At 41.1% G+C, this 72089-nt stretch overlaps 2 protein-coding genes and 1 long non-coding RNA gene across 3 annotated transcripts; 2 read left to right on the plus strand and 1 right to left on the minus strand.

The window, feature by feature from the left end:
• The first annotated feature begins 5643 nt into the window (after positions 1 to 5643).
• Positions 5644 to 15647, plus strand: LOC105464302 (TATA-box binding protein associated factor 9b). The gene is made up of 8 exons (XM_011712075.2): positions 5644 to 5664; positions 6920 to 7045; positions 7674 to 7755; positions 8504 to 8640; positions 8719 to 8853; positions 9609 to 9684; positions 11974 to 12084; positions 13646 to 15647. The coding sequence occupies exons 2-8, from the start codon at positions 6995 to 6997 to the stop codon at positions 13807 to 13809; spliced, it is 756 nt and encodes a 251-aa protein (XP_011710377.1). The 5' UTR covers positions 5644 to 5664; positions 6920 to 6994; the 3' UTR covers positions 13810 to 15647.
• A 3720-nt stretch (positions 15648 to 19367) lies between these two features.
• Positions 19368 to 42155, minus strand: LOC105464297 (phosphoglycerate kinase 1). The gene is made up of 11 exons (XM_011712042.3): positions 41959 to 42155; positions 36368 to 36418; positions 31979 to 32134; positions 31718 to 31862; positions 28142 to 28245; positions 27388 to 27507; positions 22680 to 22794; positions 22255 to 22434; positions 20569 to 20746; positions 20194 to 20292; positions 19368 to 19828 (listed from the first exon to the last, which is right to left on the minus strand). The coding sequence occupies exons 1-11, from the start codon at positions 42021 to 42023 to the stop codon at positions 19788 to 19790; spliced, it is 1254 nt and encodes a 417-aa protein (XP_011710344.2). The 5' UTR covers positions 42024 to 42155; the 3' UTR covers positions 19368 to 19787.
• A 32-nt stretch (positions 42156 to 42187) lies between these two features.
• Positions 42188 to 54131, plus strand: LOC139360829 (uncharacterized). The gene is made up of 2 exons (XR_011618342.1): positions 42188 to 42505; positions 53702 to 54131. It is a non-coding gene; the product is annotated as an uncharacterized lncRNA (long non-coding RNA).
• The last annotated feature ends 17958 nt before the right edge of the window (positions 54132 to 72089 follow it).

Raw genomic sequence — 72089 nt, forward strand, 5'->3', positions numbered from 1 at the left:
AGAAACTCCAAAAGCCATCAATCTTGGCAAAGATTTCTTGAGTAATACCCCACAAGCACAAGCAACCAAAGCAAAAATAGACAAATGAGATCACATCAAGTTAAAAAGCTCCTGTACAGCAAATGATGCAACAAAGTGAAGAGACTACCCACAGAATAGGAGAAAATATTTGCAAACTACCCATCTGACAAGGGATTAATAACCAGACAATATAAGAAGGTCAAACAACTCTATAGGAAAATAATCTAATAATCTGATTTTTAAAAATAGGCAAAATAGTTGAATAGACATTCTCAAAAGAAGACACAAAAAATAGAAAACGTACATGAAGAGGTGTTTGACATCATTAACCATCAGAGAAATACAAATCGAAACTACAATGAGATATTATCTCATTCCAGTTAAAATGGTTTTTATACAAAAGACAGGCAGTAACAAATGCTGACGAGGGTGTGAAAAAAAGAGAGTCCCCTACACTGTTGGTGGGATTGTAAATTATTAATACTCAACCACTATAAAGAAGAGTTTGGAGGTTCCTCAAAAAAACAAAAATATAACTACCATGTAATCCAGCAATCCAACTGCTGGGTATACCCAAAAGAAAGAAAATCCATATATCAAAGAGATGTCTGCACTCCCATGTTTATTGCAGCACTCTTCACAATAGCCATCATTTGGAAGCAATCTAAGTGTCCATCAACAGCTGAATGGATAAAGAAAATGTGGTACCGAAACAAGGATGCCCTCTCTCACCACTCCTATTCAACATAGTATTGGATTCCTGGCCAGAGCGATCAGGCAAAAGAAACAAAGGGCATCCAAATAGGAAGAGAGGACGTCAAACTGTCCCTGTTTGCAGATGACATGATTCTGTGTCTAGAAAATCCATAGTCTCAGGCCAAAAGCTCCGTTAGCTGATAAACAACTTCAGCAAAGTTTCAGGATACAAAAATCAATGGACAAAAATCACTAGCATTTCTATACACCAACAACAGTGAAGCCAAGAGCCAAATTAGGATTACAATGCCATTCACAATTGCCACAAAAAGAATAAAATACCTAGGAATATAGTTAACCAGTGAGGTGAAAGATCTCTACAATCAGAACTCCAAAACACTGCTCAAAGAAATCTGAGATGATACAAACAAATGGAAAAACATTCTATGTTCATGGAATGGATAGGAAGAATCAATATTGTTTAAATGGCCATATTGCCCAAAGTAATTTACAGATTCAATGCTATTCCTATCAAACCACCAATGACATTCTTCACAGAACTAGAAAAAAATTTACTTTTTTTTTTTTTTTTTTGAGACAGAGTCTTGCTCTGTCATCCAGTCTAGAGTACGATGGCATGATCTCAGCTCACTGCAACCTCCACCTCCCGGGTTTAAGCGATTCTCCTGCCTCAGTCTCCCAAGTAGCTGGGATTACAGGTGCCCACCACTGCACCCAGCTAATTTTTGTATTTTTAGTAGAGACTAAAAATCTCTACTAAAAGGGGGTTTCGCCATGTTGGCCAGACTGGTTTTGAACTCCTGACCTCAGGTGATCCGCCCACCCCGGCCTCCCAAAGTGCTGGGATTACAGGCATAAGCCACCACGCCTGGCCAAAAAAACTATTTTAAAATTCATCTGGGGAAAAAAAAAAAAAAAGCCCTAAAAGCCCAGGCAATCCTAAGCAAAGAGAACAAAGCTGGAGGCATCATGTTACCTGACTTCAAACTATACTACAGGACTACAGTAATCAAAATAGCACGGTGCTGATACAAAAACAGACACATAGACCAATGGAACAAAATAGGGAACCCAGAAATAAGCTCATACACCTACAACCATCTGATCTTCAACACAGCTGACAAAAACAAAAACAAGCAGTGGGGAAAGCACTCCCTATTCAATAAATGGTGCTGGGATATCTGGCTAGCCATAGACAAAAGATTGAAACTGGACCCCTTTCTTATACCATATACAAAAATCAATGCAAGATGGATTAAAGACTTAAATGTAAAACTCAAAACTATAAAAATCCTGGAAGACAACCCAGGCAATGCCATTCTGGACATAGGAATGAGCAAAGATTCATAATAAAGATGCCAAAAGCAATTGCAACAAAAGCAAAAATTGACAGATGGGATCTAATTAAACTTGAGAGCTTCTGCACTGCAAAAGAAACGATCAACAGAGTAAACAGACAACCTACAGAATGGGAGAAAGTATTTGCAAACTATGCATCTGACAAAGGTCTAGTATCCAGCATCTCTAAGCAACTTAAACAAATGCACAAGAAAAAACAACCCCATCAATAGGTGGGCAAAGGATATAAACTGATACTTTTCTTTTTTTTTTTTTTTTTCAGAGACAGAGTCTCGCTCTGTCGCCCAGGCTAGAGTGCAGTGGCCAGATCTCAGCTCACTGTAAGCTCCGCCTCCCGGGTTCACGCCATTCTCCTGCCTCAGCCTCCCGAGCAGCTGGGACTACAGGCGCCCGCCACCTCGCCCGGCTAGTTTTTTGTATTTTTTTTTAGTAGAGACGGGGTTTCACCAGGTTAGCCAGGATGGTCTCGATCTCCTGACCTCGTGATCCGCCCGTCTCGACCTCCCAAAGTGCTGGGATTACAGGCTTGAGCCACCGCCCCCGGCCTTAAACTGATACTTTTCAAAAGAAGACATACATGTGGCCAACATGTATATGAGAAAAGCTCAATATCACTGATCATTAGAGAAATGCAAATCAAAGCCACAATGACATACCATTTCACACCAGTCAGAATGGCTGTTATTAAAAAGTCAGGCCAGGCACAGTAGCTTATTTCTGTAATCCTAGCACTTTGGGAGGCTGAAGTGGGCAGATCGCTTGAGTCCAGGAGTTAGAGACAAGCCTGGGTAACATGGCAGAACCCCACCTCTACAAAAAGTACCAAAATTACCTGGACATGGTGGCACACACCTATAGTCCCATCTACTAAGGAGGCTGAGGTGGGAGGATCGCTTGAGCCCAGGAGGTCAAAGCTGCAATGAGCTGTGAGCGTGCCTCTGTAGTCCATCCAGGGTGACAGAGTGAGACCCAGGCTCAAATAAAAAGAAGTCAAAAAATAACAGGTGTTGGCAAGGTTGCAGAGAAAAGGGAATGCTTATACACAGTTGGAGGTAGTGTAAATTAGTTCAGCCATTCTGGAAAGCAGTGTGGCAATTCCTCAAAGAGCTAAAAAGAGAACTACCATTGTACCCAACAATCCCATAACAGGGTATATACCCAAAGGAATATAAATCATCTACCATAAAGACAAATACAAGCCAGGTGCAGTGGATACCTGTAATCCTAGCACTTTGGGAGGCCGAGGCAGGTGGATCACTTGAGGTCAGAAGTTCGAGACCAGCCTGGCCAACATGATGAAACCCTGTCTCTGCTAAAAAAAAAAATACATAAATTAGCTGGAAATCACTTGAACCTGGGAGGCAGAGGTTACAATGAACCGAGATCACATCAGTACACTCTAGCCTGGGCAACAGAGCAGGACTTCATCTAAATATATACACACACACACACACACACACACACATATATATATATATATGCATGTGAATATTCATTGTGGCATTATGCACAATAGTAAAGACATGGAATCAACCTAAATGCCCATCAGTGACAGATTGGAAAAATAAAATGTGGTACATATACACCATGGAATACTATGCAGCCATAAAAATGAACAAGATTAGGTCTTCTGGGAACATGGATGGAGCTGAAGGCCATTATCCTTGGCAAACTAACGCAGGAACGGAAAACCAAATACCACATGTTCTCACTCATAAGTGGGAGGTAAATGATGAGAACTCATGGACACAAAGAGGGGAACAACAGACACTGGGGCCTACCTAAGATTGAAGGGTAAGAGGAGGAACAGGATTAGGAAAAATAACTATTTGGTACTAGGGTGACAAAATAATCTGTATGACAAACCCCTGTGACACAAGTTTACCTATATAACAAACCTGCACATATACCCCTGAACATAAAATAAAAAAATTTTTTAATGTGGCACTTATACGCAATGGAGTACTATTCAGCCATAAAAAAGAATGAGATCCTGTTATTTGCAACCACAAGGATGGAACCAAAAGTCATTATGGTAAGTGAAATAAGCCAAGGACAGAAATACAAACATCACATGTTTTCACTTATTTGTGGGATCCAAAACTCAAAACAATTGAACTCATGGACACACAGAGTAGAAAGATGGTTACCACAGGCTGGAAAGGATAGTGGGATAGCAGGTATGTTTATGTGTACAACAAAATAGAAACAATGAATAAAACCTGGCATTTGCTAGCACAACAGGGTGACTATAGTCAATAATAACTTAATTGTAAATTTTAAAATAACAAAGAGTGCAATTGGATTGCTTATAACACAAACAATAAATGCTTGAAGAGACGGATACCCTATTTTCCATGATGTGATTATTTCACATTGCATGCAAGCATCAAAACATTTCATGTACCCCATAAATACATATACTTACTATATACACAGAAAAATTAAAAATATATATAGATAGCTGTTTGTCTTATTGTATTTACATTCCTTTTAAAAGTCTTATATTTCTGTATATAAAGAATACACAATACAGAGTACAAAATTTAAATGTGCAAGAGTTAGATTGCGCAGAGGACAGAAATATAATGAAAAATATTGTTAGATTTTCTCACACATATTATTTAACTTATCCTACTATTAATTACTACTAATGGCCTTAGTGTTTTGTTTAAATAGCACTTATGTAACAGAAAATAATACATAAAAACATAATTTCAAGTGAACACTTATTGTTAAGTAATGATACATATGCACAATTATTTATAATATGTTATGGGTTTTCTTCATCTACAACATCTAGGTCCTGGGTTGGCTCTCTGCAAGTTGGTCACCCTAAGACTGTAGTACCATTCTAGTGGGAGGAAAAATATACAAACAAGATACTATTTGTAAATTGCACAGAATAGAAACTGATAAACACTGGTGCCTTCTGTGAAAGTGACATCAGTGGCCGGAACAGGTGAGAGAGGCTTTCTTTTACTAGGGTATTTTAAAGTAGTCTTAAATGTTGTACCCTGCAAATATACCACGTATTTTTATTTTATTTTATTTCTTTTTTTGAGACGGAGTCTCTCTGTCGCCCAGGCTGGAGTGCAGTGGCACCATCTCGGCTCACTGCAACCTCCACCTCCTGGGTTCCAGCTATTCTCCTGCCTCAGCCTCCTGAGTAGCTGAGACTATAGGCTTGTGCCGCCACGCCCGGCTAAATGTTGTATTTTTAGCACAGACAGGATTTCACCACGTTGGCCAGGCCGATCTTAAACTCCTGACGTTAAGTGATCCGCCCGCCTCGGCCTCCCAAAGCGCTGGCATTACAGGCGTGAGCCACCGTGCCTGGCCTCCACCTATTTTTAAATGTACCTTGCAAATATTCAAAAGCAAGCGACTGTTGTTAGTTCTGCAGAGGGGTTGGCCACAGTAAGAGTGGGGAAGGGCACTAGCTCAGCGTGGGGGCACGTGCTCTCACTCGAAACAATGTATTGAGAACACTTGGTTCTTGGGGGTTCCTGCCCAAACTTCAAGATGGCGGCCAGGTGGACGGCTGATTCTGATGAGTCTGATGAGGTGAGCTGCTCCGCAAAACTGAAGGGCCCACTAAGACTGGGAAATTAGTATGTACTTGTGTATGTGTTTGTGAGGAGAGCCGCTGGAGGGTTTTAAGGAAAACAGTGATTGGATTTATGACCGAAAGGTCCGTCTAGCTGTGTAAGGAATGTCGGGGGACACTATTTGGGGAGCGTGTATCTGTAATCTTGGTGAGTAAGGATGTTGGCTTGGACTCGTTAGCATAGTAGCACTGGATGGAGATGTGGAGACATGGATAGAACTTTGGGAGGTCACCTGGACAACACTTGTTGCTAGATTGAATGTGGATTGTGAGGGAAAGCACCAACATGGCTGCCTGCTCCGTTTCTGGCCTGGGTGAGTTCCTGTTCCCGAGATGGAGAATCCTAGGGCGTTGGTTTATGTGTAGGTTAAGAGTAAGTTATCTGCGACATTTTAAGCCAGAGATAGTTAACTGATGCACTTTTTTTAAAAGTCACTGGGACTAGATGGTCGGTTCTCACGAGAGTCCTTCGGGCAGTTCTGTGGGGAGGGGCTGGGAAGGGTGTAACTGGGAGGCAAGGAAGGGTCCTGTGTTGGCCTCAGCGGGGAGACAGTAAGCTGCTCGGGGCCAAGAGTGGCTAGAGGGTCTCTAACGGGCAGAGTGAAGGCTTTAGTTTTTCATCAGTGTGAAATGGGCAGCCACGGTAGGGCTTTGAGTGTGACAAGGGCTAACGAAAATCCTGTGTGGACAGCAAGCTATTGGGTAGGATTGCCAGATTTAGCTAATAAAAATCCGGGACACCCGGTTAAATATGAACATCAGAACAATTATTTCGTAGCATAAGTATGGCCTGTGCAAATCTGGGATATACTTATACTAAAAATGTATTCGTTGGTGATGTGACATTCAAATGTAACGAGTCCAACTGTGTTGGACCAAGCAGCCCTAACATTGACTGGGTCTGGAATTTCGGGAAGCCGAAAGGGGCCAAGGTGGTAGCCATGGAGGTGTGAGGAGGGACCCCCGCAAAGGTGAGGTTGGCCCATTTGGTGCCCTTTGCCGGAGAACAACTCTGGGGAGTCGAGCTTCTCGGCTCCTCTACTTCTTTTAGCCCCCAGCAGGCTCCACGGGGAAGGATTACCTGCTTCTTCCAATCCTGAGCTCCGGCGCCCGAGCGCGTCTCTTCCCCTGGCCAGCGTCTTGCTGAAACTCCCGCCCCCCGCGGCTGGCACGTAACCCCGCCTTCCGCTTCCCTCCTCCCTCTCCCCGCAGGGGTGGAGCCTGAGCGAGGAGCCCGCGAGCTCCTCTCTCTCTCCTCTGTCCTCCGATGACGAGTGGCTGGATAATATGGAGTCGGGCAAGATGGCGCCTCCCAAGAACGCTCCGAGAGATGCCTTGGTAAGTGGGAAGGATGAGCGGCGGAGCGCGAAGCCAGGTGCAGCCAGGGACCTGCGAGGCAGGGCCACGCTGAGGGCCTGAGGGAGGGCTCGCACGCTCGTTTCAGTCTGGTCAGGGTCGTCAGGAGGAGAGGGTGATGGGGATGCCCCCGGGCCCCTATCTCGCCGCTCGGGCCAAGCTCTGCCAGAGGGTCGTGGTCCAGCGGAGCTTGCGGAACGGCTGCCCAGCTTTGTGTCCAGGGCTTCGGGCCCCTGCCGCCCCCTCGTCTCTACCTATCTGCCAGCCCTGACTCTGCGTCCAGGGTTCTGATGCTAGCTTATCCCGCCGCCACAGCCAAAAATGACAACCAGCTGGACCTATCCCTACCTCTGCTGGGGAAGCCAACTTGTCTTCTCTTTGCCCCCCACCCCGCCCCCAACCCCACCAAAAAATAAAAATAAAAGTTTTCTGCAAAAGCATACTATGCGATTTGGTGTGATCACTGACTCACTTGGAAGGACAAGGGTGAGTAGGACTTTGGAGCCCAAAGAAGGGGAACCTTGTATCATAAATATAAATACTACCCTTCTGTCCAGCCTTGATTTCCAGTACCAAATTCTGCATCTGGCGTTTTTATTTGAATCCACAGGTGATGGCACAGATCCTGAAGGATATGGGAATCACAGAGTATGAACCAAGGGTTATAAATCAAATGTTGGAATTTGCTTTCCGTAAGTTAATGAAACACCAAAAACTTGCCTAACTTGTGAACTAGAAAAGATATTTTTATTGTAAGAACATTTTCTTTTCTTTTCTTTTTTGAGACAGGGACTCACTGTTGCCCAGGCTGGAGGGCAGTGGCGGGATCTCGGCTCACTGCAGCCTCCGCCTCCTGGGTTCAAGCGATTCTCATGCCTCAACCTCCTGAGCTGGGACTACAGGCACTTGCCACCATGCCCGGCTAAGTTTTGTATTTTCAGTAGAAAGGGAGTTTCGCCATATTGCCCAGGCAGGCCTCGAACTACTGACTCAAGTGATCCGCCCATCTCGGCCTCCCAAAGTGCTGGGATTACAGGCGTAAGCCACCGCGCCCAGCCTTGTAAGAACATTTTCAACCAAATTATGTTAACAGTATTGTAGAATTCAGCCTAAAGAACTAAAAAGGAGTTCATGCTAGGGGACAGTAGTATTCATACTGTGATATCTGTTTAAAACTGATCATATAGACAGGACAATTACCTATTAAAATCAGCATTTAGGGTGGACACAGTAGCTTACACCTGTAATCTCAGCACTTCAGGAGGCTGAGGCGGGAGGCCAGGAGTTTGAGTTATGCCTGGGCAACATAGTGAGACCCTGTCTCTACAAAAAACCACAAAATTTATAAACTGTCTACAAATTAGTGGAAACTTTTTTTAAGTAGCCATAAATATTAAGCTGTCTTCATATGTTTAAGAAAAGATTGTTTTTTTCTTAAAGGTTATGTGACTACAATTCTGGATGATGCAAAAATTTATTCGAGCCATGCTAAGAAACCTAACGTTGATGCAGATGATGTGAGACTGGCAATCCAGTGTCGTGCTGACCAATCTTTTACCTCTCCTCCCCCAAGAGATGTGAGCAAACTTGGATTTGAAGTTATTTTTACTTACAATTTTTTAAACTGTAGTTCTAATAAGGATTTTTTTTTTAAGTTTTTACTGGATATCGCAAGGCAGAAAAATCAAACCCCTTTGCCACTGATTAAGCCATATGCAGGACCTAGACTGCCACCTGATAGATACTGCTTAACAGCTCCAAACTATAGGCTGAAGTCCTTAATTAAAAAGGTAAGAAATTTTAGTCAACTTTTCTTTTTTTAAAAGGTGGAATATGATAGGGGGCTTTGTGCAATTTCCTGTAGCTAGTATAGTAGATTAAAGGTTAAGATAACTTACTAGAATTTTTTTAATTTTAAAAATTTTTTGAGCTAGATGGACCTTTAGTGCTCATCTAATTCAACAGTCATTCTTCACATCAGGAAGCGGGGCCTGAACTCATTTGTGAAGTTGGTAGCCAAGCTAGGACTGATTCCAAACCTCATAACTCCCAATCTTTCCACTATATCTTAGTTTTTTAGTGAGGCCTAATAACAGAGGGAATGATACCATCAGGAATTGGGCCAGCTTTCTGAAATATGACCTAAAGCTCTCCCACCACTGAAAAAGTTCTCCCTATAATAGGCTGCCTTTTTTTTCTGAAGTTCCACTATAAGAGTTTTATTCTTTTTTGGGTTAAGAAATTGACTAGTTAAGATTACAAATCACAAAGTAGTTAGCTGTTATCCCCATTCAAATAAGACTCTATCTTAAACTTTAATACTGCATAAGATTATATATGTATTCATATCTATTTTTATATAAAGACATGTATATATGTTTATGCAAACCCCAGATTAAATGTTGGATTTAGAACACTGAGAGAACAAAAACAGGACTTTCTTGCCATGGATTATCCATGATCATTTACATCAGCAATCCTAATTTCATTCCTGGTAAAGTTAGGTGTCACATCTTAACATTAATTTGCTTTTTAAATCCCCTAGGGACCTAACCAAGGGAGACTAGTTCCACGATTAAGTGTTGGTGCTGTTAGTAGCAAACCTACTACTCCTACTATAGGTAAGTGAGAGGAGACAATGGCATTTCTGGCTGGTAAAGCAGTGCCTCAGCACTTGGTTTTGAACTATAATGCAAGTCAAAAAGTGAATCAGAAATTCTTGTGTATGTGTTACTATTAATAATTTTACTCATCCTCTAATAAAACTATAAACATACATGTTACTGGCTTTCAAAATGAGAAAGCCACAAGGAACGTCTGATCTCAAATGAGTATAAAATTGGACATTGCCTCCACTGTTGGTGGTATAAACTCTGATACCAAAAACAGGAGTTTACTCTTAGCTGTGTACTCTGTGCCTTCTATAAGGTGCCACACACACTTATGGCAGTAGACTGCTTATTAGAAATTTAAATTTCCAAATAAGAGAATACAGTAGAAGATTAAGATGTACAAAAATCTTAAGGATCTCAAAGAAAAAAACTGTTTTTAATACTAACCACCACGCCAGGCCTAAAGATGCAAGTTTTAAACTTTAAAAAAAATTAAAATGAGTTGGCCAGGTGCGGTGGCTCATGCCTGTAAACCCAGCACTTTGGGAGGCCGAGGCGGGTCTATCACTTGAGGTCAGGAGTTCAAGACCAGCCTGGCCAACATGGTGAAACCCCGTCTCTACTAAAAATACAAAAAATTAGCCGGGCATGGTGAGGGGTGCCTGTAATCCCAGCTACTCGGGAGGCTGAGGAACGAGAATCACTTGAACCCAAGAGGCAGAGGTTACAGTGAGCGGAGGTCATGCTACTGCACTCCAGCTTGGGCGACAGAGTAAGACTCTGTCTCAAAAAAAAAAAAAAAAATTAAAATGATTTATATAGACCTTAAGACCTGAGTATTTACTCTGTTCAATTTGGGGAGGCTCCATCTACAGTCTAATGTGTTCAGTTTTAAAGCCTGAACTCCATACCTGCTTAAATGTATTAACAATCCTAAGGCCAAGAAAACATTCACCTACTGTGAATTTTCTTTTTTCTTTATAAAATAAAATACTTACATTGCTTCATTACGCTTCACCAAATTCTTTGGACTGATCCTTAATACATGGGAAAACTTAGGGATGGAGATATTTTAGAGGAAGGTCTCACCTTCTGTGTTTGGGAGAGAAAGCAGTAAAACCCAGATTTCTCGGTACCTTTGAGCTTTCTTCCCTTAGACTTTCTGCACCTTTTTCTCTAGAAATGATAATTGTAGTGTCCTCAGCAACTCTATCTCTGGGTAGGCTGCTGGTTCCAGGGGGAAGGGATGTATTGGATAGCCTGCATCCCCAAATGAAAAATTGGAAATGGATACATTTCCATAAATGTATTTTTTGAGAGAGCAATGATGTCAGTATATATATTAAGTCTTCGAGTCTTGCAAAATACATTTATTAAGCAAACATTTGTTGAGTAGCTATTAGGAGCAAGGTAAAAGAGCCGTGTGCTCACAAGGATGAAAAATGTTAACCAAGCTTGTAATCTAGTCAGTGAGATAATAATAATGACTCCTATGACATTAAGGGAACTTCAGAGGCAGAATATAAGACATTTAACTGAGAAAATTAAGGAAAGTTTTATAAAACGGGGTAGTATTTGAGTTGTACCTTGGAATAATGGGTAGAATTTAGATGATTGGGGGTTTAGACTAGGTTATCTCCAAGATATTTTTCTGCTTAAGTATCCGAACACAGAAAGGGAATAAATTTTCTGGGCCCACCTGGAGACCTCAAGGGGTACATTTGATCTCTGCTTTAGTTTCATGGGCATAGATGACATCTTCTGATTCTCAGCAAGCGACCAAGATGAAAAGTGCCAACTAAGGTAATAAATAGAAAACCTGGGTCTTTATTCTGGTAGGTTAAACTCTCATCTTTTTGTCTTCATCCAGCTAAACCTCAGTGCTTACTATGTAACAGATGCTGTTTGAAGAGTTTTACAGGGATTAGTTTTACTTAATTTTCACAAGAATTATATGAAATAGGTGATATTATCCCCCATTTTACAGAGGAGAAAACTGAGGCACAAAAATTTAAATAACTTGCCCAGGGACACTCAGCTAGTAGGTGAGAGCCTGAATTCAAACTCAAGCAGGTAGGCTACAGAGCCAACATTCTTTACCACTATTCTAAACTGAATTTTGTAACATCTAAGCAAGCTTGTAAATTTTTTAAGGTTCTTTTGCTCTTATTTTTAATGACTTTTTCCTTACCTTTTATTAGTTTCCTTTGCTTTGAAGATAGTTTGCGGTAAGCTGAGTGTAGAATATAAATGTGTATAAATCACCTAACAAACATGGTCTGTTTATTGTAACTACAGCAACCCCACAAACAGTGTCTGTCCCAAATAAAGTTGCAACTCCAATGTCAGTGACAAGCCAAAGATTTACGGTGCAGATTCCACCTTCTCAGTCCACACCTGTGAAACCAGGTAATGTGATCGGGGGTAGGGAACAGAATTTGTGAATAATTTGAAATTGTAGAACCATTTGTGTTCCTATAGCAAGAGGTAAATTGTTTTAATATCCCAACAGGAAGGTGGCAGTAATGCTGCAAATCAGGGTTCTTCAGAGGGACTTAAGAGCCCTCTAAAATTCTGTGAAATTTTACAGAGTCTCCCCCCTTATCTTGAGGGATTATGTTCCAAGACCCCCCGTTAAATTTACAACCTTTAAAGTTCAATTTATAAACTTTCTAAATTATGAGGTTTAATTTATAAATTAGGCACAGCAAGAAATTAACAATAATAAAAAAACAATTACAACAACATACTGTAATCAAATATATGTGAATGTGATCTCTCTCGAAGTATCTTACTGTACTGTACTCATCTATTTTTGGATCACAGTTGAACACAAGTAGCTGAAACTGCGGATAACAGGGGACTACTATATGTGTAATGTTTTGGGGAGGAGGAAAAGAGTAGTCAGTGTGTTCATCAGATTTTCAAAGAACACCATGAACTAAACAGGATCCACAAATCTAAGGCATCTTCAAGGAAAAGCAGTTAAGGTGAAAGCTCAAGAAAGCGACAAAACTTAGTGATGAATATGTGTATGCAATCCAGAACATAAATGTAAATTCAAATGAAACTGTACCTTTAGTTCATAGGATACACACACACACACACACACACACACAGACACACACGGCTGGAATAAGTAGAATTCTGTCAGCACAGTTTACTAATAAGTATGTTTAGATTTCACATCTTCTGAAACTTAACTGCACACAATAAATAACTTACGTAAAATACTGACCTATTAGGGAAGTGATTCCTGGCCTTGAACATAGGCCTTTATGTAGTATGTTGCATGATGAGTCCAGTGCAGTTTCCCATGACTAAATTGAAATTCTAGGTTGTTAAAATACAACAGAACTTCTTCAACCTTGTACTAGGTATGTTTGATTTAATCTTTATCTATACATAGATCAGAATATCACATTATATGCCATAAATATACACAATTATTGGCAGGGTGCGATGGCTCACACCTGTAATCCCAGCACTTTGGGAGACTGAGGCAGGAGGATCACTTCAGGCCAGGAGTTTGAGACCAGCCTGGCCAACATGGTGAAACCCTGTCTCTACTGAAAATACAAAAATTAGCCAGGTATGATGGCACATGCCTAAAATCCCAGCTACTTGGGAACCCGGGGCATGAGAATCACTTGAACTCAGGAGGCAGAGGTTGCAGTGAGCCAAGATCACGCCAGCTTGGACGACAGAACGAGATACTGTCTCAAAAAAAAATTAATAATTTAACAATAAATAAATATACAATTATTATTTGCCAATTAAAAATAAAGATTTTTTAAAATTCAACTCATTGCAGTATAGGTACCTGTGTTTCTTCTATGATATAGTTGCACTTCATGCTGTTGAAATTGGTATTAGAATTACATTCAGCTTTGTTGTATACTTTTTACCATGTTTTGGATTCTGGGTAATTCATAGCTTGGTTTGGGGGGGCTTTCTTCTCTGTTTACAGTTCCTGCAACAACTGCAGTTCAAAATGTTCTGATTAATCCTTCAATGATTGGGCCCAAAAATATTCTTATTACCACCAACATGGTTTCGTCACAGAACACGGCCAATGAAGCAAACCCGCTGAAGAGAAAGCATGAAGAGGATGATGACAATGATATTATGTAAGGAATATAGTCTAGTCTAGATGCATTTCAAAAGGAAAGTTTGTTTTGAACTCAGTGTACTGAACTAGAATATTCTAGATCTTCTCGTTTTATCTTAAGACTGAAACGTAGCTGCAGTATTTTTCATCAAACTTTTAGATCTCTTTAGTAAACATACAAATGTGTTTATCATTAGGCTTCAATTACAAACAGTTAAGTACTTGTTTCTTAATAGTTTCATTAATGTTGAGTCCTAGTATGGCAGTTCTGTTTTTGAGACACTTTGCTGCTTTCTATCACTGATAGCAGCACTTAAGTTTCAGGTTCTACAGCCTGGTCAGCAGATTTATCTTTAACAGCATAATTTCTGATCTACATTTAACTACTACTTTATTTTATAAGGTAATATAGTTACTGTCACTAGCTTATTTTTTTACCAAATTTCTCAATTTAGGAAACACTTTTTGGAAAGGGTGGATTTAGAGGAGAGATTCTAAATCCATTTTGAATGTATCTGTTTCTTTGCCTTCCTTAACTCCCAAACTCAACTCCTTTTCTGGATCCCATTCATTTTCTGCACTTCCCCCATAGGCTTGTTTCTCTCCATTGCTGTTAAATGTAAAAGGCCATACCTGGAATTTTAAAAATATAATTCCTGGTAATACAGCTCAGTGTCATTTTCCTATTTTTAAAACATGCTCTACATGCCTAATGTTTTGTGATTCACTTTAACCTGATGGTTTGCATTTGCTGGTTTTCACTCTTCTTATCAGAGCAGTTGGGTTTTACACCTTAGTTTTTATGCCTGTTAAGCTTTACTGTGCTTGACAGGTAGTTTTGGGTTACATTCAGTTTTAGTCTTGTATTCCAAGTTGATAACTACATGTTTCACATTTCTAAATTTAACAAGAGATGCTGTAGCTTAAAACATGTTTTGATAAGTAATTACACTGGACCTAGGCAAAACCACTGAAGAACAAGTGTTCCTTTTTACCACATACATATTATGTTTTGATCACTGCTGCTTGAGCCCCCCATTGGTATAATTCAGATCGGTTTTTTAGCTTGTTGACATGAGGATGTCACATATAAGACGGGATCAAACCTGAAAGTAAGACGCTGATGGTTCTCCATCCTCTATAAGGCCCACAAGGAAAAGAAATTAGTGTGATGTGACTTGGATTTATGTGCACTCTGCATAGGTTTCCCAATAATACTGTAATGTTGCTGAACACTTTACCCTGTTTTCCATTTACACAGTCATATTGGGAAAGATGGCAAAGCTTTTGCAAATATAAACACACCTGTTTTGTTTTTCTTAAGTTCAATGTACTTTTGTAGAATTTTGTAAAATAAATGTGTTCGTATCATAATTTAGAATTTATAGCCAAGGATCCTCAAAACAGAATTTCATCTTAGGATAATGCTTGATATATCTAAGAAAAAGTCCAATAACAGAGAAGAAATGTCTCATCAGTTTTAGTGTTTTCGATATTAGGGAAAGGTAATATAAAAACAGGTAAAATGTATAAAAACAGACCTGATCAACATCATAGGAGATAAATATTCATTATATAGCATAGGATATTATTACTTGAATGTTCTCAGGGAGGCAGCAAGTCAGGAGGCCTAGGTTCTAGTCCTAGTTCCATCATTTACCAACTGTGTGACCTTACTTCACCTCTTAGCCTTGTTCTCCTCACTAGTAGTAGGAAAGTAACACCTACCCTGCCTACCTCACAGGGCTGTTGTGAGGGTTCAATTGGTATATGTGAAAATTCTTTCAAAATTGTAAAATACTATATGATTATAAGGAATTATTGTATTTGTTCCAAGGTTATTAATAAAAATTTGAGCTTATCAGTGCTCTTTCATTTTTTACTTAAAGGATTCAAGGGAGATAACAAAGCCCAGTAATTCTGATGGCCAAAAGCCATTAAGACTTGTTTAACAGTTAATTATATATCAGAAAATCACTTGCTTTTATCTGGAATCAGCATGTGACACATCATAGTGAAGCAAATTGAAAATGAGTAAAATATGCGTTTAAATCAGTTGTCCTTCAGCTTCTAGGTGGAATTTTTTAAAAATATGTGCTGATGGTAAATGGGGTGAGGACACTGTTACCTCTAGTTCTTCCTTTTATGGGTAGCAAACAAGTGTCTATAATCTAAGTATGAATATAGGAATATAGCCAGCATGGGGCAGGGGGAGAATGAAAGATATGATGCACACTATGGTCTAAGGGATCCAAGGTGACAGGGAATACTCAAGAGACAGGAAAGAAAACACTAATCAGAACTACAGAAGAGCAGGTATGCCACCATTTACATTTTAATATATTTATATACAGATATACACACATGGTATGCTCTTTATGCAGCCTCACTCAGTCGCCCAGGCTGGAGTGCAGTGGCCCATCTCGGCTCACTGCAATCTCCGCCTCCCGGGTTCACGTCATTCTCCTGCCTCAGTCTCCCGAGTAGCTGCCACTACAGGCGCCCACCATCACGCCCGGCTAATTTTTTGTATTTTTAGAGACGGGGTTTCACCATGTTAGCCAGGATGGTCTCGATCTCCTGACCTCGTGACCCACCCACCTCGGCCTCCCAAAGTGTTGGGATTACAGGCGTAAGCTACCGCGCCCAGCCTCTTTATGTATATTAAGTAGCCTTAGATTAAAGGAAACTGGTCTTCCAGAGGTTGCTTCTGGGGAGGGAAACTGGTAGGTAGGGGAATGAGCAAGGTGTCTTCATTGTATACTCCTTTTTGATCATGTGTAAACCCCTGTGCTTGAGGGAAATTTTGGAAATGAAGAAGAAAACAGGAAAACGCTGAGCTAAAGAACCAATTTGTTCAGTTACGACATGGGGATTATTTTTTTTTTTCTGCATATAAACACATATATATAGTCTAGGGTTAAAGGTGAATTTACAACTTAAAAGCATATACCTTTGCAATATTTTACCAATAATTCATAATTCCAAATTAGAAAGCACATCCTTATACTGTTTTGTGGGGTTTTTGTTATGAGGCAGTCTCGCTCTGTCACCCAGGCAGGAGTGCAGTAGTGTGATCTCGGCTTACTGCAACCTCCACCTCCCGGGTTCAAGTGATTCTCCTGCCTCAGCCTTCCCAATAGCTGGGACTACAGGCACCCGCCACCACGCCCGGCTAATTTTTGTATTTTTGGTAGAAACGGGTTTTCACCATGTTAGCCAGACTGGTCCCAAACTCCTGACCTCAGGTGATCTGCCCGTCTCGGCCTCCCAAAGTCCTGGGATTACAGGCATAAGCCACCATGCCCCGCCCCTTATGCTGTTCTAGCTTATATGCACATAAGTTATCTACTATCTTCTTTGGCTAGGTTAAAAATTCCAGGCCGGGCGCGGTGGCTCAAGCCTGTAATCCCAGCACTTTGGGAGGCCGAGATGGGCGGATCACGAGGTCAGGAGATCGAGACCATCCTGGCTAACACGGTGAAACCCCGTCTTTACTAAGAAATACAAAAAATAGCCAGGCGAGGTGGCAGCGCCTGTAGTCCCAGCTACTCGGGAGGCTGAGGCCGGAGAATGGCGTGAACCCGGGAGGCGGAGCTTGCAGTGAGCTGAGATCCGGCCACTGCACTCCAGCCTGGGATACAGAGCGAGACTCCGTCTCAAAAAAAAAAAAAAAAAAAATTCCTTCGGAACATAAATGCTATCTTATATTCCCTCTATCACGTCTTTAAGCACATAGCAGGAACTCAAATTTATTTGCCTGACAAGTTGTTTACGACTGGAGTTTCCCCCATTCGTTCTTTAGGTTAACAACCCAAATAAATGGGGGGTGATCCTGGAAACAGTCCAGTAGAAAGTACTTAAAAGGTACAGTCGGAGATTGTTGGATAGATAATGTTGGCAACTGTAGAGTCTAGCTGCTGGGTTTATGGGAGTTTATGCTTCTTTCAGTTCCATTTGAAATAATTTTTTAAATGTTGGAGGAAAGGTAATCGGTAGGAAAAAAAGTCAAAAAAATTGGACTAGAATTCCTGAGTACCCTTAGAGGTATGCAGAAACATGGTGCAATTTAAAATTAACTACAAATATGGGTACAGTATTAACTAAAATACAAATGAAGAAAAAACTTGAGCTTTCAAATTTGTTTTGTTCAGAGCAACCACCAAAATTTTCTTTTGCTATTCTATCCAGGGTTAAACAAAATAGTCTAGAAGCATCTATAATCTAGAAGCATCATGTCAGGGAGGGAGGCACATTGGAAAAGCAACAGCCACTGGAACCAGAAAAACCTGGACTTGAATCCCTGCCGTTACTCAGTAGCTCTGTGGTCCTGTCCAAAAGTTTAACTATTTCTTTGTCCCTAAAGGTGAAATACATATCTTGCCAGCACAGAATTTCTGGTCAGACATGGCTTTTTCAAATCACGTTTACCTTTGCTCTCTCCCAAAACTCCATTAAAAGGACAGGAAAGAGATAGGAAGGTAAAATTATAAATATGATGAAAGAATCCGAATGGCCATTAGATTCTCAACAGTGACAATGAAACAGTGGCTTCGAGTCTCAAAAAGTGATACTCAAGCTAAAATTCTATATATAGCCAAACTAGGAATCAAGCATACGGGTTGAATAAAGATATTTTCAGACTTACAAAGTCTTAGAGATCTTGCCTCCCAGGCACCCTTTTTCTCAGGAAGCTAGTAGAGTCTTGTGTTCTACAAAAAGTAGACCAAGAAAGAGGGAAAAGGGGGAATCCAGAAAACAGGAGTCTAACACAGGAGGTAAAAGGAATCCCCAAGAAGGTTACAGGAAATCCCAGAGCAATAGCTAGCTGTACAGCTTACTTAGAGGGCATCAAGTACAAATTGGAAAAGGAGCACCAAGGACTCCTGCAGGGATAACTCTAACAAGGATTATTCAATATGTTTTAATATATTGAGACACACTTCTGGAAGATTTGGGAATGAATCACTGATGGGTATACACAGAAAAAGAAAATTTTTTTAAACACTGTTAATGCCAAAGACAATAAAAGTTACATAAGTAAATTCAATCATGCATACTACATAGCTCAGCTGTATTAGGTATGAAGACTTTTGATCTAATCTATAATTGTGACAAAACTATACTGAGAATGAAGAAATAGAAATATATGTGAAACAGAGCCTTCTTCCATGGTATGAAAGATAGATTTCTTTAAAAAATTTAAAAAAATAAGTGAACAATATAAGCATATTACTTAGAAACATGGAGGTATATACCTGAAAAACTCAAGAGTTGAAAGTGGTCACCTCTGGGGAGTGGGAATCTTGAATGGGAGGAATGGGCTGGGGCTTTTTTGTTACAAGCCTTGACTTTTTAAATTATGATCATGTGTAACTGATAGACATAAAAGTTGGAATAAAAGCACTAGCACAATGTCTGCCATAAAGTAGGACCTTGATAAAGACAAGACATTTATCTAATTGTCCCATCTCTCCACTGCTGCTGCCCCACTTCTCGCATTCAGCAATGTAGATATCTGATCCGTTCCTCAAGTTTCTATTCTCACCCTTCCTAACAAAGTATGACAGGAAAAAATAAATCACGGTTTCAGTGGACACTTTTATTGTTTATTTAATGGATTATCAATTTTGTCTCCCTACCTACAAATGGAATTTCATCTTGTTTCCATGCTGAGTAGTGAAACAGTGACAAAGCTAATCATAATAGCCTACATCAAAAGAGAACTAAGCTAACACAGCTCACTTGGTTTTAACAGGCAAAATATAAATATATGCACTCTAGAATGCACAATGTTTAGTCACTAAGAAATTCAAATGGGATCTTGAAGAATGTAGGCAAATCCAGGGTGCAGTAAAGATGAGCTGAGATGCTGTGCAACTGTTTAAGGGTTCCTGGCACTGCATCTCTTGGCCACTAGCTGAACCAATGCCAAGTGGAGTTGCAGAAAATGCTAAGTTGACTTAGGGGCTGTGCACAGGAACTAAAAGGCAGGAAAGTACTAAATATTGCTGAGAGCATCCACCCCAGGAAGGACTTTACCTGTTTTTGAGAGAGCACACATACATAGACAACATTACTATAGTGCCCAGTAAGCCAGATCTCCCCCACTTTATCCTCCCAATAACATGCCAGCTCTTTTTTAGGATATATGGCCAGGAGTTGGCCAACTTTTACATTTTGGATTCCAGGTCTACTAGACCATAACTCTCAGAACAAATTTCTATCTGTCCCTCCGCGCCTCAGCGGATGCCAGAAGCTTTATCTGAAGTTCCTCTGTACTGCCCAGCTAGTAATGACTGCTAATGACAACACTACCTACTAACTTTCTCCACTCCATTCTACCCACCTCTCACTACACAGTCCCGCCCTTCTCCCAAACAAGTCAAAAAACAGAAGAACCTCACCTTCCAGGAGCTCCAAACTGGCACCACCCCCAGTGCTCACATGGCTGACTTTATCCTCCGTGTTCCATTTGGCACAGCAAGTGGCAGTGTCTCCACCACCTGTTGAATGAAAGCCAGGTAAAAAGGGAAGAGAGAGAAAAGAAAAGAAAAAAAACGGATTGGCACCAAAACTGTAAGGCAGTGTGCTCTCCAATCCAAAAGGTAGCTGATAAACCCCAACTCTATCTTACCAAGAGGCTTCTCTGTAAATTATCTACCTGTTTAGTTCTTAAGATTTATCCAGAATAAAGAGACACAGAAGTTCTCCATTCCACCTTCCTCTGATCAGAATTCTGCCAGCTTAGACTGGTAGTAGCTTTGTATAGTACCACTTACCTATGATGGTGATGCAGCCCCTAGAAGTGGCTTTCACCACCTCATCCATGAGGGCTTTGGTTCCCTGGGCAAAAGCTTCCCATTCAAATACCCCCACAGGACCATTCCACACAATCTGCTTAGCCCGAGTGACAGCCTCAGCATACTTCTTGCTGCTTTCAGGACCACAGTCCAAACCCTGAGGGGTAGAGGTGAGAGAAGATGAGCTATCAAGAAAAGCTACTTAAACACCACCTCCACCAAGAACAGAACTCAGGGCTGCACATCAAAGTTTCTTCTAGAACCAAATGGTACCCTTCAGTCTTTAAAATTATAAACCTGTTCATGCCCTTTGTACTAAAAAATTCTGCTGTATGCAAGATCAAGACTAAAGGAAAACCTCAAAAGTTATTTAATAAAGACATTCTTAGCCACACTATTAGTGAAGACTAGATCAATGGTTCTCAACCAGGGTCAGTTCTGCCCCTTCACAATAGATAGGCATGTGGCAATGTCTAGAGATAGTGGTGTTGTTGCAACTTGGGAGGGTGCTACTGGCATCTAGTGGCCAAGGATGCTTTCAACAACCTTACAATTCAACAGTCCCCCACAAAAAAACAGATGTCAATAGTGTTGAGAATGACAGTGAACTAGATCAGTAGTACTCAAACTTTGCTACGCATGAGAATCACCAGGAGGGCTTATTCAAACACAGACTGTTGGGACCCACCCCCAGTTCCTGATTCAGTAGGTCTGGGGTGGGGCCCAAGAACTTGCATTTTTAACAAGTTCCAAAAATGATACTGATACTGCTGGTCTTAGGAACACACTTTGAGAAACACTGAACTAAATAATACATGAATGCCTGACAAAAGAAAAATAAGCAAACTAGCATGGTAAAAACATGATATAATTTTACACAGCAATCAAAATGATATTTGGAGCACCCTAAAATCAACTATATTAGTCTTTAATATACACTTACATTTCTCCCTGATTGTAATCAGTATACTTATTAATTTTTTCATATGAGAAAGTTTTCTTATATAGCTTTCTAGATAGCAACATAATCCAAAACAACCCAAACCTTGAAAGTACATGACACTATCTCCAGCACATAGTAAGTACTTAATACACATTAAACAGATGAAGAAAAAACAGATAAAACTAAAAATGGGCCAGGCACAGTGGCTCACGCCTGTAATCCCAGCACTTTGGGAGGCTAAAGCGGGTGGATCATGAGATCAAGAGATCAAGATCATCCTGACCAACATGGTGGAACCCCGTCTCTACGAAAAATACAAAAATTAGCTGGGCATGGTGGTGCACAACTCCCAGCTACTGGGGAGGGTGAGGCAGGAGAATTGCTTGAACCTGGGAGGCAGAGGTTGCAGTGAGCTGAGATCGTGCCATTGCACTCCAGCCTGGTGACACAGTGAGACTCCGACTCAAAAAAAAAAAAAAAAAAAAAAAAAAGGTTTTGCAACACATTACTGAAGGCCAGTAATCCAATAGCACTGCTTTTCTCCCACGGATTCTTCCATAATGAGGGACTCACTGCAACATTCAGAGCCCTCTCTGGCAGAGATCTCCTATAGAGATTGATAGAGATTGTTTTAAAATGCTTGTTGATTGGCTGAATCAATGAATGATTGATACCACAAAGTTTCTATTCACTCACACTACCAACCCACTCAAGTGACTCACCATCCAGCCAGCAGGTATGCCAGAAGCCACAGTGGCTTGGCCAGTCTTGGCATTCTCATCAAACTTGTCAGCAGTGACAAAGTCAACAGGCAAGGTAATCTTCACACCATTCTTCTCAGCTTTGGACATTAGGTCTTTGACAATCTTGGCTCCCTCTTCATCAAACAGAGAAGTGCCAATCTACATAGGGGAGCCAAAATGATGGAGGTCAGCATCTATACTAAGAACAAGACTGCCTCACAAAGCAGACAGGAACCAGACACAATACAGTATAAAGGAACAATGCAAAGACAAAAGACTTGCCAAAATAAATAAAAATGGGAGTTTACAGGGCTCATGTTAAAAGACTGTTTTCTTTTTACATTTATATAACCTGCTATTATCATGGAGAGCTATTTCACATCCACTTGGCATTGGTTTCCTACCTCCATGTTGTTGAGCACCTTAAGGAAGGTAAAAGCCATTCCGCCACCAATAATCATCTCGTTGACTTTGTCCAGCATATTATTGATCAACTGGATCTTGTCTGCAACTTTAGCTCTAGAAGAGAAAGCAAGAATCATCACTTAAAAAACAATGGACTAGAGAAGTGATATTACATAGAACCTGAGTTTCTATTTCAAGGCACAGGAACAAAGAAAGTCTCAAAGTGACAAAAGTACTGCCTAACTTTGCTCTATGTTTCTCCAACCCAAAAACTCAATCCATTTCTAAGAAATCCTTTTAAGGTATGGCTCCAGACATCAGTACCTCTTTTTAAAAATTCCTCACCCCAATTACCATCAGTACATTTTTTTTTTTTTTAATTCCACCTAGAAGCTGACGGACAACAGATTTAAATCCATATTCTTTGTTTAAGTAGGCCTCAGAAGACCTACTCTTATCTAAGGAAACTATGGGTTCCAAATCTATTTTGCACACTCCCCAACACACACACACACACACACACACACACACACACAAAATTCAGAGCATCAAGGTTGCTAATTGTGTCTAAGCACGATTGCTAACTGTGGGATCCTGGAGACACTCAGAATTATCCTAACCTTAGAGCAGGGATCAGACTGTATACTAAATAAATATATACTGAACAAAAATAGATATTCCTGAAGTCATACCCTATGCTCAGTTGCTGGGACATTTTTTTTCTCTGTCTTTTCAACACAAAGTCTCCCTCTGTTGCCGAGGCTAGAGTGCAGTGGTACAATCATAGCTCACTGTAACCTGGAACTCCTAGGCTCAAGCAATCCTCTTGTCTCAGCCTCTCAAGTAGCTGTGACTACAGGCATACAACACTACCCCTGGATAATTTTTCTTTTTAAATTTTTTTGTAGAGACAAGATCTCACTATGTTGCCCAGGCTAGTCTCAAACTCCTGAGCTCAAGTGATCCTCCTGTATTGGCCTTCCAAAGCACTAGGGTTACATGCCTAAGCCACCATGCCCAGCCGGGATATTTTCATTATGGCATTTATTTTTGTTGGATCACCCAATTCAACACATTTACTGGGCACCTACTCTGTGCCAAGCACTATTCTAGGTCTTTGAGAAACATCAGAGGGCAAAGGCAACAGAAAGAACCCTACCCTTTGGGAGTTTATTTTCTAGTAGATGGAAATAAGATAAACACACATTTATCTTTCATCTCCCTATGAGACAAAAAAGATCCAAACTAAAGAGAAACAAAGTAATAGCTTGCCTTCCATAAATATTCCCATATAACTAAATCCGACTTACATGGACAAATCACCTTGCGTGTGTTTCTTTCTTCATTCAATAAACAAGATAATGCCTATCCGGTGAGAGACCCTATGCTAGGATTTGTGAAAAGGAGGTATGAAACAACAGTGATGTGGGTGAACGGATGGCAAGAAACTATTTACTATTTATTTCAGTTGTAAAGATTGGTTACCACCAAGGATAAAGATAGATTGTTTTAAATACACACACATACACACATACACACACACACACACACACACACACACACACACACACACACGGAAGAAAGCAGTTAGAAAGGAGTTCAATTTCTTCTAAAGAATAGCTTACAGCTCGAATGCCTGTTTCGTCAACAGATCAACAAAATGAAAATAATAAATAGCGGATTATTACAAGAGATACCTAACAGCCAAAGGCAATGCATGGACTTCATCTGAATCCTTATTCAAACAAACCAACTGTAAAAAGACACTTCTGAGATGATCAAGAACATCTGAATACAGACTGGGTATGAGATGATAGTAACAAAACTGCTAAATTTGTTAGGTATAATATGGTGATTATTTAAAAGAAATCTGCTTATCAGTTACAAGATGTATACAGGAGTATTACAGGTTGAGGATCCCTATTCCAAAAATCTGAAATCCTCCAAGATCAAAACTGTTTGAGCTCAAAGGAAATATCATTGGAACATTTCAGATTTCATATTTTCAGATTAGGATCCTCAACTAGTAAGTACCATGCAAATATTCCAAAATCCAAAAATAAATCTGAAATCCAAAACACTTATGGTCCCAAGTATTTCAGATAAGAGATACTCAAACCTACATAAGTGAAAGTATATGATGTCTAAGGCTAACTTAAAAACATTACAGGCACAAGCTCACACCTGTAATCTCAACACTTTGGGAGACCAAGGCAGTCAGATCGCCTGAGCCCAGGAGTTTGAGACCAGCCTGGGCAACATAGTGAGACCCTGTCTCTACAAAAAAAAATTCAAAAATTAGCCGGGCATGGTGATGCATGCCTGTAGTCCCAGCTACTCGGGAGGTTGAGGTGGGAGGATCGCTTGAGCCCGGAAGGTCAAAGCTGCAGTGAGCTGTGATCATGCCACTGCACTTCAGCCTGGGCAGCAGAAAAAAAAAAATATATATATATATATATATATATATAGAGAGAGAGAGAGAGAGAGAGAGAGATACACACATAACACACATATTTATCTCACTTGTATTCACTTTGTCAGTAATATATACATATATATGTGTGTGTGTATATATATGTGTATATACATTCCTGACAAAACAGAGTTAGGACATAAAAGAAACAAGATTAGCAAAAATGTCAATTAATTGTTGAAACAGGGTAATGGGTACCTGGGAGTTTACTATACTATTCTCTCAACTTCTGTACATATGAGTGTTTATTACAATAAAGCTTGTTTAATAAAAAATAAAAGTTTTCCCAAAAACTGTTAATGGCCTAGGGAAACTACACTGCAAGAAAGGTGGTAAAAAAATCTCATATCCACTTCCCCATAACAGCTATTTCAGTCTGAACCTAAAAACCTAACCATAAGGTGGCACTAGGTGGCACTCACTCCCATATTCCAGGTCTACAGAAAGTTGGAGAACAAAGCCCAGGAATATATATCTTTTTCCAAGAACAAGACACAACAACCTGTATCTACGTGAGTTATTTTTAAGACTCTGAAACTGGGCTCATAAAGCCTAGAGAGCAACTGTATTAGCCCATTTTCACAATGCTATAAAGAACTACCTGAGACTTGGTAATTTATAAAGAAAGGTTTAATTGACTCAAAGTTCCCCATGGCTGGAAAGGCCTCAGGAAATTTACAATCATGGCAGAAGGCAAAGGGGAAGCAAGTTATCTTACTACTGGCAAAAGAGAGGCAAGCAAGGGGGGAACTGCCAAACACTTTTAAACCATCAAATCTAGTGAGAACTCACTATCACAAGAACAGTAATGGGGGGAACCGCCCCCAGGATCCAATCACCAGGTCCCTCCCACAACACATGGGGATTATAATTCAAGATGAGATTTGGCTGGAGACACAGAGCCAAACGGTATAAGCAACTATACTACCTGAAATTGACACCCAACTCCAGAGTCAATTTTCATCAGGAAATAGTATGTTCACTCCCCTGGGGGAAAAAACTCTGCTCATAGAAGGGTAATGGGCCTCCAGCCATAAAGAGGCTGTTACCTAGATCACCACACCAAGTCACAGGAAGTTGTCTTATCCAAGCAGTGCTGGCTCTCTATCCCTGCTTTATCACCTAAAATTTATCCTCCTCTCCACCCTCAATTCTGAAATTTCTATTTTTAACTAAGCCATTAGAAAATCATTATCTACTTGCTGCCTTACCCTATAGGAGAAAAAATAAAATAGGTATGTAATCTGGAGAAATTAGGTCTAAATTATATATTAAACACATATGAAGAGGTTTTCATAGTTATACTCTGCCAGGTTGTATGCATGTAAAAGGCTCAAGCACTTCAAAATTGCTAGATGAGCACCTATAGTGGATCTTTCCCATTCTTCCCTGCAGAGCCATCTTCTATCCTTCTCTACCCTGTTGTGTCACAGGAGGCGGACCTGCATGGACTACATCAAGGAGTTTTCTTGCCCTCTGGTTTCCATTTGGGTTTCAGCCAAATTGAGGGTAGGAGGGAGTGCAGCAGCAGGAGACTGAAAGATTAGAGTATTTATTGCCCTCACTCCCCCTCCCTACCAGATCTTGTGTCCTTTGACCAAAGGCTACAGTTCCCGTCGGATAGCTGTCTCCACACCAACTGTCCTCTCTGAATTCTGATAACCATTCCCCTCCCTTTGTCCCTTCAGGCCTAGAGATGGTGATGCCTGTTGCTAGCCCCAAATTACTGTACTGTCCCTTTGCGGTTTCACTGAACCCTACCCACACCTCTGTATTTTATTTATTTATTTATTCATTCATTGATTCATTCACTCATTTTGAAACAGGGTCTTGCTCTGTCACCCAGGCTGAAGTGCAGTGGCTTGATCACAGTGCACTGCAGCTGCTACCTCCCAGGCTCAAGTAATCCTCCCACTTCAGCCTCTCTGGTAGCTGGGACCACAGGTGCATACCACCACCGCCCAGCTAATTTCTTTTGTAGACATAGGGTCTCACTTTGTTGCCTGGGCCCGTCTCAAACTCCTGGGCTCAAGCGATCTTCCTGCCTGGGCCCTCTCAAAGTGCTGGGATTACAGGTGTGAGCCACCATGCCCAGCCTGTAGTTCCTTTATTAAATTCTCCTCAGTTACCCAGTGTGACTGAGCTGTATGACAATAAACCACCCAAGTTATGGCCTACTACCAGGCAAACAATACTTAAAGCATGATCTTAAAGAGTTAAAGAGTTCTTCATACCCGCCCAGGATGGCCAGGAAAGGTCGCTCTGGGCTCTCCAAGGCCTTGGCAAAGTAGTTCAGCTCCTTCTTCATCAAAAATCCTCCAGCCTTCTGTGGCAGATTGACTCCTACCATGGAGCTAGAAAAGATCAAAGACATTCAAATTCTAGTCAATCCCTATTATTCCTCCTAGTCCTAGAGGCCAGCTCCTTATCACTAAAACAGTTCTACTTTTGGACTGCAAGAAATCATGGTTTTCATCCCTACATTGCAACAAAAAACACTTAGGTACAAGATAAGATTTTTAACTAATAGTGCAAGGTCAAGGGGAAAGAGTAAAAAGTATTGAACTTAGGTAGAATTTAAGATACCCAGTTAACACTCTTCAGCAGGCCAAAGGGCAAATCACAGATAAGTAATTGGCCAGTTGATGATAGCAGAAGAGGATTCCTCAATTTGCTTCCTACCGACAGCATGAGAGTCTGATCTTATAACGTTCATAAAAAGATAACTCTGTACAAAGTATCTAAGGTGAGAAAGAGCAACCTCTTCCTGAAACTCCACAAAAGGCTCTACAGTCACCAACATTTTTTTACCTTTATTTCCTCTTTGGATGAGAGCTACTCAACAAGAGCCACAGTGGCAGTTCCAATTAGAGAAGCTGAAAGGATTACAGTATAATACAGGACTCTCCAAAAGCAACCCAGAGCTTGGGCTACTCAAGTAAACAGGAATGCTGTTCTTAGTGTGGTAGTCAACAAGGTTCTTGGTACCTGTGGGCTCTGTGAGCAGTGCCAAAAGCATCATTGACGTAGACATCCCCTAGCTTGGAAAGTGAAGCTCGGAAAGCTTCTATTTTGGCTGGCTCGGCTTTAACCTGTAGAGAAAAACAAAAACAGAAAATGTGATGGCTCCAAAGACAACTATAAAAGCATTTCATACACCAAGAGTCCTCTTAAACATCTCTAAAGACCCTGAGTAGGTGGGACAGTGATTTTTTACAACCAGCAGTAGGATGTGTTCTTTCTTCCAAATATTCCAGGTACTTTGGTCATTTCTGCATGTTTCTACTCTCCCTTAACTTCCCTCAAATTGCAAACCTAATATTCCTGAACAATGGCTTAACCTCTAATCACATGAAATTAACAACATCCCACTAGCCTCTCCCCAGCCTTCAGCTCAAGGTTCTGATTATCCTTCCCTCTCCTTGACTTAGTTCCTCATTTTAAACATTCTCCTTGTGATAGTATCATACTTGACTCAAGCTGCTGGCTACCAAGGCCTTTCTGCGAAGTGAAAGGGGCTCTCACACATATTCCTTATAAAAGCAACAAGGGCAAGCTGGGACAGAGAAGGCAGATGGAAACATGACAACAGAAAAGGACTTCAGAAACACTTTACGTTGACAAAGAGGTATTTTATGGTCTTCTCTGGAAGCTAGGCATCTGAGAACCCAAGAAATACACTTCTACAAAAAGAGAGAGGAAGAAAATGTAGAAGTTAAACATAGAGCTTTGAAATGTCAGCTTGCCATCAAGGGATACCCCAAAAGGGACAGAAAGCAAGATGGGAGGATAAGCAAAACAGAGAGTCTCTGGCAGGAGATTAAGCAAAGATGCACAGGAAGCAAGCCAGATGAAAGGAGACATGACACAGAAGAGTACACAGCACAAAGCGGATGTTCATTTTAGTCACTGCCCACTCCTATGCTCCTATGTATCAAGGAGTCCATTTTTTATGGACTGCCATAAAAAATGGGGCTTTTCCCTAAAGACCCAAAGAATTGCTGAGGCACTAATGCTAAAATTGAAGATTGTGGCACTCCCATAACCTCTCTAGAATAGAATAACATCTGCCACTAGTGATTGGAAGATGACACATGTAGTAATGATAACAATGCTCAAATGTAAGGAGACCTGAGTTCTATGTCCAGCTCTGACACTAATTCATTGTGTAACCTTTGGGAAGTTGCTCTCTCTGAAATTTTCCCTTCTGTCAAAAAGGCGTAACAACCCCTCCGTTTAAGAACTATTTAAGGAGGCCAGGGGCAGTAGCTCACACCTATAATCCCAACACTTTGGGAGGCCAACATGGGAAGATCACTTAAGCCCAGGAGTTTGAGATGAGCCTGGGCAACATAGCAAGACCCCGTCTCTACCAGGAAAAAAAAAAAGTAAAAGTCAGTTGGGCATAGTGGTATGTGCCTGTAGTCCTAGCTTCTCGTGAGGATGAAGCAGGAGGATCACTTCAGCCCACAAGTTTGAGGCTGCAATGAGTTAGGATCATGCCACTGCACTCCACCATGGGAAACAGAACAAGACCCTGTCTCTTTAAAAAGATATTTAAGGAAAAACGGGGTAAACTGAAAGCTCTTCATGAATAAAGGTGCCATGGAAATAAACAGTATCAATCAGAACTCATTTCTCATTTATTGATCTGCAAATAACCAGAAGAAAGAGAAGGCCCTTAAAAGATCAATGTGGGCACTTTGGATAAAGGGAAAATGTTTATGTCCTCATGTCCTCACTTTGTTTTTGTGGTTTTTTTGAGGCAGAGTCTTGCTCTGTCACCCAGGCTGGAATGCAGTGGCGCAAACTCGGCTCACTGCAACCTCCACCTCCTCGGTTCAAGCAATTCTCCTGCCTCAGCCTCCCGAGTAGCTGGGATTACAGGCAATTGCCACCATGCCCAACTTTTTTGTATTTTTAGTAGAAACGGAGCTTCACCATGTTGGCCAGGCTGGTCTCGAACTCCTGACCTCATGATCCACCCACCTCAGCCTCCCAAAGTGCTGGTACAGGTGTGAGGCACCGTGCCCAGCCTTACTTTGTTTTTTTAATCCATTTTGAACTTGGGACTGACTCCTGAAATTTCAGGTATTAAAAGCCATTGGATAGTGAATGTCAAGTCAATTAAATAAAACAGTCATAGACTAGCACAGTCAGCTCATCATTTCCTAAATAAAAAGTTTTGCTTCAATTTGCCCGTTGTTTCCTGCCACTTCTAAGCCCTAGAGTTCATGCATCATGAATTCCAGTTTAAAAGGACACCAAATTTTAGGTCAGCATTTGACTCCTAATACTGTAGCAAGACCATGCCAAAAGCAGGATAAGGCAAGACCAGCACCTTTGGTGCTAAAAAAAGAAACTGCTTGAAAGCAGGCACTCCCAATGACCTTAAGAAATGTGAGAAGCCGCCGGGCGCGGTGGCTCAAGCCTGTAATCCCAGCACTTTGGGAGGCCGAGACGGGTGGATCACGAGGTCAGGAGATCGAGACCATCCTGGCTAACACGGTGAAACCCCGTCTCTACTAAAAAATACAAAAAAACACTAGCCAGGCGAGGTGGCGGGCGCCTGTAGTCCTGGCTACTCGGGAGGCTGAGGCAGGAGAATGGCGGGAACCCGGGAGGCGGAGCTTGCAGTGAGCTGAGATCCGGCCACAGCACTCCAGCCTGGGTGACAGAGCGAGACTCCGTCTCAAAAAAAAAAAAAAAAAAAAAAGAAATGTGAGAAGCCAAAGGAGACTGAGATACTTGTTCTCTGAGACACTAAAGACCAGAATAGTGGAAAGTACTAAAAAATGCCTTCAGCTTCCTTTCTAGCCAATGGGCAAATTCAAAATCATCTGCAAAGAGACAGTTTTATCACTGAATATTTGAATTCCAGTTGTCAGTTCACAGTAATCTGTTTGGTGAGTTATCTAGGCTGCTTTTGCACAACATCGGCAGAGATGAGTAGTTCCAACAGAGACTATATGCAGACGGAAGTGACTGCACAACACAGAAAGCCTAAAATATTAACTATCTGGCCATTTACAGAAAAAGTTTGCTGATTGAATGGGCTGAGCTCTAAAGCCCACCAACAGCACCACTGCCTCTAACTTTAATCATATGACTGCCTTTCAGAAACTAAAGTTTTTTTTTTTTTGAGGCTTAGTTTCTTTATGAAATAAGGTGATACCTGTACCTCTTTATCTTAAAGAGAGATTTAAAGGAACATGGTTTATACGTCTTAAGAAAATGCCTTAAATCCAAGGTGACATCATCATGACCATCATATTCACCTTTGAATACTCTTCCACAACAAAGGTGTTCACATATTTTTCAAACATATTTAAACACCACGTGAACATGAAGGAGGGCTTCTGGGATGCTGGTAATATTCTATCCCTTGACCTAGGTGGTGGTTACACAAGTGTGTTTACTTTGAGATACTCCATCAAGCTGTGCACTGTATACTTCAATAAAAGGTGTCTAAGGAAAAATAAATGAGCTTTCTCTATTCTTCAACCACAGTCTCTTACAGACTCAGGCCCTCGTCCCCAATAATGTCAAAATCACAGGTCCTACCTTGTTCCCAGAAGCATCTTTTCCCTTCCCTTCTTCCTCTACATGAAAGCGGAGGTTCTCCAGCAGGATGACAGACCCAGCAGCTGGGTTGGCACAGGCTTTCTCCACTTCTGGGCCTACACAGTCCTTCAAGAACAGAACATCCCTGAGGAGAGGAAGAAATGAAGACACTTGAGCAGTCTGAAAGTTAAGAACCAGTAACAACGTGCTTGACAACCTCCCCCACCACAAAGTCTACCAGCACCAGAGCCTGGCACTTACTTGCCCAGCAGAGACTTGAGTTCTACAGCAACTGGCTCTAAGGAGTACTTGTCAGGCATAGGGACACCATCAGGCCGGCCTAAGTGGCTCATAAGGACTACCGACTTGGCTCCATTGTCCAAGCAGAATTTGATGCTTGGGACAGCAGCCTTAATCCTGCAACCAAAAAGAGACAACAAACAGAAGGAAGTTAGTCCTAGAAATTAGTGGGAACTACTTTATTGATAACCTCATAAAGCATAAAGTTCCTTTTCTTCTCCAAGTTCCTTCAAATCTACTTATCAGTAATTCAGTGGTGGTCCTTAGGGGAAGAAGTTAAATACAATGCCAACCCTCCACCTAGGATTGTACAATCTCATTATGTATCTGCCCCTTTCACAGAAAACAGTTAACACAGCAGGCCTGAGGCTGCTATCTACAGAAGGGCCTGTTTGCAAGATTGGATCCTGGCTGGTATCTGGGAACTTGGCTTTCAAAGTTAACTGACAAGTGACAAGACCGACAAGGGCTATTCACTCTTCCTAGACTGTCTATACAAACATGGTGATTTATGCTGAACACCTGCCCCACTCTAGAAGTCTAGTTTTTTTTTGTTTTTTTTTTTGTTTTTTTTTGAGACAGGGTCTCACTCTGTCACCCAGCAGGCTGGAGTAGAGAGGCACAATCTTGGCTCACTGCAGCTTCAACCTCCCCGGGGGCTCAGGTGATCTTCCCAACTCAGCCTCCCAAGTCGCTGGAACTACAGGAATGCACCGCCATGCCCAGCTAATTTTTGTATTTTTTGTAGGGGTTTTGCCATGCTGTCCAGGCTGGTCTTGAACTCCTGGGCTCGAGTTATCTGCCGGCCTCAGCCTCCCAAACTGCTGGGAATACAGGCATGAGCCACCACACCCAGCCAAAGTTTGGAATTTTGGTAGTTGCTAGGCAGAGGATACCTACATGACCAGTTCCCAACAAAAATCTTGGGATCTGAGTCTCTAGCAGGCTTCTCCAGGCAGAAACATTGCAGACAATTACTGCATTTTTCACAGCTGAAGAAAAACACTTGATGTGTCCCCTCACGGGAAACTGGAAGCCCATGGATTTCTCTAGACTGCCCCATGGTCTTTTCCTCTTCCTAATCTTGTCATGTATTCTTTCACTGTAATACACTTCAGCCATGAGAACAACTCTGAACCCTAGTAAATCATCATGAGATATGTGGGTGGTCCTGGGGGACCCCTGAACACACTCTTCTTATATGACTATGGAAAATACATAAAATTCTCAAATCTTGAAACCATCAAAGGAAATTTGGGGAAAAATCAAAAACATGTAGTAACTTTTCTGCACCTATTATATTAATAGATACTAAGTCACTTTTTTATGTAGGAAAAAATAATTGCACTGTACAGAGCTTGGTTTCCATAATGTATCACGTTTATTACATTATAAATTAATCAAAAAATTAACACCCTTTAGACATTTAAAAGTTTTGTTACAAACCTGCTACTAACTTGCCATTTTGCCAGTTTATAAGAAATTAAAATTGATAAAGAAAAGCATTTATTTATTCACCAAATAGTTACTGAATGCTTCTTTTGTGCCAGGCATCATTCCAGGTTCTGAGAATGAAACGGAAAACTTTTTTTAAAAGTCTATGTTCTCATGGAAGTGAAATTCTAATGGAGTGAGACAATAAACATGTACGTATGTGTGTGTACATGTAATACATCAGATGGTGAGATACAGAAAAAAACACACCATTGTTCCTCATTTTTGTCTCCCTACTTTTGAGGACAAAAATAATCGGAGAACAATGGTAGAGGAGATTTTTTTTTTTTTTTTTTTTTTTTTTTTTTTTTTTTTTTTTTTTTTGAGACGGAGTCTCGCTCTGTCGCCCAGGCTGGAGTGCAGTGGCCGGATCTCAGCTCACTGCAAGCTCCGCCTCCCGGGTTCACACCATTCTCCTGCCTCAGCCTCCCGAGTAGTTGGGACTACAGGCGCCCACCACCGCGCCCGGCTAGTTTTTTGTATTTTTTAGTAGAGACGGGGTTTCACCGTGTTAGCCAGGATGGTCTCGATCTCCTGACCTCGTGATCCGCCCGTCTCGGCCTCCCAAAGTGCTGGGATTACAGGCTTGAGCCACCGCGCCCGGCCGGAGATTTTTAGATAAGATGGCCAGGGACGGTGTGATAAGATGACATCTGAGCAAAGAATGGAATGATTAAAAAAGTTGTATTTCTAAAATATCTTATGCTATTAATATTTAACAGATATAAGGGATGTGCTTGGCAAAATGACAGGCTCTATTCTGGGACGAATACCTGAAAATGTTCTGGGTCTAGACCTGCACCATCCAATATGACAGTCATTTAAGTCTGTGTGTCTGCTCAGTACTAGATATATAACAGATCAAATTGAGATGTGCTGTAAGTATAAAAACACATGCCAGATCTTGAAGACTTAGTACCAAAAAAGTTAAATGTCCCTTTAATTTAATTAATACAATTTGGCTCACATTATATTTCTATTAGATGCCACTGGTCTACATCATCGGAAAGCACCTTGCCAGTACAACCCTTCATTTAAAATTTAAAATAGGCTGAGCACAGTAGCTCACGCCTGTAATCCCAGCACTTTGAGAGGCCAAGGTGGGCAGGGTCCAGGAATTCAAGGCCAGCCTGGGCAACATGGCAAAACCCTGTCTCTACAAAAAAAAAAAAATACAAAAAAGTAGCCAGGTGTGGTGGCCCACGCCTGTGGTCCCAGCTCCCTGGGAGGCTGAGATGGGAGGATCACTTGAGCCCAGGAGGCAGAGATTGCAGCGAGCCAAGATCGTGCCATTGCACTCCAGCCTGGGCGACAGAACAAGGCCCTGTCTCTACAAAAAAAAAAAAAAAAATTAAATAAAAACCTTCTTGATGGATACCCCATTTAACCTGATGTGATTATTATGTACTGCATGCTTGTATCAAAATATCTCATGTAACCCATATATATATATATATATATTCTATATATATATATATTCTACAAAAATCAAAACTTTTTAAAAAGTAAAGACAAAAATAAATAAAGACTTTTTAGAATCTAGTCAAAAGAACAGTACTCTCACTTAAAATTTCTGTTTCTGAATCTAGGATCCAAGACATTGGAGCAGCTAAACTGACTGAAAATGTACTTCCGAAGTCTTTCCTGTTTGTTTTTTGGAAGCAAAAACAGATGAAAATTCTCAAAAATTGACTTTATCTGAGCCATCTGGAACAAGGGCTTGTGAAACTACACATAACCTTAATAACTACTGGTACTTTTAAAATCCTTCTCTTACATAGTTCTTCATTTTGCAAGAGAAGCCAAGTAACTTTAAACTTTTATATTCTTTTTATTTTTGTGTGTTTTATAGAGATGATGTCTCACTATGTTGGCTAGGCTGTTCTCGAACTACTGGCCTCAAGCAATCCTCCTGCCTCGGCCTTCCAAAGTGCTGGGATTACAGGTGTGAGCCACCGCACCCAGCCAGCTTTTATATTCTTTAAAAATGAATACCTCTGCCAGGTGTGGTGGCTCACACCTGTGGTCCCAGCACTTTAGGAAGCCAAGACAGGAGGATCACTTGAGTCCAGGAGTTTGAGAACAGCCTAGGCAACACAGTGAGACCCCATCTCTACAAAAACATATTGTTTTAATTTAACCAGGCGTAGTGGCATGCATCTGTTTTCCCAGCTAGTCGGGAAGCTGAGGCCAGAGGATTGCTTGAGCCCAGAAGGTTAAGGCTGCAGTGAACCGTGATCACACCACTACACTCCAGTCTGGGTGACAGAGTGAGACCCTATCTCAAAAAAAGAAAATGAACTCCAAATTCTTCTAATTTTCTTAAGATTTTGCTTACAGGGGCCAGGCGCGGTGGCTCAAGCCTGTAATCCCAGCACTTTGGGAGGCCGAGATGGGCGGATCACGAGGTCAGGAGATCGAGACCATCCTGGCTAACACGGTGAAACCCCGTCTCTACTAAAAATACAAAAAACTAGCCGGGCGAGGTGGCGGGCGCCTGTAGTCCCAGCTACTCGGGAGGCTGAGGCGGGAGAATGGCGTAAAACTGGGAGGCGGAGCTTGCAGTGAGCTGAGATCCGGCCACTGCACTCCAGCCTGGGCGACAGAGCGAGACTCCGTCTCAAAAAAAAAAAAAAAGATTTTGCTTACATTTGTATATTCTTACACTTTCTTAAGATTTTGCTTACATTTGTATATTCTCATAAACAAGAAAGCAAATCAGATAGTGGGTTGATAGAAAGCCAAAATCATATGTCTCAAGTTGCTACAGTTCCATAACACAATATGAAAGGAAAAACATTTCATCCTATGTACCCACACATTTAAACCCAGCCCAAGGCTTAGCAGGGACCTTACCTCTGGTTGTTTGTTATCTGGTTGTTCTTCATAGGAACATTGAAGTCGACTCTAAAAAAGAAAGATTCAAGACCATGATCAACTTATTGTTCCATCAAAGATTAGGAGATGCACTTTTAATGAACCAGTTAAATAAGTCAGAAATTCAAATCTCATCTTAAAAATCATCAGTGGCATTAAAAGTTAAAATAGTGGTTAGTCGTGGGGAGGATGGAGGGAGTGGTGACTGGGATAGGACACCAGAGGCTTTGGGGTTCTGGTAATGTTCTATCTCTTAACCTCAGTGATCATACAAATGTGCTCATTCTGTGGTAATTCTTTGAAATTGTGATTTGTGCCCTTTTAGGTATGTATTCATACTTTTAAAAGAATTTTAAAAAAATAAAACCTAACTTAAATCACAGGAACTAGCCCTGAAGATCTGGGAAGCTAAAGCCAGTTTCATCTAAAAAGATATCTGTCTGGGTCTGGCACGATAGTATTTGGGTAGCAGCTGGAGGGGTGAGGAATAATAAGGAATGCATCTTGATCCTAATTCCCTTGATACTATTTCTGGGTCCTTGTGAAACTAACAAGACTGGAGAAAAAAATTAACTGGAAAAATAAAACACACTAAGAGAAAAATCATTCTTTTTGGAGAAAGTCTGGGGCCTTAAGACTAAGGGTCCTTCAAGCAATACACACTAACATAAGACAGCCTCTTTCAAAAAGCCTGAGAAGAGAGGGTGGGACATGTGCCCCAGCCCACCTGACAAACAGGCAAATTAGAAGGGAAGTAATCAAGATGACACAAGATAATAATGCACTGCAGTCTCTCTTACCCAACAGATTACTGTGTTACCATTCTTAAGAACCAATTATTCTGAACTCCTTGGAACCTCAGCCTACTTCAATGTGAATGAAAACAATAATGTATAGTAGCTATTTTTAAGGTCTGTGCCTACCATGATCATTTTTAAGTGATTTTTTTCTCATGGGGATGACAGTATCTACCTCGTAGTTATTGAGAGACTTAAGTCAGCCAGCAATTTGTAAAGTGCTTAGAAGTGTACCTGACACACAGTAAGTGCCATAAAAGTGTTAGTTGTTGTTATATGTTTCTCCAACATGTAATTCTGTGATTTGACAAGTACATCAACCACTACTAAAAACAGCTAGCTAGCATCACTTGCAAAGGGACTACAGCGAAGTATGACCTAATCAAGAAGACCGCCGCTATCCTTGATTATAAGCCTCCATCTTTTTCATCTGCCTTTTTAAATACCCCTTCCTCTCTAAGGCTAAGGCAATTACAAACTCCTACAGACATACTGAGAAGACCACCAATTTCCTATATCCACTAGGCCTGAACTCCAATGCACCTCACTGAAGAAACAGCCTTTCCAAAGGTAGGTTGAGGAAAAATAATTCTATATTAAAACATGTTTTAAAGTCTTCAAAATTAAAGGCAGTAAGCCTCTGATGAAAGAAATACACTCTACTTTGCTTCAGGCCACTTGATTCTCTGTCTTCTTTAAATATCCTGAACAAGGTGCCTGCCAGCCTTAAAGTACATTCCAAAGAAGAGAGAGTATCCCATTACCATGGGTCATTTTGCCCCATGCAACCTCCCAGAAGGCCTATGCTCAAAAGGACTAATGGCAAAAGGATGGGCACAAGCCACTTCTTGCAGTGCTACTCTCTACCCCTGACCCTTACAGAGAGGAATATCTTTGGGCAGAGACACCTAAGAATCTGTCTCATCTACCCTAGCTGCCATGGTGTCAGCTTACTAATGAATTAGACTTGGTTTATACTCTCTCCTCAATGCCCTCTGGATTACCTCCCCTCATCTCCTACACTCAAACAGCTCTGCTTTTACTTCTCCTCTGAGGACTCCAACACAGAAACTGCTCTTGCCTACAGATTCTACTGGTTCCATTTTACATAAAATATGCACAATTTCCTTTTTTTTTTTTTTTCGTTTCCTTATAACACTCCTGAGCTTTACTTCAGGCACAAAGTCAGTTATTACTACATAGCCATCAGAACGAAGAATAACTAAAATAAAAAATAATAGCACCACCAAGTGCTGGTAATGATGCAGAGAAACTCATTATTCACACACTGCTGGTAGAAATGTAAAATGCTGCAGTCACCTTGGAAAACAGTCTGGGGATACCTCAAAAGGATGTGGCCCAGCAATTCCACTCCTAGGTGTTTACCCATGAAAAATGACAGCATATGTCCATACCAAGACTTGTATACAAATGTTCACAGCAGCTTTATTTGTAATAGCCCCAAATCAGAAACAACCCTAATACCCTTCAATGATAGTTAAAGAAACTATGATACATCCATATCACGGAATACTACTCAAGAATACACAGGAATGAACTTTTGATACATGTGACAATGTGAATAAATTTTGAGGACATTATGCTAAGTGAAAAAAGTTAATCCCAAAAGGTTATACACCACGTGATTCTATCTGTATAGTATTTTTGAAGTGACAAAATTTTAGAAACAGTGGATAGATCAGTAGTTACCAGGAGTTAGGAAACGGGTTGGTTATTATTATAAAGGGGTAGCAAGAAGGAGATCTTGGTGGTGATTGAATGAATAGTTCTGTATCTTGATTGTGGTGGTGGTTACACAAATCTTTGCACGTAAAAATGGCATAGAACCATACACACTTTATACCAATGCAATTTCCTACTTTTGATATTGTACTATAATTAGGTAAGATGCATTCATTGGGGGAAAATGGGTGAACACAAGACCTCTCTAACTTCGTAACCTCCCATGAATCTTTAATTATTTCAAAATAAAACATTAAAAAATATACTGGTTTAGCTGGAATAAGAATATCAAGTCTCTATCCCCTGAAATCTCAGGTCCCAGGTCCAGTTCCATTAAAAACTCTCAAAGGAACCATGTCCTTCACTGCCCCACATGGAAAACTGGGATATTGTGGGTGTCTTAGAGACTTTTTCTCTGCTCTCAATTTTTTCCTGTTTCTCTTCCTACTACATCAAAGCAGTTTCTTTACAAGTTACAACAGGTTGGAGAAAACCAGTGAGGTTTAAAAAAAAACAGGCAGGAGCAAGCAAAAAGGAAGTGCAAGCAAAGGATGACTGGCAACCTATGAGAGAAAGAAAGGAAATTACCACAAAAATAAGCAGAAGTGTATTCAAAGAGGGTGTAAAGTCAACTGGGGAGTCCTAAAAAACTAAGATGGAACCTGGTAATTAACAAGTCAGAGGTTTCTGGCTACCCCGTTTTCCTTCAACAAATCAATTTCCCTTGGCAATCCAAACCAGTGGACCAGAAGAGTCAGCAAATACCAGAGTTCACTTCTGCAGGACAAAGACGACAAATGAGGCAGCCACTACTCAACTCAGGAAATCCCACTCCGGAAACACTGCCAGCAACCACCACGTTGAAACAAAAAAGAATTGAGCTGACACCACGTGGCTGCCTAGGCACCTCCAAAAAAGTAGGCCTACAATGAAACTCTCTGTTCAAAAGAAATACATTAATAATCAGGGAACGATGTAACTTCCTGTCCTCAGCCTAAATAAGAAGGTATCCAGATTACAGGAGAAAGGTCTATTACAGGAGAAAGGTCTATTTCAACGTATCCTTGGTCATTGTCTCGAATATCTAGCTGATATTGTCTCGAATATCTAGCTGATCTAGAGGATCTAGCTGATAGCCAAGGAGACCCAAATTCTACTCCCAGCTCTGCCACCACCACCTTAGTAGTTCAGTAACCCTGAACAGGTCATTTTCCATCGGCAAAACATGACTAGCCAATCATTTCAAGGCTTTGGGTTGGTGTGTGCTAAATGAAACTTTATTAGGTCCAGAAGGAGAAAAGTTAAGCAGCTCCTACAATCCCACCCCCAGCTAGCTTCTTCAAGCCAGTTTCCCTACAGAGAGAGGAAATAAAGCCCAAGACTGCAATTATAGGAAGGTTATCCGCATGATGTCCCACTCCTTGTCTTTTAGTTGGTCCATGCATCTGGAAGAATCAGCCTCGAACACAGGGGAGATGCAAGGAACTAATTAAAACCTAAAAGCTAGTTGCATGCCAATGTCCACCTGTCCTGTTTTTTACAGGGTCTATCCCCTTTTATTAGGATTATATGAGGGCCAGAAAGGGCACTCTTCTAGTACTAACATGGCTGTGATTCCTACTTTGTCCAGATTGCAAAGGCCTATGCCATTTGGGGAAATGTGGAAATCAGGTATTTTTCATGGGACATAAATTATTGGGTTATTCTATCTCCACAGCAGGGCAGAGGTTACCTGCAAAGTAATACTGACCAAAGTGAAATTAGAGAGAAGGGGAGAGCTACATGTACTCTTAGAGTACCCATACACTTCCCTAACTCAAACGTGTCCTCGCATGTTTAAAGTTAGAGTAAAGGGAGATCTCCTACTGACTTATGTGTCTGTTAATATCCAACACAAGCCCTCATTTGAACCAGCCCAAATTGGAAAAGGGGCTAGATTACACCAGCCACATGCCTACCCATCAATCAACCACTTCCCAAAAAGGTCAAGGTTGCAAAATGCTATCAACAGAAACCTTTATGACCCCTCAAAAACACCACTCTTGGATCCTGTTAAGGTATATGAACAGTCAAGTCCATCAGTTACATACCGACTCATCCTCCTGCACCTTGCTCCTGGCATGCACAAATATACCACACGTGACAAAAAGGATAAAGGTAAAAGCTCCACATTATACCAACAATTCTGGCAGATAAGAGAGAAGCCGTGTTGGCAAGTGACCAGAGATCAACATGAGCAGAGTAAGAGACCCAAAGTGCACAAGGAACCTTCCCCCACTTTCAAAATTCTGCTTTTCTAGCCACACGTGGGGATGAGGTTGGAGGCCAGCAAGTATGAGCAGCCACACCCTGCTCTACCATTACCTAGTATGTCACAATCCTGATGCAAACCCTGTGCCCAAGAGTCCAACGATACCACGCTGCAGGGCAGCAGAGGCCTGTTACATAAGCTCTGCAGGGCCTCCTCCGGTGCGCCCCGCCCTACCCTCCCACCCCAATTCTTTAGGGGCGGGGGACTGGGGGGTCTACTCCTGAACAGTTAAATCAACATCCTCTTGGAAAAATATCTTTTTGTGCAGGGACCTGTGAGATGTGGGCCGTTTCTCATTTGTCTGCGACGGTCTAGGAGTGTGGGGGAAGGGAAATTAACAAAATGACCTTTCAAGGTCCCTTCCTTGAAGCCTAGAGATTTGCAGGATAAGCATTAAGTCTCATCTCGCCGATTGGGAGGTGGAGGCAACGGAACTGCATTTCACCAATAGGAAAAAGGACAAAATGGGTCCCAGCAGCAATCTCAGCCCTTCCTTAGTGGGACCCATCCCCGAAGGGGGTTTCGGCTGCTTTCTGGGCTGCAGAAAATGCGGCTAGAAACCACCAAACCCGTGAGCAGCCTCGCCCTCCAAGCCTAGGACCCGTGGGGCCCAGCCAAAAGCAAAAAGCGACGTAGAGCCGACGAGAGAACAAGTCGGCTCAGGCCAAAGAGGTTTGCGACAGAGCACAGAGGCCACGCGGGCAAACGTGCAGAATTACCTCATAACGACCCGCTTCCCTTTAACATCCAGCTTGTCCAGCGTCAGCTTATTAGAAAGCGACATTTTGGAAATACAGCTGGGAAGAGAGGTCGGTGATTCGGACAACCAGGGAGCCTACCGCAGACGTGCGCTCGGGAGACGAGAAGAATGCCGAACACCACGCGGGTAGGAACAGGGGCTGCACTGCCGCCCCACACCCCGCCTCCCGCACCGCCCCTTCCCGGCAGCTGCTCCCGGCGCCCCGTGCAGAGCAGCCGCTATTGGCCACGGCCCATCGCGGTCGGCGCGCTGCCATTGCTCCCTGGCGCTGTCCGTCTGCGAAGGTACTAGTGAGACGTGCGGCTTCCGTTTGTCACGTCCGGCACGCCGCGAACCGCAAGGAACCTTCCCGACTTAGGGGCGGAGCGGGAAGCGTCGCCGAGGGGCCCACAAGTGAGGCGGCGAAGATCCGGGTGACGCTACGAACGGACGTGAAGAATGTGCGAGACCCAAGGTCGGCGCCGCTGCGTTTCCCGGAAACGCGCCCGGAGCAGCCGCAGCCCAGCGTAAGCCCAGGACTGCCTTGGAAAAGGCGCCACCCCCAATCCCGTGGAATTCGCAGCTGCCCTGCCAGGATTAATGCAAATGCCACCTCCTTTTAGAAAATCTTGGTTTCCCAGCTCCCTTCATGGAATTCTGCTACTTAAGGCTTGCTTAATAAGAGACCTCTCATAAGTTGGAAAAGGCCCAGGTCCACTCTGGCCCCCACCTTTTTAAAAATAAAAATGCAATGTAATTTTTTTGGTTATGGCATGATGGATGCTAATGGCAAACAGATATGGCATTTTTCGTGTATTAACCAAAGCTCACAAAACGCAGAAGTGACTACTTTCATCCTCATTAGGCAAATGAAGTAGCTGATGCACAAAGAAGTTTAGTGGGCCAGCCGCCTTGGCCCACGCCTTAATCCCGGCACTTTGGGAGGCCAAGGCTGGCGGATTACTCGAGCCAGGTGGATCGAGACCAGCCTGAGCAACATAGCAAACCCCCATCTGTACTAAAAATACAAAAAAAATAAAAAATAAAAACCCAGCCTGAGCAACATGGCAAAACCCCATCTCTACTAAAAATACAAAAAGTTAGCTAGACGTGGTGGCGGGCACGTGTAGTCTTGTTACCTGTGGGGGTGTCCAAATTCTTGGAGCCTTGAACTAAGAACTGGACAAAATGCACAAAGCAAGGAAAGAATTAAGCAATTAAAGCAGAGATGTATTGAAAACGAAAGTGTAACCGCCCAATGGGTTCACTTTGTCCGCTGCCTAGACAGAGCTGATTTATCAAGACAGGGAAATTGCAATGGCGAAAGAGTAATTCACGAAGAGCGGTTGTGCGGGAGACCAGAGTTTTATTATCACTCAAATCAGTCTCCTTGAGCATTCCAAAATCAGAGTTTTTAAGGATAATTTGGCGGGTATGGGTTGGGAAAGTCGGGAGTGCTAATTGGTCGGAATGAAGATGAACTAACAGGGGGTCGAAGTGAATTCTTGCAGAAGTGAGTTCTTCCTGGGTAGGATCCTGGAGCTAGTTGAGCCAGATTATCAGTCTGGGTGGTGTCCTCTGCTGCATGAGAATGCAGGGGCTGCAAAACATCTCAAGCACTGATCTTAGGTTTTGCAATGGTGATGTTATTCCCAGGAGCAATTTGGGGAGGTTCAGACTTTTGCAGCCAAAGGCTGCATGGTCCCTAAACCGTAATTTCTAATCTGGTCCCCACCAAGAAGGGGAAAGGGCTATTATCAATTTTGTCTCAGAGTTTACACTATAAATTCCTTCCCAAGGCTAGTTTGCCCTATACCCAGGAATGAACAAAGACATTTTAGAAGTTAGAAGGAAGATAGGGTAGGTAAGGTCTGATCTCTTTCACTGTCATAATTTCCTCAGTTATGATTTTTGCAAAGGCGGTTTCAAAAGTATACTCCACAGGGCGAGAGCAGGCCTGAGCAAGCAGCTCAAGAGCTTGATTACAGAAGTTTCTGGGGTTTAAATACCCTCTAGAGGTTTCCCATTACACCCCATGCAAATGAAGTAGTGGTCCATGATCAGTCTGATTGGTTGCAGAAAGCGACCAATCAGAAGCTGAAGTGAAGTTACACAGTTACACTCCTATACAAATGAAAACTTGGCCTGCCACCAGCCTGATTGGTTGCAGGAGGGGACCAATCAGAGGTACTTTCAATTTCTCATTCAACTGACTTTTATTCACGGTGCTGGGGAAATATGTATACTGACTGAGGAGATATTCCAGTTAACCAAGTGTAATGATGATATATCACTCAGATTCCCTTTCAGAACTGAGGCACTCATTATTAGCTGATGGGAGTATTAGTTACTGACAGCTCACAGCTGAGTCTCTCCCCAGAAACTGCCCTCTGTTGAAGGAAGCTGCCTTGCCTAAGGTTATACCCACTTCCCTGGGGCATCCGTCAGTGATTGCTCAATGCAGTTCTAAAGGCCTGGCTTCTTTGCTTCATTTCAGGACATCTCTTAAAGGACCAGCTCTGCTTCAGAACTGTCTGTGGGGTTGGCTGAAGCCTCTATTGAAACTTATCCCTCTCTATCCCAAGTCTGATTTCCTTACTCCTTTACAGGTGTTGTTCCCATAAGCAACCCCCAGTAATCCACCTGCACACAAATCTCAATCTCGGAGCCATTTCCCAGGGAACACTGGGAAGAATTCTAAGATGGTGCCCATGATCTCTGCCCTCTAGTGTTCACATCTTTCTATAATTTCCTCCCCTTGAATGTGAGCTGGACCTATGACTGGCTTCTAACCAATAGAATGTGGCAAAAGTGATGAGATGTAACTCCCATGATGAGGTTATGATGTGGATATGAGAGTCCATCTTTCTAGTTTGGTCTAGAGAGACTCCCTTGTTGGTTTGTTTTGTTTGTTTGTTTTGTTTTTTTTGTTTTTTTTTGAGACGGAGTCTGACTCTGTTGCCCAGGCTGGAGTGCAGGGACACAATATCGGCTCACTACAACTTCCGCTTCCCGGATTCAAGCGGTTCTCATACCTCAGCCTCCTGAGTAGCTGGGATTACAGGTGCATGCCAACGCACCTGGCTAATTTTGTATTTTTAGTAGAGACGGAGTTTCACCATGTTGGCCAGGCTGGTCTCAAACTCCTGACCTCAAGTGATCTGCCTGACTCGGCCTCCCAAAGTGCTGGGATTACAGGTGTGAGCCACCACACCCAGCCCAATGTAATTTATTTAAACCAATGAGAATTCTTGACAAACAACTTTGCAATTACCCCCTCTCCTGATTCATCCTTTTTTCTTAAAAAATTTGAACCTCCCCATTGTTCTCCAGAGTACTGTTCAAGGCAACCTGGAAGTGTGTCCCAGGCTGCAGTTCTCAGCCATGGCCGAAATGACCTCTCCATATTTTGCCTACACTTCTTCCTTTTAGGTAGACATGATCTATAGAGAAAAATCAATTGAAGATACCTGTAATGTTAAATTTGTTAACCATAAAATGCAACCGTGAGACAGATTGCAGGCAATTTTATGAAAAAACTTAAAACAATAAGACCATATTGAAAAAAATACATTTTTCAGAAAATTACCAGTAACATGGTATTAGAGACAGAGATAGCTAAGCAACTGATCAAAATACGTGTATGCCCCAAAAAAATCTGTGTGTGGTTATTTTTTTTTGTGGGGGGTGTTGTTTGCTTGTTTTAAAGACAGGACCTTGCTCTGTCTCCCAGGCTGGAGTGCAGTCCAGCAATCAGCTCACTGCAATCAGGCTCAACCTCCGGGGTTCAAGGGATCCTCCTGCTTCAGTCTCCCAAGTAGCTAGGACTACAGGCGTGAGCCACCACGCCCAGCCTACCTAAACTCTTTAAAGTATCCCAGTTTAGGTGGTAAATCATATGGTCTCTCTAAGGTTATAGAATCTTTCCTTTGTGGCTTTTTCCTATCCTTTAGTTATCTATTACCCAGATCCCCTTTTATATACAAGTGTAGCCTTCTGTAAATATAAAAGAGCCACTTACTTGAGCCACTTAAATTGTCTATTCTTTATCACGTTCAAAGGAGATAGCAAAGGAGAGGAGATAGGAAGTTCAGAGGTATAAACAGGCTCGGGCTTTTGTTCCCTGAGAGGCTTCTTTTTGCCAATTAATTCATTAACAAGCCCCAAGAGTTGCCTCAGAAATAGATTGATAACTCCGGGGACATGTGAGTAAAGCAGTGAGAAAAGAACAACAAAAAAATGCACACATACAGCAACATATGCAGAAAAAGAGAAAGAGTGTGCAAGAGCTCTAACAAATAGTAAATACAATTCTAAGCAAAGAGAATCCCAAAAATGTGAAGGTAAGAGGTAGAGCCTATATGAATCCTAGACTCCTCTGTACCAATCCTCTATTGTGAATTCCTGGAGGAAAGTTTATGCCATTATTTACGTTACAATGCCCCAATACCTTCTACATTGGGGTCCTTACCATCAGGTCACCATTGTGACAGAGACCATTTTCCCTTTCTTTACTAATAGAACTCCTAAATTTTAATCAAACACATGGCTATCCAGCAAGAGACTACATTTCTCCATCTTCCTTGTGGCTTGGAGTGGCCATGTGACCAAGTTCTAGACAACTGATGTAAGCCATTGCCACATAGTGACCCTAAAAAGGAAAGTTCATGCTGTCTTTTGGCCCTTGACTAGGAGATGGCAGAAGCTGGGGCAGCCACCTTGGCCTCAGTGATGGTAGTGCTTTCTCACCAGCCCTGGACCACTTACCTCTATACTGTTAACATGACAGAGAAATCAACTTCTATCTTGTTTAAACTGCTTGTGTACAATCTTTGTTACAGTACCGGTCCCCTCCCTAATAAAACTATGGTGAGCTAACCTTGCAAAATGAAAAACGCACACATTGAGTCACTGGAACATGAGTAGAAAGACCAATGGGACAGAATAGAAAGTCTATAAATAGAACCAAATGCATATAGAAAATTAGTACCCAGTCAAATCAGTGGGGTAATAATGGACTTTTATTTTAAATCAATGGTCTTGAGACAACAGCATAGCTATATAGAAAAGGTAAAGTTTTTATATTTCAGGGCAACAATTCTTAATCCTGGTAGCACATTAGGACTACCTGGGAAGCTTTAAAAAAAAAAAAAAATACCAATGTTGTGGCCCTACCCCAAACCAATTAAATCAGAATTTTTGGAGTAGGGCCAGGATATGCAAATTAAATTACAGAGCTGGAAATCAGATGCTATTAAAATGTAAATTTTATATATTATGTTTTTCTCATATATTCTGTACTTCATTTCCCCGTTTTTATTTGAGATACTTTCCAAGCATTATATTTAGCATATAGATTTTCACTTTACACAATCTAGATATTCTAGATTTCTTTATTTAATTATAAAATTAGATACAAACCATATATTTTGTTATATAAACAGCAAATATGTTTTAATAAATTTTAATTTTTTTTTGCCACCTATAAATAAACAAAATAAATTTGTCTCTTTTATCGTCCAACAAATATTTCAGTGTCTCTTAGCAAAGAAAAAAGTTTCTTTTTTACAGAAAATTAATTATATCATCTCTACAGCAAGTACATTTAAACAGTTCATCGCTAAACATTTTATCTGTTCACTAGCATACTCTTATATAACTTGTAAAGATTATAAATATTTAAATCTCTTCTAAATTATACTATGCAATGGAAACAACAACAGACCTTATTTGGAGGCTGACCATGGAAGTGTTAGCATCCTGGCATCTCTAGTCCCCTCGGACAGCAGCTTTGAAAATTCTGGCCAAAAATCATGCAAACGGTAGTGATACAGTTAACAAGAAAAAGCTTATTCAGTGATGATAGAAATAGTGATGTGGCACAATTGTTTGTTAAACCGAAAAAAAGGATTTTTAATATTCAGGTTGTACTATATTTTTTTACCACGAGAGGTCCCTAAATCCTCTTTGGTGTATTCAGGCCATTTGATGTCCATATCAGACTGTTGCAACACTTTGGTATTATATCTGTCACTCTACATTAACCAATTTTCTAACATAGGAGGCTAAACTTTTATTCTTTAGAATCAGCTTTTTATAGCCGGGCGCGGTTGTGGGCGCCTGTAGTCCCAGCTACTCGGGAGGCTGAGGCAGGAGAATGGCGTGAACCCGGGAGGCGGAGCTTGCAGTGAGCCGAGATCGCGCCACTGCACTCTAGCCTGGGCTGGGCGACAGAGCGAGACTCCGTCTCAAAAAAAAAAAAAAAAAAAAAAAAAGAATCAGCTTTTTAAAAGAACTTACTTTAAATCTCATCTTGACCTAGAAAATACCAGCATCGAAGGATATAAGAGTGGTGGAAAAACCAGGAAAATAAGTTACATAAAGTGGCAGTGAAATAGAATTCCTTTAGAGGTTAAGTGAAAACACAGGCTTCTTTGTGAGTTACGAACAAACAATACCACTCCTTTCCATCTTAGGTCTAAATTCCATTTTGTTCAATGAGGGTTAATTAGTATCATAATTAAACATGACTTTTTTCATAAGCTGCCTTAATCGTACATAAATAATATTATTTTTGTCACTTCAGTTTGGCTCTATGGTACTGATCAAACTCTTGCCTTGAATGTAAGGAAACATAAATGTTCCTGTGTCTGCTCCTGTACTAATTTAGGTATTCATATGTTGAATACTTGCTCTATGCCAAGCAGAAAGATATATTTCTTGCCTTTAGAAGTTTATAGTTTCTTTGGGGATATAATTTAATAGACAGTTATAATCCATTGTAGTATGTTTAACATAACTCTTCATTTAATACCTTGACTTATTTCAATAAAAAGATGTTTCTATTTGTATTAAAAAAAAAAAGAAAGAAAGAAAAGGTAAAGTTTTGCCGGGCGCGGTTGTTCACGCCTGTAATCCTAGCACTTTGGGAGGCCGAGGCGGGCGGATCACGAGGTCAGGAGATTGAGACCATCTTGGCTAACACGGTGAAACCCCGTCTCCCTGTCTCCACTAAAAATACAAAAAATTAGCCGGGCGTGGTGTCAGGCGCCTGTAGTCCCAGCTACTCGGGAGGCTGAGGCAGGAGAATGGCGTGAACCCAGGAGGCGGAGCTTGCAGTGAGCCGAGATCTCGCCACTGCACTCCAGCCTGGGCAACAGAGCGAGACTCTGTCTCAAAAAAAAAAAAAAAAAAATTTGATCTCTTCTTCACACATATGGCTGGTAAACTCTAAGTGACACAAAGATCTAATAGATTTACCCTTTGAGCCAGCAGTTTCATTTCTGTGAATCTAGTGTAAGGATAGATCTGGACTTTATGTATTTATGTATGTACATTTTCTCGTTGTTTGTCATAGCAAGAGACAGGAAAAATCCCAAGTGTCTGTCAATAAAGGACTAGTTAAACTATGGTACATCAATACAATTGAATACTGTACTATATGAAGCTTAAGAATGAGGGAGCTCATTCCATATCAAAGCTGCAGTAAGCTATGATGGCGCCACTACACTCTGGTCTGGGTGGCAGAGAGAAACCCTGTCTCCTGTCTCTATTAAAATATATATATATATAGCTTGTGGTTGCCTAAAGAAACACCGGCAGGACATGGTGGCTCACGACTGTATCCCAGCCCTTTGGGAGGCCAAAGTTGGATAATCGCTGGAGGCAAGGAGTTCGAGACCATCCTGGACAGCATACCAAGACCCCTGTCTCTACAAAAAAGAAGAAGAAGAAGGAAGAAGAAGAAGAAGGAACACTGAAAGGATATATAAGAAACGAATAATGTTATTTATTGGAGTAGAAAGTGTAAAGATGGGGACAGGAGTAGGTATGGGGGTTCTAAATGTAAAACTTATTACTTTAATTTTTGATCCATGTTAATGTATTACTTATTCAAAATAAATAAGTAACTTTAAAAAAAAAAATCGGGGTTAGAGAAACAAGATCATCCATAAGCTACATTAGGAAAGCCCAAGATTTTCTGAGAGGCTAAAGCTGTCAATAGTCGCTGCTACTTAAACAACTCACTGAATACCAGTGTGCCCCCAGTGAACCTACGGAAAAGGAAATCAAGAAAACTGGCAAGTCGTTGGGCTGTAAACTGGCTAGAGAATCCAGATACCATGAAACGACAGTAGAAATTCACACAGAAGTTGATGGGTTTAGCATTCTCTATGGTGGTAGATGAGACTTCTTTCTGTCCCTTTTCTGTCCCTTTTCTTGTCATCAAATATGGTTTCACGTGCAGTCACTTTAGACCGCATAGTAAAATGGCAGAGACCATCAACAATGAGATCACAAAACGCAATGAGCTTTTGTTGAATCACTTAGCCTCTGGGATATATGCAAAGACAGCTAGATGTGTAGGGAGAATTGATAATGATCTTCAAATGACTTCCGATAGGCTAAGTAGCTCCCTTGCTCAGATTTTCTGCCTTGAACTACCAAGGATACAAATACCCTTTAAGGCAATGATTGAGTAAAAGGTTGGAATGCTCTGGCTAAATAGTGAGTTGGGGAGTTATCATATTAGGCAATTACCACCCAGTAACACCTTATTATGCATTGGCCAGTTAACTAGAGTTCTGAAATGTGAACAATAAGTTATTAGATTTTCATGCTGAAATAAAGGCTAAAAGGAATAGTGCAATGAATAGTATCAGAAGAGGGCAGGCTTGGGAGAGTAACAATAATGGGGGTTTGGGGAAGGGGATGAAACATGAGAGTCTGGGAAATGATAAGGTACAGACCTGGTCATGGAGGAGCCATTACAAAAACTGCCTAGTTCCGTGTAGTTTGCCACACAGATGTACAAGCCCCACCTAGGTTTAGTGTTTTGTTTGTTTATTCATCTGTTTTGTTTGTTTTTGTTTTGAGACAGTGTTTTGCTCTTGTTGCCCAGGCTGGAGTGCAATGGCGCGATCTTGGCTTACTGCAACCTCCGCCTCCCGGGTTCAAACGATTCTCCTGCTTCAGCCTTCCAAGGAGCTGGGATTACAGGCACCCGCCACCATGCCCAGCTAATTTTTGTATTTTTAGTAGAGACGGGGTTTCACCATGTTGGCCAAGCTGGTCTCGGACTCCTGAGCTCATGATCCGCCCGCCTCGGCCTCCCAAAGTGCTGGGATTACAGGCGTGAGCCACCGCGCCCGGCCCCACCTAGGTTTATTAAATCATATGTCCTGTGAAATTCCAAATGGAACAACAATGTAATGCACTTAAAGGGAAGTTATAAAACTTCTCAAGTACCCCAGGTGAATCTAATGCACAGTAAGCCTCGCAAACTGCAACTTTCTGGTATCTACTGGCCATGACAGTTATATTTCTCACTGCAAATAAATTTATTTTTTCAGTCAGGTAGTTTCTGAAGGGATCAACCCTGGGACATGCGTAATTCCCCAAATGAGAGTGGGGTAGCCAAATAGCTCATGATCAAAGACTGGAATTAACACACATGAAAACAGAGAGGGCAAAATAAACATTTTAAGAACAGTTTAAAGTAAGGCAAGTTTGCACAGACACTAGTCTAATCATAAGATGAAGGAATTGAAACTGCCTTTGCAAAAATTATATCAGTGAGTAATAGAGCAGCTTAGCTTCAAACCATGTTTTAATTTTTTTTTCTTTTCTTATTTCCCTCTAGTCTCAAGACATAGCCTTGAGACAAACTACAGAAGTATTTTCTTTTTTCTTGAAATACAGCCTGGGAATGTGCTTTAAAACTCCACTTCCTCCCCTTTCCCACGTTATGCTCCCATGCCTTATGCATATTTATTTACCCGGATGCTTGTTAAGTTCACACTGGCTCACTTATCTGGTCATATATTTCCTTAGAAGCTTCAAGGACCAAATCCTGACAGGAAACAGGCACCTCCAGTATTCTCTCCCCAGCAGGAGATTACTTCAAGACTGGAGTTCCCTGTGGGCTAGAGATTGACTGCAAGATTGAATGTGATTGATTTGTAACCTGTCAGGTCCACAATGGTGCCAGCCACTTCACCAGATGGAACAATAATTCAAGATAAGCCTTCAGAGCAAGTCACACCATCTGGCACCTCCTAGCCCCCTTCCTGTCTTGCATTCCAAGCCCCTCTTCTTAAACCCTTGCCATCTCTCCAGAAATTGGAAATTGGCAATTTTTGGAAAGGATTCCAGCCACTTTCCCCTTTGCTGGCAATGGATAATAAAATTCACTCTCTTTTTATCATACCTGGCTCTTGTTATTTTAACTTCTTACTGCAACCATCAAGCAGCCAGACCCTCTTTTGGTTATAACACATACTCACAAATTCCAGTAGAATCTACTATTGTGGTCACAAACTGAAGGATAATGTTCACATATGCATAGTATTAAAATAATTAGTGGTCATACACTGAACCATCCACCACATCACATTTCTCTATTAGCCATGTTATCATTAAACATAAAGGACAATAAATTAAATATATGTAATTTAAGTACTTTTACCAATGGAGGTGAGCAATGTCAGATAATTCAAGCTATCAAATAATTCAAAATGAATATCAGTTTGGCTGTCGAATATATTTTAAAATGTGCTCTGCTTTAACAAAACCAAATATATATCAAAGCTCAGATGATAACAGGTGTTTACTCGAATTACAAAAGATTTTTTTGCGTTGTAGCAAGTGTGCTTACAGTATGATTCTGTTTATAATAATTCCTCTTGTTGCCATCTCTTTAAATCTGTCAAATTTGTTTTAATTATTTGGGGAGTTGAGGGGCAAGTAATGACTGAAAGGGACACAAGGAGGCTTCTGGGTGCTAACAATGTTCTGTTTGCTGATTGGCTGCCCATTACATGGGTGTTTTCAGTTTCTGGAATTTCATCATCTTACAATATGTTTGCTTTTATGTATGTATACATCAATCGAAAGGTTAAAAAGATGGAGGCCTAGTGTGGTGGTGCACTCCTGTAGTCCAGCGACTCAGGAACCTGAAGCAGAAGGATTGCTTGAGCCCAGGAGTTTGAGGCTGCAGTGAGCTATGATCACACTACTGTACTCCAGCATGGACAAAAGAGTGAGACTTTGTCTCTAAAATAAAATAAAGGATGGACAGAAGAAGTATAGCAGGAAAACAGAAAGAACACACAACAAAACATAAACAATGCTAGTACATTATATCTAAACAGATGCTATCTCATTTTCTTTTTTTCCTTTGTTTTTTTGTTTTGTTTGGAGAGACGGGGTCTCGCCCTGTTGCCCATTCTGGAGTACAGTGGCATCATGATAGTTCACAACATCCTTGAACCCCTGGACTCAAGCCATCCTCCAGGCTCAAGCCATTTTCCTGCCTCAGCATCCCGAGTAGCAAGGGCTATAGGCACACACCACCATAGTCAGCTAATTTTTTAATTTTATAGAGACAGAGTCTCGCACTGTTGCCCAGGCTGATCTTGAACTCCTGGCTGCAAGCAACTCTCTCTCTTCAGCCTCCCAAAGTGCTGGGATTACAGGCATAAGCCACCACACCCAGCCGATACTGTCTCATTTTCCTGTAAGTTTGGTGAAAACCAAACAACTCTGTCCCACTCACCAATCTAGAGATAACTGTGAACTGCATGTGGAAGAAAATTTGGATATGGATGTGAATGACTGAACAAATGTGAATTAAATTTTTGACAGTATTTCTTTTTCTTTCTTTTTCTTTTCTTTTCTTTTCTTTCTTTTTTTTTTTTTTTTTTTTTTTTTTTTTGAGACAGAATTTTGCTCTGTCGCCCAGGCTGGAGTTGAAACTAGGCCTCATAAAACTTAAAAATTAACACCAGATGGCCATGGATAGCCCCTCAACGTTCCCGGAACTCAAACAGAAAAACAATTCCAGGAATGTACATCAGGGGGTCCAGCCCTAAACAGTTCTAGGAAAATATCGCATGAGGTCCAGCCCTAAACCATACCAGGAAAGAAACCCATAAGGTCAAGCCCCGACCAATCAGAACCAGACACCTTGCTCAGGCCATAGCCAGACCCAATCATCTTGCGCCTTAAGCTTTGTTCAAACTTCGCGCCAAAAGCTGTGTTTGAACTTATGTTTGCCTATATAAACAGCCTGTAATAAGCGTTCGGGGTCCCAGGGCCAACTTAGAGCTTGGGACCCTAGCGCGCTAGCAATAAATAACTCTCTGCTGTGAATCTCGTGTCGGTGATCCTTCGCGGCGACCCCTGCCCAGGAGGGAATCGAGAGTTCGGTTCCAACAGAGTGCAGTGCAGTGACATGATCTTGGCTCACTCCAACCTTTGCCTCCCAGATTCAAGTGATTCTCCTGCCTCTGCCTCCCAAGTAGCTGACATTACTGGCATGCACCGTCACGCCCGGCTAATATTTGTATTTTTAATAGAGACAGAGTTTCACCATGTTGGCCAGACTGGTCTCAAACTCGTGACCTCAGGTGATCCACGCGCCTCTGCCTCCCAAAGTACTGCGATTACAGGTGTGAGTCACCATACCCAGCCAACATTACTTTCAAAAGCAATAAGACAAAGCTTTTTGGCTATATATATCCTCTCAGATTTTCCAGAAGAAAATTATATTGTTTGCAAACAATGACAGTTTTGTCTCTTCCTTTACAATATTTATGCATTTTTCTTTCTCTTTCACATTGACTGGAACCTCCAAGAAAATGTTGATGAGAAGCAGTGTTGTTGAACATCTTGCTTTTGTTTTTGACTTTATAGACACTTTCACCATCTACATAAAAGTTTTTCAACTTTTTTTTACAATGTCCCACAGCAAAAAACAAACAGAAAACATTTTAGTTTTGCAACCCAGTATATACACAGACACACACACACACAGACACATTTTCAAGAAATAATGCTTACCCTTTCTACCTGCAACACACTCTAATATTTTATGTTCTAGTACATGTTTTCATGCTGAGTGCATTAAAGACATTTAGAGGCTATTGAGGAAGTATGCATATGGCTAGGTTTTAGATGATATTAAGGGATTACTGTTAATTTAGGTATGATAATGGTATTGTGATTATGTGAGGAAATGTCCTTATATTTTAGAGATGCATACTGCTATGGTCTGAACGTCGCTTCCAAAACTCATGTTGAAACTTAATCCCCAATGTAGCAGTATTAAGAGGTGAGGCCTTGGCCGGGCGCGGTGGCTCAAGCCTGTAATCCCAGCACTTTGGGAGGCCGAGACGGGTGGATCACGAGGTCAGGAGATCGAGACCATCCTGGCTAACACGGTGAAACCCCGTCTCTACTAAAAAAATACAAAAAACTAGCCGGGCGAGGTGGCGGGCGCCTGTAGTCCCAGCTACTCGGGAGGCTGAGGCAGGAGAATGGCGTGAACCCGGGAGGCAGAGCTTGCAGTGAGCTGAGATCCGGCCACTGCACTCCAGCCTGGGCGACAGAGCGAGACTCCGTCTCAAAAAAAAAAAAAAAAAAAAAAAAAAAAAGAGGTGAGGCCTTTAAGAGGTGATTGGATCATGTAGGCTCTATCCTCAAGAATGGATTAAACCATTCATGAATTAATAAATTAATGGGTAATGAGTTATCATGGGAAGGGAACTGGTGGCTTTGTAAGAGAAAGAAGAGAGACCTGAGCTAGCATGCTAGCACAGTAAGCCCCCTTGCCATGTGCTGCCCTGTGCCATCTTGGAACTCTTCAGGGAGTTCCTACCTGCAAGAAGGCCCTCACCAGATGTAGCTTCTCACTCTTGGACTTTTTTGCCTCCATGACTGTAAAATATAAATTCCTTTTCTTGATAAGTCGAGGCAGAGCAAGATGGGGGAACAGAAAGCTCTACGGGCCATCCCCCCACTCTGCAAAAACACAAAATTAACAACTATCTACACAGAAAACAACACCTTCGTAAGAACCAAAAATTAGATAAACACTCCTAGTACGTTGTTTTAACTTCGTATTCCTGAAAGACGCACTGAAGAGATAGGAAAAACAGTGCTGGATCTATAACACCACCCCTCCCCAACCCTGGTAGCAAAAGCATGGTGTGGAGAGCATCTCTGGGAGGTGGGGGAGGCAGAGCACAGCAATTGTGAGGCACTGGACTCAGTGCCACCCTGTTAGAGTAGAAAGGAAACCTGAATCAAACTTAGATAACACCCACCCACAGAGTGAGCATTTGAACCAACCCTAGCCAGAAGGGAATCGCCAATCCCAGCGATGCTTCTTGAGTGCTTTCAAACCTTGCCACCGAGGGCTACAGCACTCCATGTCTCCAAGTAAACTTGAAAGACAATCTAGGCCATAAGGACTGCAACTCTTGGGCAGCCCTAGTCTTGAACTAGGCCTAAAGGCAGTGGACTGAGGGGGCACGATGTGTCATACTGAGACACCAGCTGGGGCAGCCAAGGGAGTGCTGGCATCACCTCTCCCCTAACCCCAGGCTGCACAGCTTGAGACTCCAAAAGAGACCTCTTAATTCCACTTAAGGAGAGGAAAAGGAAAAGTAGGGAGGACTTTGTCTTACATCTAGGAAACCAGCTCAGTCACAGCAGGATAGGGCACTGGTCTGAGTTGTGAGGCCTCTGTTCCAGACCCTAGCTCCCAGATGACATTTCTAGAAGGGAACCCACTGCTTTGAAGGAAAGGACCCAGTTCTCAGCAGCATTTATCACTTGCTAACTGAAGAGCCCTTGAGCCCTGAATAAACAGTAGCAATACCCAGGTACTACATCAAGGGCATTCAGTGAGCCTCTGAGATTTGCTGAATTCACATGAGACTCAGCACATTACTAGCTGTGGTGGCTACCAGGAAAAACTCCTTCTGCTTGAGAAAAGCAGAAAGAAAAGTAAAGGGGCTTAGGTACCAGAACAGCCACAGGGCGGTAGTAGAGCACCAAGCAGGCACTTGGGGTCTCTGATTCCAGGACTTAACTCTTCAATGACATTTCTGGACATGCCCTGGCCCAGAGGGAAAACCACTGCCCTGAAGGGTAAGTCCCAAGTCAGGCAGCATTCACCACAAGCTGACTTAAGAGACCCTGGGGCTTAAGGGAACATCGGCTACAGCCTGACAGTAGTCCTCATGGCCTAGAGTGGTAGTGGCCACTGGGTGGGGCTCATCATCCTTTGCAAAGCGGAGGGAAGAGTGGAAAGGACTGCATCTTGTGGCTTGAGTGCCAGCTCAGCTGCAATACAGTAAAACTACAGGTAGACATCTAAGATATTTGACTGTAGTCCCTGGCCCCTAGACAACACTTCCAGACCCACCTGGGGCCTGAGGAACCTTGCGGCCCTGAAGGAAAGAATACAGGCCTTGCTGGCTTTGCCACCTGCTGATGGTAGAGGCCCAGGGCCTGGAGTGAATATAAGCAGTAGCGAGGAAGTGGTCACAGCAGACCTTGGGGGAGATGCAGTGCTGTGTTGGCCTGAGGTCTGACCCAAAGCAGTCAAAGTAGTGTTGGCCACAGGGGTGCTTGTGTCACTCCATCCCCAGCTTTAGGTGGCTCAGAACAGAGAGAGAGACTCAGTATGTTTGGGAGATAATAAGGAAAGAGAACAAGGATCTCTGCCTGGCAATCCAGAGAATTCTCTCAGATCTTATCCTAGACCATCAAGGCAGTACCTCTATGAGTTTGAAGAAACCACAGCGTTACTGAGCTTGGAGTGCCCCCTAAAGTAGATATAACTTAGATCACAACACTAAAGTTCTTTCAAATATCAGAAAAGCCTCCCCAAGAAGGACAGCTACAAATAACCCCAGACAGTGAAGACTACAATAAATACCTAACTCCTTAATGCCCAGACACCAAAGAATATCTGCTAGCACCAACAACATCCAGGAAAGCATAGCCTCACCAAATGAAGTAAACAAGGCACCAAGAAGCAATCCTGGAGGAACAGATATGCTACCTTTCAGACAGAGAATTCAAAATATCTGTGTTGAGGAAACTCAAAAAAATTCAAGATAACACAGAGAAGGAATGCAGAATTGTATCAGAGATATTTAACAAACACATTAAAATAATTAAAAAGAATCGGAGTTGAAAAATGCAATTGGCATACTGAAGAATGCATCAGAGTCCATTAATAGCAGAACTGATCAAACAGAAGAAAGAATTAGTGAGCTTGAAGACAGGCTATTTGAAAATACACAGTCAGGAGACAAAAGAAAAACTAATAAAAAACCGTAAAGCATGCCTATAGGGTATAGAAAATAGCCTCAAAAGGGCAAATCTAAGAGTTATTGGCCTTAAAGCAGAGGTAGAGAAAGAGATAAGGGTAGAAAGTTTATTCAAAGGGATAATAACAGAGAACTTCACAAACCTAAAGAAAGATATCAATATCCAAAAACAAGAAGGTTCTAGAATACCAAGCAGATTTAACTCAAAGAAAACTTCCTCAAAGCATTTACTAATCAAACTCCCAAAGATGAAGGGTAAAGAAAAAAAATTTTAAAGCAGCAAGAAAACAAGAAACAGTTAAAATTAAATGGACCTTCAATACATCTGGCAGCAGACTTGTCAGTGGAAACCTTAAGGCCAAGAGAGAGTGGCATGACATATTTAAAGTACTGAAGGAAAAAAAATGTTTACCTTAGAATAGTATATTTGGTGAAAATATCCTTCAAGCATGAATGAGAAATAGACTTTCCCAGAAAAACAAAAGCTGAGGGATTTCATTAATATCAGACCTGTCCTATAAGAAATGCTAAAGGGAGTACTTCAGTCAGAAAAAAAAGGACATTAATGAGACATAAGTAATCATCTGAAGGTACAAAACTCACTGGTAATAGTAAGTACACAGAAAAACACAGAACATTATAACACTGTAACTGTTGTGTGTAACTACTCTTATCTTAAGTAGAAAGACTAAACAATGAACCAATCCAAAAATAATAACTACAATGATTTTTCAAGACTCAGACAGTACAATAAAATATACGTAGAAACAATAAAATGTTAAAAAGTGGAGGTATAGGCCGGGCGCGGTGGCTCAAGCCTGTAATCCCAGCACTTTGGGAGGCCGAGGCGGGCGGATCACAAGGTCAGGAGATCGAGACCACAGTGAAACCCCGTCTCTACTAAAAATACAAAAAATTAGCCGGGCGCGGTGGCAGGCGCCTGTAGTCCCAGCTACTCAGGAGGCTGAGGCAGGAGAATGGCGGGAACCCGGGAGGCGGAGCTTGCAGTGAGCCGAGATCGCGCCACTGCACTCCAGCCTGGGCAACAGCGTGAGACTCCGTCTCAAAAAAAAAAAAAAAAGTGGAGGTATAAAATTAAGGCATACAGTATTAAGGCATACAGTATTAGTGGGTTTTTTCTTTCTTTTGCTTGTTTATGCAAACAGTGTTGTCATCAGCTTAAAATAATGGGTTATAGTATCTCCAAGTGTCATAGCAACCTCAAACCATAAAACATACAATGGATACACAAAAAATAAAAAGCAAGAAAGTAAATCATATCACTAGAGAAAATTATCTTCCCTAACGAAGTCAAGAAGGAGAAAAAGAAGGAAGAGAAGACCACAAAATAACCAGAAAACAAATAACAAAATGGCAGGAGTAAGTCCTTACTTATCGATAATAACATTGACTGTAAATGGACTAAACTATCCAATCAAAAGACATAAAATGGAGGCTGAATGAGGTGGCTCATGCCTGTAATCCCAGCAATTTGGGAGGCTGAGGAGGGCAGATCACTTGAGGTCAGGAGTTTGAGACCAGCCTGGCCAACATGTTGAAACCCCATCTCTACTAAAAATACAAAAATTAGCTGGGTGTGATGGCAGACACCTGTAATCCCAGCTACTCGGGGGGCTGAGATGGAAAGATCACTTGAACCCAAGAGGTGGGGAGGTTGTAGTGAGCTAAGTCACTCCAGCCTGGGTGACAGAGCAAGACTCCACCTCCAAAAAAAAAAGAAAAGAAAAGAAAAGAAAATGACTGAAGGGTTGAGAAAACAAAAGCCATTGATCTGTTGGCTACAAGAAACATACTTCACCTATAAAGACAGACGTAGACTGAGAATAAAAGGACAGGAAAAAAACATTCCATACCAATGGAAACCAAAAAAGAGCAGGAGTAGCTATACTTACAGCAGACGAAAGAGATTTCAAGACAAAAACTATAAGAAGAGACAAAGAAGGTCACTATATAATGATAAAGGGGTCAATTCAGCAAGAGGATATAACAGTTTTAAATATGTCTGCACCAAACACTAGAGCACCCAGATACGTAAAGCAAATATTATTAGAGATAAAGAGAGAGATAGGCTCCAATACAATACTAGCTGGATACTTCAAAACCCCACCTTTAGCATTAGACATATCTTCTGGACAGAAAATCAACAAAAAAATCAGACTTAATCTACATCATAGATCAAACGGATCTAATAGACTTTACAGAACATTTAATCCCCAGGAGCTGCAGAATACACATTTCTTTCCTCCCCACATGGATCATTCTCAAGAAGAGACTATACGTTATGTCACAAAACAAGCCTTAAAACATTCACAAAATTGAAATACTATCAAGCATCTTATCTGACCAAACTGGAATAAAACTAGAAATTAATAAGAGGAATTTTGGAAACTATACAAATACATGGAAATTAAACAATATGCTCCTGAATGACCAGCGGGCAATGAAAAAATGCAGAAAAAAATTGAGGCCGGGTGCAGTGGCTCACACCTGTAATCCCATTACTTTGGGAGGCTGAGGCAGGCAGATCATGAGGTCAGGAGATTGAGACCATCCTGACTAACACAGTGAAACCCCATCTCTACTAAAAATACAAAAAATTAGCTGGGCACAGTGGCACACCACTGTAGTCCCAGCTACTCAGGAGGCTGAGGCAGGAGAATTGCTTGAACCCAGGAGGTGGAGGTTGCAATGAGCCAAGATCGTGCCACTGCACTCCAGCCTAAGCAACAGAGCAAGACTCCATCTAAAAAAAAAAGAAAGAAAGAAAGAAAGAAAGAAAGAAAGAAAGAAAGAAAGAAAGAAAGAAAGAAAGAAAGAAAAAGAAATTGAAAAAATATCTTGAAATGAATAATAGTGGAAACACAACATACAAAAGCCTATGGGATACAGCAAAAGCAGTACTAACAGGGAAGTTTATAGCTATAAGTGCCTATATCAAAAAAGAGGAAAAACTTCAAATGAACAATCTTAACGATGCATCATAAAGAACTAGAAAAGTAAAAGCAAATCAAACCCAAAATTAGTAGAAGAAAAGAAATAATAAAGATCAGAGCAGAAATAAATCAAATTAAAATGAAAAAGATAACACAAAAGGGCAAGGAAACAAAAAGTTGGTTTTCCAAAAAGTTAAACAAAATTAACAAACCTTCAGCCACACTAAGAAAAAAAGAAAGATGGTTCAAATAAATAAAATAAGAAGTGAAAAAGTACACATTACAACCAATACTGCAGAAATTCAAAGGATCATTAGTTGCTACTGTGAGCAACTATATACCAATAAATTAGAAAATCTAGAATAAAAAGACGAATCCCTAGATACTAGATCCTAGAAATCAAAAACCTGAAGAGAACAATAACAAGTAATAAGATTGAAGCCATAATAAAAAGTCTCCCAGCTGGGCATGGTGGCTTATGCCTGTAATCCTAGCACTGCGGGAAGTCGAGGCAGGCAGATCACTTGAGGTCAGGAGTTCAAAACCAGGCTGGCCAACATGACGAAACCCCATCTCTACTAAAAACACACAAAAAAATAGCTGGGCATGGTAGGGAGTGCCTGTAATCCCAGCTACTCAGGAGGCTGAGGCAGGAGAATTGCTTGAACCTGGGAGGCAGAGGTTGCAGTGAGCCAAGATCACACCACTGCCCTCTGGCCTGGGCAACAGAACAAGATTCTGTCTCCAAAAAAAAAAAAAACAAACCTGGGAACTGAATTCTACCAAACATTTAAAGAAGAATTAATACCAATCATCCACAAACTATTCCTTTTTTTTTTTTAGGATTATTTTGTTTATTTATTATTTTTTTCTTTTTTATTAGACTTTAAGTTCTAAGGTACATGTGCACAACGTGCAGGTTTGTTACATATATATACATGTGCCGTGTTGGTGTGCTGCACCCATTAACTCGTCATTTACATTAGGTATATCTCCTAATGCTATCCCTCCCCACTTCCCCCACCCCACAACAGGCCCCGGTGTGTGATATTCCCCTTCCTGTGTCCATGTGTTCTCATTGTTCAATTCCCACCTATGAGTGAGAACATGAGGTGTTTGGTTTTCTGTTCTTGTGTTAGTTTGCTGAGAATGATAGTTTCCAGCTTCATCCATGTCCCTACAAAGGACACGAACTCATCCTTTTTTATGGCTGCATAGTATTCCATGGTGTATATGTGCCACATTTTCTTTATCCAGTCTGTCACTGATGGACATTTGGGTTGATTCCAAGTCTTTGCTATTGTGAATAGTGCCACAATAAACATACGTGTGCATTGTCTTTATAGTAGCATGATTTATAATCCTTTGGGTATATACTCAGTAATGGGATTGCTGGGTCAAATGGTATTTCTAGTTCTAGACCCTGGAGGAATCACCACACTGTTTTCCACAATGGTTGAACTAGTTTACAGTCCCACCAACAGTGTAAAAGTGTTCCTATTTCTCCACATCCTCTCCAGCGCTTGTTGTTTCCTGACTTTTTAATGATTGCCATTCTAACTGGTGTGAGATGGTATCTCATTGTGGTTTTGATTTGCATTTCTCTGATGGCTAGTGATGATGAGCATTCTTTCATATGCCTGTTGGCTGCATAAATGTCTTCTTTTGAGAAGCGTCAGTTCATATACTTTGCCCACTTTTTGATGGGGTTGTTTTCTTCTTATAAATTTGATTGAGTTCTTTATAGGTTCTGGATATGAGCCCTTTGTCAGATGAATAGATTGCAAAAATTTTCTCCCATTCTGTAGGTTGCCTGTTCACTCTGATGGTAGTTTCTTATGCTGTGCAGAAGCTCTTTAGTTTGATTAGATCCCATTTGTCAATTTTGGCTTTTGTTGCCATTGCTTTTGGTGTTTTAGATATGAAGTCCTTGCCCATGCCTATGTCCTGAATGGTATTGCCTAGGTTTTATTCTAGGGTTTTTATGGTTTTAGGTCTAACATTTAAGTCTCAAATCATCTTGAATTAATTTTTGTGTAAGGTGTAAGGAAGGGATCTAGTTTCAGCTTTCTACTTATGGCTAGCCAGTTTTCCCAGCACCATTTATTAAATAGGGAATCCTTTCCCCATTTCTTGTTTTTGTCAGGTTTGTCAAACCACAAACTATTCTTTTTTTTTTTTTTTTTTTTTTTTTTTTTTTTTTTTTTTTGAGACGGAGTCTTGCTCTGTGCCCCAGGCTGGAGTGCAGTGGCGCGATCTCGGCTCACTGCAAGCTCCGCCTCCCGGGTTCACGCCATTCTCCTGCCTCAGCCTCCCGAGTAGCTGGGACTACAGGCGCCCGCCACCTCGCCCGGCTAATTTTCTTGTATTTTTAGTAGAGACGGGGTTTCACCGTGTTAGCCAGGATGGTCTCGATCTCCTGACCTCGTGATCCGCCCGTCTCGGCCTCCCAAAGTGCTGGGATTACAGGCTTGAGCCACCGCGCCCGGCCCAAACTATTCTTAAAAATAGAGGAGAAAGGAATACTTCCAAACTCATTCGACACATTCAGTGTTGCCCTGATCCCAAAACCAGACAAAGACACATCAAAAAAAAGAAAACTATAGGCCAGTATCTCTGATGAATATTAATGTATAAATCCTCAACAAAATACTAGCAAATCAAATTCAACAGTACATTAAGATGATTCATCATGACCAAGTGGGATTTATGCCTAGGATGCAAGGATAATTCAACATTCACAAGTCAATCAATGTGATACATCATATCAACAGAATGAAGGATAAAAACCATATCAGATCATTCAATTGATGCTGAAAAAGAAGTTGATAAAATTCAACAACTCTTCATGATAAAAACTCTCAAAAATATGGGCATAGAAGGTACATACCTCAACGTAATAAAAGCCATATACAACAAACCCACAGCTAGTATCATACTGAATGCGGAGAAACTGAAAGCCTTTCCTCTAAGACTGGGAACATGGCAAGGATGCCTACTGTCACCACTGTTATTCAACATAGTACTAGAAGTTCTTGCTAGAGCAATCGGACAAGAGAAAGCTATAAAGAGCCTCCGCATTGAAAATGAAGAAGTCAAATAATCCTTGTTTGCAAATGATATCATCTTATATTTGGAAAAACCTAAAGACTTCACAGGAAAACTATTAGAACTGATAAACAATTTAGTAAAGTCACAGGAAGCAAAATAAACATACATAAATCAGTAGCATTTCTATATGCCAACAGCGAACAATGTGAAAAAGAAATTTTAAAAGAGTAATCCCATTTACAATAGCCACATGTAACATTAAATACCTAAGATTAACCAAAGAAGTGAAAGATCTCTATAATGAGAACTATAAAACACTGATGAGAGAAATGGAAGAGAATGCCAAAAAAGGGAAACTTATTCCATGTTCATGGATTGGAAGAATCACTGTTGTTAAAATGTCCATACTACCCAAAGCAATCTATAGGTTCAATGCAATCCCTATCAAAATATCAGTGACATTCTTCACAAAAATAGAAAATCCTATCCTAAAATGTATATGGAACCTCAAAAGACCCAGAATAGCCAAAGCTATACTAAGCAAAAAGAACAAAACTTGAGGGATCACATTAGCTGACTTCAAATTATATTACAGAGTTATAGTAACCTCACATATCAGTTCTAACTAAACTGGAGATAATTATTGAGTACTTAAGACTCAACAAGCATTGTGCAAAATGCTTTACATGTTGTGTTAGTTTGCTCAAGCTGCCATAACAACTGGATGGTTTAGACAACAGAAATTTATTTTCTCACAGTTCTGGAAGCTAGAATTCCAAGATCAAGGTGTTGACAAGGTTGATTTTATTCCCAGGCCTCTCTCCTTGGTTTGCAGGTGGCTGCCTTCTCACTGTGCCCTCATATGGTCTTTCCTCTGTGCACACACATCCGTGGTGTCTCTTTGTGCAAATGTTCTCTTTTGATAAGAACGCCAGTCAGATTGAATTAAGGCCCACCCTTACAGCCTCATATTAACTTGATTACTTCTTTAAAGGCCCTATCTCCATATACAGTCGCATTCTGAGGTACTGGGGGTTAGAGCTTCATCATATGAATTTTGAAGAGACATAATTCAGCCCATAATACATGTATTATCTGGTTTCAACAATATTACGAGGTACATTCATTCCTCATTTTACCTCTGAAATTCTCCCTTTCCCATCAATGCTTCCTAACCTTCTACCATCTCCCTTTCTTTCCTCTTCACATTCCCATCCAGACATAGGCCCACAGCAGTCTGCTTATATAAAAATGTTAATATCACAATTATTTATTTCACATATTTGTTCTTGTTTAATATCAGGAAGTACATGGTTAACTCTATCACTTTTGCTTATTCTGATACATTTCCTTGCCTGAGTGCAAAACCTGTAGAAATCAAAGGAAGACTGTCTGTTGAACTGCACAGGACACTGCACACCACAGCTGACAGGAGATGCCTGTCAAGGGCACTGGATGTGGGCCTTGAATCTGCAGCTTCACAGAGCTTGAAGAGAGGGTCAACTCTGCCACTTAGGAACTTCTCCATGATTTTCTTCATTTGTGATAATTTACCTTTTTTAAAAAAATTAATAGACTTCATTTTTAGAACAATTTTAGCTTTATAGAAAAATTGAGCAGCAAGTACAGAAAGTTCCCATAGACATCCCCCTTTACCCACTCCCTCACATATACATAGATTCCCCTACTATTAACATCTTGCATTAGTGAGGTACATGTATTACAAGTGATGAATCTATATTGGACACATTATTATTATTAACTAAGTATATAGTTTACATTAGGGTTCACTCTGTGTTTTATGTTCTGTGGGTTTGACAAATGTACAATGACATATATCCACCATTACAGAATCATAAATAATATTTTCACTGCCCTAAAAATCTCCGTGCTCCACCTGCTCATCTCTCCCTCCCTGTTCCCTAACCCCTGGCAACCACTGATCCTTTTACTGTCTCCATAGATTTGCTTTATTACCAGAATGTCATACACTTGGAATCATACAGTGTTTTAGTTCGTTTTCTGTTACTGTAGCTGAATGCCTGAGACTGGGTCATTTATAAAGAAAAGGAATCTATTTCTTAAAGTTCTGGAGGCGGGGAAGTCTAAGGTCAAGGGGCCACATCTGATGAGGGTCTTCTTACTGCATCACAGCAGAAAGCATCACTTGGCAAGAGGGCAAGAGCATGCTAGCTCAGGTCTTTCTTCCTTTTCTTATAAAGCCACCAGTCCCACACTAATGACTTTATCTAATCCTAATTACCTCCCAAGGCTCCACCACCAAATACCATCAAAATATGAATTTGGGGATTAAGGTTTCAACATATGAAATTTTAACACACATTCAAACCATAGCATACAGTATGTATCATTTTAAGATTAGCTTATTTCACTTAGCAATACATGTTTAAGATTCCTTCACATCTCTTTGTGGCTTGAGAGCGCATTTCTTTTTATCATTGAATAAATAAATATTATATTATCTGGATGTATCACAGTTTATCCATTCATCTATTGAAGAACATTATGATTGCTCCCAAATTTTGGCAATTATGGGTGAAGCAGCTATAAACAAACATTTGTGTGTAAGTTTTTATGTGGTTGATTTATCTTTTATTTAAAAATAGGAGTTTTTCTGAAATACTTTTCTTTTTGAGATGGAGTCTCACTCTGTCACCCAGTCTGGAATGCAATGGCGCAATCTTGGCTCACTGCAACCTCCGCCTCCAAGGTTCAAATGATTCTCCTGCCTCACCCTCCCGAGCAGCTGAGATTACAGGCGAGCCACCACGCCCAGCTAATTTTTGTGTTTTTAGTAGAGACGGGGTTTCACTATATTGGCCAGGCTGGTCTCAAACTCCTGACCTTATAACCCGCCCGCCTTGGCCTCCCCAAGTGCTAGGATTACAGGCTTGAGCCACCGTGCCCGGCCTGAAATACATTTTTAATGTTAGTTTTTCATTACAAAATAATACATGCTTGCTGCCACAAATTCAAATGACATGGAAGTAAATAAAGTAAAAAGTGAAACCTGGTCCCTGATTCTGCTGAGAGATCATTAAAGAAAAAATAATTGGCCAGGCGCCGTGGCTCAGGCCTGTAATCCTAGCACTTTGGGAGGCTGAGGCAGGCGGATCACGAGGTCAGGAGACCGAGACCATCCTGGCCAACATGGTGAAACCCCGTTTCTACTAAAAATACAAAAATTAGCTGGGCGTGGTGGCGGATGCCTGTAATCCCAGCTACTCAGGAGGCTGAGGCAGGAGAATTGCTTGAACCTGGGAGGCAGAGGTTGCAGTGACCCGACATCGTGCCACTGCACTCTAGCCTGGCGACAGAGTAAGACACCATCTCAAAAAAAAAAAAAAAAAGAAAGAAAGAAAGAAAACATAATCATAAATGATAACAAAATAAGATGGTCCCTAACATCACTTTCCAATCATTCCTTTTATAATATAAAATAAGACTGGGCACACTGGCTCACGCCTGTAATTCCAACACTTTGGGAGGCTGAGGTGAGAGGATTGTTTGAGATCAGAAGTTCAAGACCAGCCTGGGCAACATAGGGAGACACCATCTCTACAAAAAAATTTAAAAATTAGCCGGGTATGGTGGCATGTACCTGTAGTCCCAGCTACTCAGGAGGCTGAGGTGGAAGGATTGTTTGAGCCCGGGAGGTCAAGAATGCAGTGAGCCGTGATCGCACCACTGCACTCCAGCCTGGCAGACAGACAAAGACTCTGTCTCCAAAAAAAAAATAAATAAAATATAGATATTCATTATAGCACATTTAGAAGACACAAAAAGTAAAATGAAGAATTGTCCCCCAGTTCCACCTCACAAAGACACCCACTATTACTAATATATTGGTGTATTTCCAGTGCTAAGGGTTTAAACAAATATATATAATATATAATATAAATAAAATATTTTATATATTACATAAAATTATACAAATTTTTATATAAAATTTTACATAAAAATTAAATTAAATTTTATATATATTAAATTTAAAATATACACATTCACACACACACACACCATACACACAAATAATACAGATTGAGGGAAAATTAGAAAATACAGGTATATTAACAGAAAAATTTTAAACCACCCAAAGTTTCACCATTCAATGATCATCTCTGTTGAAATTCTGGGCCGGGCACAGCTCATGCCTATAATCCCAACACTTTGGGAGGCCAAGGTGGGCAGATCACGAGGTCAGAAGTTCGAGACCAGCCTGACAAACATGGTGAAACCTCGTCTCTACTAAAAATACAAAAATTAGCCAGGCATGGTGGCACACCCCTATAATCTCAGCTTACTCAGGAGGCTGAGGCAGGAGAATCACTTAAACCCGGGAGGTGGAAGTTGCAGTGAGCCGAGATCTCATTGCTGCACCCCAGCCTGGGCAGGAGAGCGAGACTCCATCTCAAAATAAATAAATAAATAATTCTGGTACATATCCTTATAGCTATGCTCCTTCACATACAGACATATAAATGCATGTATATGAAAGTGAAAAAATGCTTGACATACCATTTTGTGACCTGCTTTTTTAGTTTACAATATACTGTGACATCTTTCCATTTCAATAAATATATAATTTAATACTGTCATTTATGAAGCCTCTATCACATTCCATTATATGGACATATAACTTATTTTATCAGTGTGCTGTGGCTAACCATAATTACAGTTCCAAGTTTTCACCATTAATGCTTCAAGAAATAGTCCTATCTTTAAGTATTTGTCCAGTTACTTCCTTACTATAAATTCCTGCATTCAAAATACTAGGTCAAAGAATATGGGCATTGAAAAAACAATGGAAAACACATACATACATACATAGGTTGACTAAAATTCAAATCATACAAAAGGATAAGCAATGAAAATAAGTCTTCCTCTTACTCCATACCTTCCAAGTCCCTCTTGGTTTTTCACAAAATTACAGGATAATATACCTATGGTTTTGCTTTTTTTCACTCAATATGTGTTAGAGAGATTTTCATGGTAGTACACATAGATCTTATTTTTCTTTTTTCTTTTTTTTTCTTTTTTTTTTTTTTTTTGAGACAGAGTCTGGCTCTGTCACCCAGGCTGGAGTGCCGTGGCCAGATCTCAGCTCACTGCAAGCTCCGCCTCCCGGGTTAACGCCATTCTCCTGCCTCAGCCTCCCAAGTAGCTGGGACTACAGGCGCCTGCCTCGTCGCCTGGCTAGTTTTTTTTTTTTTTTTTTTGTATTTTTTAGTAGAGACGGGGTTTCACCATATTAGCCAGGATGGTCTCGATCTCCTGACCTCGTGATCCGCCCATCTCGGCCTCCCAAAGTGCTGGGATTACAGGCTTGAGCCACTGCGCCTGGCCCCTTATTTTTCTTTTTTCATATTAAAAATAAATAATGATCCTTGAATTTATTATGCTAAGTGAAATAAGCCAGATACAAAAGGACAAATAGTGTATGATTCTGCTTATATGAGGTACATAGAGTCATCAAATTCATAGAGACAGAATGCAGAACAGTGGTTACCAGAGGTTGGGGGAAGGAGGAATGGAGACTTATCGTTTAATGAGTACGGAGTTTCAATTTCAGTTTAGGGATGATAAAAAGTTCTGGAAATGTAACCGAACACAGGTCCAGTTGCTTGCTGCTTGCAGAGTCCAAACAAACAGAAAACCTAATTATACATTTAAAAACAAGAGCAAGGGCCGGGCACGGTGGCTCATGCCTGCAATCCCAGCACTTTGGGAGACTGAGGTGGGTGGATCACCTGAGGTCAGGAGTTTGAGACCATCCTGACCAAGATATAGTGAAACCCCATCTCTACGAAAAATTACTGGGCGTGGTGGCACAAGCCTGTAGTCCCAGCTACTTGGGAAGCTGAGGCAGGAGAATCGCTTGAGCCCAGGAGGTGGAGGTTGCAGTGAGCCGAGATAGATTGTGTCACTGCACTGCAGCCTGGGTGACAGAGCAAGACTATGTCTCTCAAAAATAAATAAATGAATAAATAAATAAATAAAATAACAAGAGCAAGGTCTGTTAGGAAAATAAGTGACTTTATTAGCCAAAACTGGTAATAGGGGAGTGGCTGGATTTCCATTCAAAGCAATCACTTCAAATTTTGGGGAGAAGGCAAGAGCTTAAAAAGGGAAAATTTGATATGAAAGGCATGCAAGAATTGTGCTGAGCACAATGTCTATGTGTCTTGTTCTGGTGGCTATCTTGGGTCTCAGTCCACTTACAGCATGAACTAGCTAGCATCAGCTAAACAATGGACGGGTTGTTGACTAGTCAGCCTTGAGGTAATCTCAGGAATTTTCAGCTAGATCTGCAGGCATGTTCTGTCTGTCTCAAGATTAGCCCCTGGGACTTCTAAGTAGCCACATAATTAGATACTAGCACATGGTTAGAGAAATGTGAAGGGAGTATATACAGTGAGAAAGGGAGAGACATGGAGTCTATTTTAAGGCTGTGGCAAAAGACTTCTCCAGTTTGCTTCAAGGTTACATCTTGAAACTCAAAAGAAAGGGAAAAAAAGTTTTAAAATGCATTTTGAAGTTAAGATGCCTGGTTACAGAAATGGATGGTGGTGACAGTTGCACAAAATGTTAACATGCTTATGCCACTGAACATAATGACCATTTAAAATGGTTAAAATGGTAAATTTTATGGTATGTAGCTCTTACCACAATAAAATAAAAATTTTGAAAATTGGATTATGAGCATTTCTTCATCTTGTTAGCACAGTTCATTGCAAGTGGTTATAATTTTGCATTTTCAAAGAGATGATTCAAAAGATCTACCCAACACTTTGTAGACACATACATGCATAAATAAATTTACTTGTGTATAATGCATAATATTAAGTATGCTTTTTTATGTTTGAGAGAAAACTCGGAAAAGGAAACCAGGAGTCAGTACTAGAAGTCCACAAACAAGTTCTCTCCTGGATCCACAAGGCAGGATTAGTGAGGAAGCCACATTTTCCTCAATGGTTGCATTTTTTAAAAATTACTGTTCCTTGCAGAGCAGGGCTAACCTATAGGCAGTGTGTCCGGAGTAGACCGTTTTTTACATTTTTGTGGGTACATAGTAAGTGTGTATATTTATGGGTTACATGAGATATTTTGATACTGACAGACAATACGTAATAATCACATCAGAGTAAATGGGGTATGGGGTATCCTTTGTGTTACACAAACAATCCAATTATATGCTTTTAGTTATTTTTTAATGTATAATTAGGTTTTCTGTTTGTTTGTTTGTTGAAACAGTCTCACTCTGTCACCCAGGCTAGAGGGCAGTGGTGTCGTCTCAACTCACATCAACCTCTGACTCCCGGGTTCAAGCGATTCTCCTGCCTCAGCCTCCCAAGTAGTTGGGATTACAAGCGCGTGCCACCACATCCAGCTAATTTTTTTTTTTCATTTTTAATAGAGATAGGGTTTCACTATGTTGGCCAGGCTGGTCTTGAACTCCTGACCTCAGGTGATCCACCTACCTCAGCCTCCCAAAGTGCTGGGATTACAGGCGTGAGCCACTGCATGCAGCTCAATTAAGTTATTTCATCTTATTTTTATTTATTTATTTATTTATTTATTTATTTATTTATTTATTTATTGTAGGGAAAAGAAAGAGAGATCAGACTGTTACTGTGTCTATGTAGAAAGAAGTAGACATAAGAGACTCCATTTTGTTCTGTACTAAGAAGAATTCTTCTGCCTTGAGATGCTGTTAATCTGTAACCCTACCCCCAACCCTGTCTTTGCAGAGACATGTGCTGTGGTGACTCAAGGTTTAATGGATTTGGGGCTGTGCAGGATGTACTTTGTTAAACAAGTGCCTGAAGGCAGTATGCTTGTTAAAAGTCATCACCACTCTGTTAATCTCAAGTACCCAGGGACACAAACACTACGGAAAGCCGCAGGGACCTCTGCCTAGGAAAGTTAGGTATTGTCCAAGGTTTCTTCCCATGTGA

The sequence above is a fragment of the Macaca nemestrina genome, chromosome X (assembly GCF_043159975.1).
Source record: "Macaca nemestrina isolate mMacNem1 chromosome X, mMacNem.hap1, whole genome shotgun sequence".
In the NCBI taxonomy this organism is placed as follows: Eukaryota; Metazoa; Chordata; class Mammalia; order Primates; family Cercopithecidae; genus Macaca; species Macaca nemestrina.

Bases quoted from the DNA above. Each gene is read 5' to 3' on its own strand.
- LOC105464297 (XM_011712042.3), bottom strand. From the start codon at position 42,023: ATGTCGCTTTCTAATAAGCTGACGCTGGACAAGCTGGATGTTAAAGGG. The intron at 36,419-41,958 runs GTAATTCTGCAC...TTTCTTTTTTAG, and splicing joins GGGAAGCGGGTCGTTATGAG to AGTCGACTTCAATGTTCCTA. The intron at 32,135-36,367 runs GTAAGGTCCCTG...TTTTGGTTGCAG, and splicing joins CAGATAACAAACAACCAGAG to GATTAAGGCTGCTGTCCCAA.
- LOC105464302 (XM_011712075.2), top strand. From the start codon at position 6,995: ATGGAGTCGGGCAAGATGGCGCCTCCCAAGAACGCTCCGAGAGATGCC. The intron at 7,046-7,673 runs GTAAGTGGGAAG...TTGAATCCACAG, and splicing joins ACGCTCCGAGAGATGCCTTG to GTGATGGCACAGATCCTGAA. The intron at 8,641-8,718 runs GTGAGCAAACTT...TTTTTTTTTAAG, and splicing joins CCTCTCCTCCCCCAAGAGAT to TTTTTACTGGATATCGCAAG.